General features: G+C 37.8%; 1 protein-coding gene across 4 annotated transcripts; it reads right to left on the bottom strand.

Annotated features, from left to right (window-relative positions):
- Positions 1–2,008: 2,008 nt before the first annotated feature.
- Positions 2,009–47,439, bottom strand: LOC148864744 (glycerol-3-phosphate acyltransferase ATS12, chloroplastic-like). 4 transcript variants are annotated; one of them, XM_088981593.1, is made up of 14 exons: positions 47,235–47,439; positions 46,715–47,099; positions 42,167–42,264; positions 40,566–40,652; positions 40,347–40,444; positions 38,818–38,875; positions 37,944–38,045; positions 37,783–37,844; positions 37,586–37,696; positions 35,837–35,915; positions 17,310–17,429; positions 17,096–17,209; positions 11,691–11,867; positions 2,009–2,160 (listed from the first exon to the last, which is right to left on the bottom strand). In XM_088981593.1, exons 2-13 carry the CDS (start codon positions 47,034–47,036, stop codon positions 11,733–11,735), a joined length of 1,386 nt encoding a protein of 461 aa, XP_088837719.1. In that variant the 5' UTR covers positions 47,037–47,099; positions 47,235–47,439; the 3' UTR covers positions 2,009–2,160; positions 11,691–11,732. The 4 variants fall into 4 exon arrangements, with proteins under 4 accessions (XP_088837719.1, XP_088837718.1, XP_088837717.1 ...); XM_088981592.1 differs by having other exon boundaries at positions 2,116–2,241; positions 47,235–47,430; XM_088981591.1 differs by lacking the exons at positions 2,009–2,160; positions 11,691–11,867; positions 17,096–17,209; positions 17,310–17,429 and adding an exon at positions 31,612–32,064 and having other exon boundaries at positions 47,235–47,430.
- Between the last annotated feature and the right edge of the window lie 4,325 nt (positions 47,440–51,764).

Below are 51,764 nucleotides of genomic sequence, written 5' to 3' on the forward strand. Positions count from 1 at the left end.
CACCAAAATAAATCAAGAGTATATGAAAAAAAATGCTCTCCTAAAAAGCAACAGATTAATCTTTGTTATTCAAGTACTGTAATAATACTTTTCAACTAATATGGGTCCTTCAAATCTGATACAAGATGGTCGGTCCATATTGGTTGGTATCAACTGATAGTCTGATACATAAATATGCACTAGTCTGTATCAATCCATTTCCGTCGACATTAATTATGCTGATTTAAATATCCATTAATTACAAACTAGTCCTTTTGAAATTCAGATTTAAATATCCATTAATTATACGATTGATTATTGCCATTAATTATGCTATATGAATGTTCAACCAAAGAAAAGAATGATCATTAAAATCAGTATTTTACATTAACAAAATAATTATTTTATGAATTTGCAATATAATATGTATCTGAGAAATTATAATGTTTCTATAAATTATTAATTTATAAATAACACAATATTTATTTACAAAATAATTATTTATTTACAATAAATAACACAATATTTTGTTATTTGTAGAAATAAAAATATTATTTATAAAATATTCAGAACTTAAGAGTACGCTGCTTTATTTTTTTGCTAATATACAAAAATATAAAATAATAAAATGAAAAATTACTGATTTGGTAATCAAGATATAATAGTTGTGTGTGATTTGTCTTGGATATTCTACATTGTCATGAATGTTATGTACTTTTTAGATTAATTATGCATTTAACTAATTAATAGTTTAACATAAATAAATAATTACATATTAACGACTTCATACATGTAGTAATGTGAAAAATTTTAAACAGTGAACCTTGGATTTTTTATTGATGCAATACCAGCAAACTTGTATGATATTTGTATCTAACTATCAATATATTGATATTAATTCATTTTTTTATATAACATATTAAAGTATGCATTTCTTATGTATTTACGTAATGTATAATGCCATGTCCACATTTATCCCAAGTGTATCATGATATGCATCCATATCCAAGCGTTACCAATATGATATGTACTTATATTTTGAACCTTGGGCATACATACCCAAGAACTTTCCTAAGGCTGTGTTTGGAAACGATGCAAATAAATGTGCAAAAAAATATGTAGTGTAAAACGGTTCATATAAATTGCAAAATTTGGTTAGTTTTGCACTGACAAATTTACCTTCTTATCAAACAGGCTTTTAGCTGTAATGGGTGCAAACACAAATTCCAATAAAGCATATGCTTTTTTTTATCAAAAGCCCAATTGAATGCAAATTTGCTTCTTTTTATTGATGTACTTTTACATCTTATTATCAATGCAAATATGCATTGGTCTGATATTTGTCAATGCATAGATGTAATGTTTCCAAACACAGGCAAAAGTGAACCAGAGTGCAAATTTACCCTGACCTGGGATTTACACTCCATTTGCATCATTTACAAACACAGCCCAAGGCTCTGTTTGGAGTGCAAATCTGAACCAAATACGAATTTTGCACCTAGTTTAGTTTTGCATCCATTAGTTTTAACCATTGCTCAGTTTGAAAGGAATACAAATACAAATATGTAGAGTGCAAAACCTTGTATTTTTGTATTATTTTGCATGTCTTTGTACTGTACATTTTTGCATTTGTACTCTCTCCCTACTGAGCATGGTATATGCTTTATAGCTGCTACAAAATTTACATTTTGCCTCATTTGCAGTCATTGGCAATGCAAATTTTGCATTTAAATCACAACCCTTCTACCTTAATTCTCTGGCATATAAAGTTCGGATCATATCATTTTGCCCCCTACCTTAGTCTGCCCAACAGAAAAGTGAGGATCACATCATTTTACTTCTCACAGAAAAAACAAGACAAAGTCAAATCTAAAGCAAAAGTAAGCACAGATTTTGGACTCCACTGAGCCTATAAAAGGAAAATAGAAACATTTAATCGGTTAATCCAATTAAGCAATATAAGAGATACTACACATGGGGGCGGGGGCGGGCGGGCGGGCGGGGAGTTGTCAAAGATAAGCACGTTGCATTTCAGGGAATGAAAACAATCTGTACACTGGGCAGCTTATCTCGAACAATGATTCATCTCCAAATTATATGTTTCAATTCCAAAAAGTATCTTCCTTTCCTTGTGTAGAAAATCACATGCATAAAAATCTGATCAAAGGTGTCCAACTTCACCTGAAATCATTCATATGGAAACTGGATTTTACTACTCTGTTGCCATTTCCGTGCATGACAGAAAAATTGACATCAAACAACCTATCAAATATTTAATTTAGAAGGGGTCATATTACTAAAAATGTAGAAAAATTGACATCAAACAACTATACAGGGAGGTAAAGTATACTGGTAATACAAGCTCCTATGGAAATGAAGACTCACTACACACTATCCTAAAAGCAAAAAACATAACTGAAGTACACGAGGATCCTAAAGCTTGAGAAGCTAAGTGCACAACCAAAATAAGCACCTGAATGAAGGGACCACCTATAAAAAAGTTGAAAAAAACATAATAAAGAAAAATATGCAAATCTAAAACTTGAAAGAAACATAATCTTCTCAACTTAATTGGTTAGAGTGTTCCATTGTTATCATGAAGATTGAAGAGGGCGTATAGGCTAAACTATTAACTCAAAAAATCAGAGCCATGACCTGCGATATGGACAATTACCTTTTAAACATCAAGTTCAATGCTAATACAACAAACATAGCAACAAGCCAAGTGAGTCTGAACCCACAAAATTAAATCTTGCCTATGAGCCCAAGATTGCCAGACATTGACATTTAACACAAGCATCTCCAAGGAACCTTCTTGAAGTACCCCATTGAATTGCATTTGATCAAACCCCTCGATCAAAAGTGACGCAAGCTATCTAGTAGCTGCAGTATTAAAGCTAAATAGGAGGACCATGATCTCAACCCAGGCGAAATCACATTTGCCATTGGGGCACCATGTCAAACATCCATCTTGGTATGCTCATTCAGAGTGTTCTTGTTACAATTTTTTTCAAACAAATTATCTGATAACATACTAATATTAATTCTTATAAAAATTTTCAAGTTGATTTATATGCATCTATCACATGACACAGACAGCTGAAATACATCCACTTGCTCTAATTCCAATAGGAAATACTGGTATGGTCAACGCAGTGGAACAATGATTAATTGCTTTGGCCTTCCTGTTCAATTTGTCAACTATTTGGGGCCGGAAACTGACTACTCGATCATGTCCCTGTTTTTCAAATTGCAAATGGTAAGAAAAAAGGCAGGCCAATATCCTAATATAGGGTAGAGATGGTCTTAATTGTTTAAAGAGAAAAAAAAAAGACCTTGACATCAGGGATACGCCTCCAGCAAGCCTAACGCAAAAGGTTCTTGAGGCATATGCCTTAAAGGCATCAATGCCTCGAACATGTACCTCAGGGTGTTTTGGGGCACCTCGCCGCAACTACAGGCAAACACCTCCCTTACCTTTTAGAACAATGTTTTTAACAGGAGTCAGCATCTTTCAGCATTTAGCAATACTTCTGGTGATTCATATTTCACAAAGGCCAAGGTGCTCTCTCCTTAGAGGTATGTGGATTGTCAACAGTCTTACCTCACTTTGGGTACTCAAGTCAATGTGGTTCGGTGGAGACAGAGAACTGAGAGGGGCCTATGGTGCTTAAATAACTATCTCAACAACATTAGAGAGATTTCTCAGTTCAGATTAGATTGATACCTTGGGAAAGGAACTCCAGAGAATGATGGACTTCTAGGTCAGGAGTGGAGAGGGAATGTTTATATTAAAACCAGTGTTTTAAAAGGCATGGGAAGTGTACACCTGGAGGCGCACCTCCAGGTGAGGTGCCCCAAAATGCCCCGAGGCATATGCCAGAGGCGTTGATTCTGCTAAAGTAACCCGTGAATAGTGATATTACAGTACTACGGGCTGTGTTGTCTTCATTCTCCTGCACCAATCTCCCGGGGGTGAGAAGAACTCGGCCCTGACTAGTATACTTGCTGGAACTCAGCGTAAATTGCCGGATCAAGTCATTTCAATTCCTTTTCTGCAACCCATGTTCTTTCTGCTACTGGCTTTCCTAGCCATTTCACCAAAACCCTTCGGTACTGATTTCCCCTACAGGATGGAACCTCCTTAATATCTAGGATGTCTTCAATAACTTCAGGTAGTTTCACTGGCAGCTGCTCTGGTCCAGATACTACAATTTCTTCATCTCCATCAAATCCTTCATAAGAAGACAAATCTGTAACATTAGAGATTGGACTAATTTGCAAGTGATCTAGTAGATCTATAACATAGGCATTGTTTCTTATCTTCTTCATTATTTTGCATGGCCCAAACTTCTTCTAATTCAATTTGTATTTGCCCCTTGGAGATCTTTCTTTTCTTAGATACACCAATACCATATCTCCCTCTTGGAACTCCTTTAAGTGCTTATGAGAGTCAGCAACTTCTTTATAGAGCTCATTGCTGTACTCTATGGATTCACACACCTGCTTGTGAATCTTCTTTATGTGTTCAGAAAAAGCCTCACCATCTTCATTCTCCGCAAGCCTTCTGTGGTAATGGAACAAGATCCAAAACATGTCATGGTTAATGGTGTAATTAACTGAGTCATCATAAGCAAACTCAACTTGGTGGAGGACCTGATCCCATATCTTTACATGTTCTCCCACAATACTCTTTAGCATATTACCCAAACTTCTGTTAACAACCTCTGTTTGCCCATCAGTTTAGGGATGGCATGTGCTGGAATACTTCAGTTGGATCCCCAAATGCCTCCAAAGTGATCTCCAAAACTGACTAACAAACTTAACAACACGGTCAGAAACTATAGATGTTGGCACCCCATGCAATCACAGAACTTTGAAGAACAAATATGCTACATGTAGGGGTGAAAATGGATCGGATCATGATACGGTCCGATCTGAGATCCGATCCTATTTTGTCAAATTCGGATCACCCCTGTTCGGATCTTCGGATCGGATGATAGGACCAGATCAGAAATCGAATTGGATTCGAATCACTCCCTATCCGATCCAAGAAGATCTTATCAGATATATATTATATATTTATAAATATAAATATATATTATACATATATGTGTTATTTATTTATTTATAAGTATATTTTTTATATTATATTTTTATAAATTTGTTATATTATTTATTTGTTATAAAAAACATGTATATATATGATGAAAATAATTAAATAATATTTGTAATTTTTGTTTTTACTTTATTTACATTAGCATATTTTATTTTTCTTTTAATAATTTATTAATTTTTAAAGAAAACAAGTCGGATCGGATCAGATCCGAAGATCCAACTTACCGATAGGATTCAAATTCAAATTGAACCCTATCAGATCCGATCAGATCGGATCCGACATAAACAGTGTCGGATCGGATTTGAATATACCCTAATTCGAATCCAATCCGACCCATGTGCATCCCTAGCTACATGAGTAGCATCAGCTGTCTTAGAACATGGGATAAAGAGTGCCATCTTTGAAAAATGATCAACCACAACAAAAACCAAGTCATGTTCCCTTGCCATCTTCGGCAATCCTAACACAAAGTCCGTGCTTAGATGTACCCATGGTGATTCCAGCACTGGTAATGGCATGTACAGACCTGTATTTTGTGATTGCCCCTATGGACAGTGTAAGAGGAAAAAAATTTAAGAATTTTTTAGGGAAAGAAAAGAAGCAAAGAATCACCAATAGAAAGCATCATGGTAAAGGTGGCACATTGGGTGAAATCATTGAGTTTATTCTCAAACTCTACTATTGATGATATAATCAGATCGTGGGGCACAGTGGCAGCTCCGTCATCCTCAAAAACAAAAATCCTAGGAGACTGGGTCCCTCCTGAAAATGGATTCCTCAAACTGAATTTCGACGGTAGTAGCTTGGTAACCCAGGGTATTAAGGGATGAAAATGGAGTAATATTGGGTTTGTTCTCCGGACCACTTGGAGTAGGGGATTCAACTACAGCTGAGTTGAAGGCAGTGATATTTGGGATTGGAAAATCTATGGAGTTGGGGGTAAGGAGACTGGTAGTTGAAGGAAACTCTAAAGTTGTCCTAAGCTGGGTGAAGCGAACTGAGCAGACTCCGTGGTGCTTCAAAAATGAAATCAGAAAGTTCAGGAGTATTTCAAAGGATATGCAGCTGGTTTTTCAATGGACCCCAAGATCAGCCAATGGTTTAGCAGATCAGTTAGAAAGGCGAGGGATAAACAGGCAACAGTGCTTTGGGCTAATTTGTAAAGTGAAAAGTTAAAGATTTCTAGTAACTGATGTCCTTTGATTCAGCCCGTGTGGGGTAGCCGAGGCTACCTAAAAGCTGTAATCATTTATGTTTTATAAATAAATTTTCTATTACCGATAAAAAAAAACACTGCAGCGTCTCAGGTCTCACTAATCTGTCCACGTTTAGAACATATGAGGCCAGAAATAGCGACCAGACGCCATAACCATTGTCTTATCTCTACCTAAATAACCTCCCAACCCTCCTCCATGCAGCTCTCTTATGATTTGATCCCATAGTGAACCTTCGGGAATACATAATTGATTTCCCTTAAATAAATAACCTTCAAGCAAAACAAATGGAGAATCCTTCCTGCTGGTTGGTTCATCCAATTCCTTCAATGTGACTGAAAAAAAGGACCATTGCTGTATTGTGTTCTCAATTCTTCAAATCCAACCATTTGTACCTTCAAACTTGACAACAGAACAGATCTTTGGCTCAAAGCATCAGCCACCACATTTGACTTGTCTCAAAGAGAAAGAGAACTCTTACAGATAAGAACTCCACTTGGCATGTCTAGGACTGAGCTTGTTTTTGTGAACTTTGATATCTAAAGGCCTGATGATCAGAATAAACCACAAACTCTCGGTGTATTAGGTTTAGGTAGTGCCACCAATACTGTAGGGCTCTTACCAAAGCATAGAACTCCAAGTCATATGTAGAGTATCTTGTCTTACATCCTGATTACTTTTCACTAAAATAAGCTATTGGTCTGCTCTCTTGGCTAAGGACTGCACCAATTCCAACATGTGAAGAAGAATCACGCTCCACAACAAAGACCTTTTCAAAATCTGCTAACACAAGGACGAGCTTCTGGCATGGATTTTTTATTCTTTGGAAGGCTTTCTCTGCTGCTCCAGTCCATGAAAAATGTCTCTGACTTAAGCATTGAGTAATGGGGTTCATAATGTTGCTGAAATTCCGAACGAACCTCCTATAGAAAGAGTCCAATCCATGAAAACTGCATATATTTTCCAGAGATTGTGGTGTAGGCCATTCAACAATAGCTTTCACCTTTTCAGTACCTAGTTGTAGCCCCTCATCTGAACCAGTATACTCCAAAATTACTACTTTGTCACATGAGAATGAACACTTTTTAAGATTAATAAAGAGCCTTTTCTTTGTGAAGAGTCTCCAAGAAGGCATAAGTGATCTAAGTGCTCTTCCTTATGATTGTAAACCAGAATGTCATCAAAATAAACTACAACAAATGAGTTCAAAAAGGGTTGTAGTCATGGCATGCATAAATGTGCTAGGAGCATTGGACAACCCAAATGACATCACCAACCATTCATAAAGACCATCTAGTGTCTTAAATGTTGTCCTCCGCTCATCTCCACTCCTCATATGGATTTGGTGGTAATCAGATCTTAAGTCCAACTTGGAGAAAATTCTGGACCCTGACATCTGATCTGATCTGATCCAACATATCATCTAATCTGGGAATTGGAAACTGGAAACTGGTATTTTATGGTGATTTTGTTGATTGTGCAACTGTCCACACACATCCTCCATGAGCTGTCTTTCTTTGGTGTAAGCAATGCTGGGACTGCACATGGGCTTTTGCTTTCACGAATCAACCCTTTGCAATCAGGTCTTCCACTTGTCTTTTCACTTCAACCATTCGAGTAGGTGGCATACAGCAGGCAGGAAGATTTGGCAAGGTTGCACCTGGCACCAAATCTATAACATGCTGCACATTGCATAATGGAGGTAGACCACTTGGAAACTTCTCATTAACAAGCTTAACAAATTGTTCTAGCAATGGCTGCACTTCCTTAGGGATTTTTATCAACTCATCCAGTTGGTTAGTAGCCATATAACTCCTATCAGCCAGCATATACATCATACCTGACTTCTTGCATTCCTTAAATTTACAGGTTGAAAGGTAAATCTTACAAGGCAATGTGAAGTAATGGGAAACTGCATACCTTTTTGGAACCAAGCAACCTTGTAAGGTTGTGGATGTTTCTTCGTAGGCAGCTTTAGCTTTTCTACAACATCCTCCATTGAAAATCAGATTGCACACCTTTCCACCACAAGTAGCGCATGTGTGGAATATGCTTCGACGATGCCAATCCTCCTCTTCTTCACTCTTAGGGGATGTTCGCACCCTTCTCACCACCAAACTCTCACCTTGGGAAGGAAATACATCCACTTCTTCCTCTTCATCTCCATAGTCATCATACACAGGCTCCACAGGTTCTTCATCTTCATCATCTCTTTCAACAAGATTAACTCTTCACTGTGAACATCAACTCAATAAAGGCTGAGCTTTTATACTGCTTCAGGGGCTAAAACTTGCCATTGGTCTAGTAACAGGCTTAATGCTCCTTGGATTTATAGGCATTACCTACGGGAGATTGAAAGCTTAGCAACGGAACTCAATGCTTCTTTCACTTGGATCAGAAGGGCTGAAAACGGGATGGCTGACTCAATTAACTAAAGGGAGTTTACAGAGCATTTTTTTGGGCTTACAATAACACATTGCGAAGTAACAACTGTATCTTCTGTTTTGTTGTAATCTTGTAACTTGTTCTCTCACTATTAATAAAATCAATCTTTCTTTGCTGATCAAAAGAAAAAAAAAAAAAAGAGGTGTGTCCCCTTTCCCTACATGTAAAACATATTGAGGGCATGCTAACATCCTTGGAAGATCCAGCACCTGTGCAACCAGTTGCTGGTCTGGCAACTTCCCTACCTTTCTTGCATTCGTCCATACCCTTGAGCCCTGTCCGGCTGCCACCAGCAGCACCTCTATCATAACGGGAAGCACTAAGCTCAGTCCTTGTGTTCCTAGCAGCCCCATAAGACCTCTGATTTGAATCTGCATCAATGAGTACAGCTGGGACTCTCCTTAACCTAACCTTCTGACTCTAGCTTCAGCCCAAAGGGCATGCTGTTTAGCATCCTCCAGATTTGTGAGCCGAACCACCCCTATCTCATCTTGAATCGAGAAATTCAGGCCTGATAAATAATGGGCAGTAAGTTGATCATTAGTTTCTTGGAGGCCGACACGCACCAACAAGTTATTAAACTCATTTGAATAGTCCTCCACACCACGATCCCTTTGTTTCAACTCATGGAAGCACCAGTACCTGTCCCTAAAACAATCAGCAGGCAGGAACTGTTTCTGCATCTTTCTCTTCATGTCTTCCCCATAGTTTTCAAGGCGCCAAGGCAAGGCTAGGCAACAGGGGGGCGCCTTGTCACCTAGGCGATGGATTTTTTTAAGTAAAAACATGTATCCTATGGTAGTTCCCTAGGTTCCATAATCATATTTCCTTGATAAATATCCATAATTTTCATAAGACAAGTATAAACTTCATAAGACATATCCTATGGTAGAAGAAGAAGAAGAAGAAGAAGAAGAAAAAGAAATTAGTATGTAAACACACAAAATGAATATTTTAGTTTAAAAAAAATGTCTATTATATAATTATAACCTCAAAAAAAATAAGAATATAAAAGTTTGCTTATAACACGCTATAGAAAACTATTTGGCAATTAGGCGAGGCGAGCCTCCAAGGGTGCCTTGTCACCTAGGCACCCTCCTAGGCATCGCCTTGACAACTATGGTCTTCCCACGATCTAATCTTTGCTTTTCCTTGATGAAAGCATACTTCCTCATCTCTCTTTTTTTTTTTTTTTTGATGAATACTTCCTCATCTCTCTTCCACCATTGAGAGCACCTCCCTTCAATTTTAGCTTAACAAACTGAACTTTTCTTTCGTCTTACATCACCTTCCATTCAAAGAAATATTCAACAGTTATCTCCCAATCTAAATAATCCTCAGCACTTGACATTCCATAAAAATCAGGTAATTCTACTTTAACTCCACCCATATTCAAGTCCAAAGCACTTACCAGTCTCTCCTCTAAACTCCCATGGTCTGGTTCATCTCTCCCTTAAAGATTATGAAAAGGATCAATATCATCTTCATAATCAGATCCTTCATATTCTTCCCGGTCATCTTCCAGTACACCAACTGACTTCCAGTATCTCCATTCGGGCCTCCGCACATCACTGCCTTTGTGGTGCTTGCACTTGACATGACAACTGTTCAATCATATGTCGCATCTCTAAAATCTCAGCTTGCTGTGCTTTCTGTCCTCTGCCTCCACAACCAGATCTTCCTCTTGCATCCATGGCAATGGATGAGTTTTCTCTGATAGCAAACTGATGTAGGGAGAGTATGGGAAGAGATAGATTTAGAGAATCAGGACGATCAGAACAAGGAACAGGTTGTAAGGGATGTAACAAGCCTTTAAATTTGATAATATTGATTGAAAATAAGCCAAAAAGTCCCTTACAGATCTACCCCTTCTCTTTATATAGGCTGATAACCAAGAAACTTGCCTCGCAAGCCACATTAACGAAACTGGCAGCCCAGGCCATAAACTAAAAAGACAAACAAAAAGAAAAGTCCCTTACAGCTTCCTTCATGTTCCTGCACCATGAGGCGTACACCTCATATGCCTGTTCCATGAGGTGTGCTAGAGGCATATGCCTCGTGTGCCTCACATATACCTCATATAAAAAGACAAACAAAAAGGAAAAAAAAAAAGAAGAGAGAAAAGAGAAAAGAAAGAAAAGAAAATGGAAGAGAAGGAAAGAGATGGGAAAAGAAAGTGAGCCAGGATCATGCCTTCCAGCTAAGTATCATGCATCTTCATTCTTCTTAATATAGAATAGTTTTAGTCAAAATAAAGAAAAATGAGATCCTCCTCCCCCTCCTTCTTCCTCCTCTTAAGAAGGCTTATGCCTCCTTGTATTCGGGAGGCTTATGCCACACACATCTAGGTAGTGGAACGCCTTGCGTCATGCCTCCACATTTTAAAACATTGATAAAAACAGCTCTATGCTTAGTTTTGTTTTAATGGGGACTACCATTTTTTTGTATATTGATGTACATCATTTTACATATACACACTTTTTCTTCTCAAAAACAGACTGGAAAGATATTGCAAACAAAAATTCCCTGAATAAATACCATTCAATGCCTATTAAATTCATATATGTGAAAAGGAACCTCAAAAAGGCATTAGAATCCACAACAAGATTAATATGATAGAACAAAAATTAAATAAAATAAAAAATATACCAAGTTGATCCTGAACTACCCACATGTCCCTTTTAACAAAGGTAAGATTTTCATAAAGATCAAAACTACCCACATGAAATGCCATTATCAAAAATGTTTTACACATCAAGAAAACATGAAAACATTTAACCAGTACTAATATTGACTGAAAAAGGTTTTGTGCAACTGAAGTCTAATAAATGTTAGCTAATACAGAGACCTAACAATTAGAATTCTCAAAGATACTTAATCAAGATACTTGGTCTGATTATGTTACAACAGAACATATTGAAGGAAAGACAAACCTGATAAGAAAGGAGCATAACACAATAAGCTACAAGAGCCAACTATTGCCAGGGTTGTGACAAAGAGACAGTAGCTATTGATGCATCAAGTCCTTGATCTTGATGTATAGCAGAGTTCAGCACATTGTATTGCTCAGTCACAGAACTATAGAGAGACTGTGAGAAGACCATCCTAGCCTGAAATTATAAGTAGGCTCATTTAGAACTCAACCAATACAGAATAAGAGCATGAGAATGAAGAAATCAATGATGGTTTAGTTCAAAGAACTGATTCAAAGAAATAAAAGCTACTTGTATCTATTACTTTGGAGTTAAAGTTCATATTTTATCAAAGAAACTCAGTGAATTGTATAAAATGCCATGCCTCCTAGATCATACACAAATAAAAAATAAACAATAGAACTTTCCATCTACTACCACCACTACTGCAGTTACTGTGCTCTTACACTTTCAAATATGGTGAGAGTCCATTGGTAGCAGACTTCAGAAAAGTGCATATAGTTTCTTTGTTACCTCAATTGCTAACAACATTTTATTAAGGATCAAAAGATATGGGATTTGCATGCACATCTCCTTCAAGAGGAAGGAGTGGAACAACATAAGGAAAATGGTACAATCTCCTCCATGACCATAGTCCTATAGCAACATCTCAAAATGAGATCCATTTCATGTAGTGTTTCTCTTTCTAGCACACCTCACCATTAATGCATCCCCAATGTGCTGTTGGGTTAATTTCTATTCGTTTGTCACCCTTTCCTCCCCATTTCACTACAAAACATGAGAGAACCAGCGGCAGGTAGGACACACCAATCTAATTGGACCATCTCTAAAGCAAGAAGTTAAACCCCAGTTCCCTAACTGGGATCCATGACCATAAGAATTTGGCAAAAGGTTTGAATGCTGGCTGCAAATCTGACACAAGCCTCCTTTATCCAATTTTAGGACTGGCGGTGTAAGACAAGCTCTCATTGTTGAATTTGCGAATATGTATGTGAGCCTAATCAAGGATATGTGTGAGGATGCAACAATCTATGTTAGAACGCTTGTGAGAGAGAAATCAGATTTTATAGTTAGAATGGGTCTTCACCAAGGCTCACAGCACTTAGTCCTTATTTATTTGCACTAGTCACAGATTAATTGACTAAAAATATTCAGGCTAATCTCCTGTCCATTGGCTTGTTGTATTTGGAATCGGTTCCTGACTCTTTTTGGTTGCAGGTGAGATCTCGTCAGCTTGGATAGGTCGTTTGATGTTTCAATGCTTTGATGCCCAAAAATAAGAGGTAGAATAATGTGAAAATCCACAGAAGCTACAATAGACTGGACATTATGGGAGGAAAGAAATGCACAAATTTTCAAAGAGAAAGAATTGAGCAAGGAAGCCTTAATTGTAACTACTACTCTAAGGTCTTGTTTGTTTTCCAGGAAGTAGGGACAGGTAAGTTGGTGGGTCCCATGGAAAAGAAATAAACCCACGTTCATATTTCAGTATTAGTGGGTCCTATAGAAAAGAATGATTCCCGAATGGCTCATTTACTTGGGCAAGTAATACACTGCTGAGATTTGGGTAAATCACTTGCCCATCCTCATCGAAAACTGCTAATGCGTCATGGGACAATATTGTCCCTTCAATAATGTCATTTTTTATATAAACCGGTCATTGTACAACTTTACTTGGGGAATAAAAGAACACTGGTAAGTGAACTTATTTGGGTAAGTGTTTCCCAGGAAACGCTAGTCCGGATAAGTGCATTTACCCAAGTAAATGACTTACTAAGACGCAAAAATGACATGAGAGTTACATATTGGGTGAGAACTTCATTCATTCATTTATTTATTCTGATTTCATAATGGACGATATACTTAGAGGGGGGGCAGTTTTGGCTTCATCTTCTAGAAAGATAAGAGTTACAAAGGAGTCGCCACCACCAGGCAGAGGGTGGTGAAAGCTTTACCTTGATGGGAGTAGTGTGGGTAACCTGAAGCCATCTGGTATTGGAGGTGCAATAAGGGATGAGAGTGGAAGTATCATTGCCAAGTGCAAAAAGGCTGGGTTAATGGGAGCGACCTTTGGTGTACAAAAAGCCAAGGAGATGTGAACTGAAAGACTAGTTATTGAAGGAGACTCCAAGGTGGTAATTAGTTGTCTTTTGGAGGAGGCAAAAGCTATGTGGTGCTTCATGAATGAAACCAAACAATTTAAATGGTTCTCATAAAACTTACAAATTCAAATTCATGAGTACAAAGGTCAACACATAGCTTGGTGTGTGTGTGTGTACCTATGGTGCATGTTGTTTGCTGATAATATAGTATTAATTGATGAAACTAACAAAGGATTAAATGTAAAATTAGGTTTATGGACAAACACCTTAGAAACAAAAGGTTTTAAAATAAGTACAACTAAAAATATATATATATATATGTGCAATGTAGATTTAATAATGATAAAAGTAAAATCAAGAGTCTTATGTCAATATAATTGGAGCAGGATGGGAAAACTAGAGGGGTGCACCTAGAGTCTTATGTCATAGGTGAATACTGCTTAGATTAAAAGGAAATTTCTATAAAACAATTGTAAGGACAACAATGCTGTATGGAGTAGAGTGTTGGGCAGCCAAGAAATAACATGTCCAAAAAATGAGATTGGAAAAATGCGTATGGGCCGTATACTGAGATGGATGAGTGTAAAAACTAAAAGGGATAGGAACAGAAATGATGTCATTCAGAGAAACCTAGAGGTAGCTCCAATAGATGATGAATGAGAGAAAGTAGACTAAAATGGTTTGTGTAGGCAGGACTAAAATGGTTTGTGTAGGCAGGGGGGGTAAGGTGGCAGTATGAGGTCTTCCTAAAGGACGGAAGATGGCTTTCTTAGGGAAAGAAATAGTGGATGTAGATTACAGAAGGTTGGAGGAGGTGAAAGACATAGCAAGGAATGGTTTATTCTCTCCAAAGACGTGAAGTGTGGAAAGCCTGGTCTTCATCTTATTTATAGGCAGAGTTTTCTATCCAAATAGGAAGGTAACGTGATAAGGAAGGGGATCTTCCAATCATAGTAAGTTTGGTAGTCAGTAAGATATGGGAGAAGGGATTCACAAGTAAGGTTTCACCATGCGTTGTCATGGGGATCTCAGGGTCAGAGGCCTATGCCTCCTTTTCCGGGTTCACATGGGAACATGACTTTGGCTACAGTCCTGCCCCTTTTCTGCCTTGGGTGAAATCAGGATGACTAGTTACTGCATTGTGCTATCTGAGTAGAGCAATATTTGCATTTTATCTTGGTATGCCACACTGTTGCGCTGGCACCGTTGTGATGGTGTGGTGCTGTAGCGGAGATGGTTGCTGCACTATCACAGGTTGTGAGATGATTCCAGTCTTTATTGCATGCACAGATTCCTGTGCATCAGGCTTTGATAGAGGATTGTTGTACGGACTTGGGGTTCCTGGTTGTTGTGGGTGTCTGTGCATTTTCTTTTCTTTTCTTCTGTGCAGAAATCTCAATTTGGTTGTGTTAGGTGATGTGCCACAGACGTTTGTCTTAATGCCTTCGGCACATTCTTATAGGGGGGCTAAGTCCATGTACTTATAGTTTGATCACGTGCATAGAAGACCATCTACAATACCCATAAGAAATAATTTAAGTGCTGATAATTTAACAATGGATATGACATTGAATAGAATGGAATGGCAAAACAGGATTCATGTAGCTGACCCATATAGTTTGGACAAGGCTTAGACGTTGAAAAAGAAAACAAAAATAAATAAATAGGAAGATGAGGAGATGAGATGAGTGTTTTAAAGGGAATAGGAAACCAAAATGTAATGACATAAAAAAAAGAGAAATTTTAGGAAATGACCTAATATTTTTCTTACATTCATTTGGAACTTCAAAGCCTCAACAAAATTTTGAAAGATTTTTTTACTGTTTTAGAGCAGATCAAAATGCATTTCAAAAATTGAATTTAAAGTGTTACACCAATTACCCAAGGATTAAGGGTTATTTGATAATGACTAAAGTGGCTGAACTGAATTACTTATTGCTTTTTTCTTTTAGTGAATAAAATATTTGAGGATCTAGTACTCAACCCAACTTCAGCCATTAAGGAGTGCACCACCTCCTTAAAAATCTTATTCGCAAAAAGAGAAAGCAATAAGTGATTGAGTTGTTCAGTCAAGCTACTGCTGTTATCAAATGGCCCCTTCGTGCAATTTCTGAACTCTGATATAATCACAATTATTTAATAATATTATCCACATCTATAATGTCTGTGGTTGATAAACATAGGTATAAACTACCCAATAAGAAATATACTTCAGGGCTGAATATTACACATAAAAACCAGTTTCTCCTAATATCTACCAAGTGGTGTTGAGGCATTGAAGCAGTAGACAGGCAACCAGAGCCCCCCCCCCAAAAAAAAAATAAAAAAATGAAGGGCTTCAGATTTCATTTTTCACGCAAATATAAGTTTCAATAGAATAGGAAGTCTCGAGGCACATTAATAAAAAGTTCATGGAAACAATGTTATAGTTATAAACTATGAGAAAATCGGAAACCAAGGATAAAAACTTGAGTAAATGATAAATAACCATCAATAGACAATATAACTTACCTTAAAGAGATGTGGAAGGTTATCTGGGAAAAGACACGTTATTTTTTTTTTATAGATGAAAAGACATGTTGCATGAGTTACATTTCAGTGACTTCTTAAGTTGTAAGTTTCAAGGTATAGCTGCAGAGGTGCAAGCATTGGCTAATGGCCCTCCCAACTCTGGATGGCTGGGACAAACATTGGGCTATGGCCCTTGCAGATGGTATTTTAAGTCAGCTAATTCCATGGCAAACAAGATGCTCTACTAGGGGTTGAAGTCCAAGAGCAAGCTTATGCCAGTTTCTTTTTTATTCTATGTAATGTATTCCCTGTTTTGCACTGCATTATTTGAAGGATATTCATTGTAGAGATTGATTGAACTTCTTTTCATCTATCATTGATCAGGGGAAAAACTAAGGAAAAACAGAAGAAAAAAGGATGGTAATCTTCCTCATTTTTTATCGCCAAATTTTTTGTTCTTTAAACATAGTTCTGGATATAATAAATGAGATAGCATCCATATAATGATATAAGTAGAGAACAATTTTCAACATGTATAAGATGCAACAGAAATTTTGTTGGCTATTAGTCTACCACTTATGACTGCAGCTCATGAGTAACAAATCTAATAAAACAAGTGTGGGGTGGAACATGGATAATTTGTGAAAGAACTCTGGTTTTAGCTAAACAATTCCGAGCATTGCAAATTTAAAGAAACACAGGATAGTTACCACATCTAAAGGAACCAATCCTATAATAGGATACTATCAAAAATTATGATGGTAACCCATGTAGAAAATATGCAGAGCAAACCTCTTCAGAGTCTTCATGGTGAGTAGCAACTTGACTAAAGTTGATTTCTGAAGCTATAGATAACCCAACCCCATGAAACGAAATTTCTCTCCGCTCTCCAATTTCTTTTTCAACCTGGAGAAAGAGATTGTGTTTTCATCAAGTTCGAGGAAAAGAAACACAAAAAATAATAAATGAAAACTGTAAGAGAAAAAAGTCAGAGATAAGAGCCTACCTGGGGTGGTGGGGGCATTAAGTCATGGCATATCAATGCTAAAGGGTAAATGTGACCTGGAATACCTGAATGATCTACAAGTCTTCTCATATTGTCTACTGAAGAAACATCAAAGGGTGCCTGCCCCCAATAAATTGGTAAAGGAGATTGATAAAGATAAGAAATGGAAATTAAGCATATGTCAAACATAATGGTTTTAAACTTTAACTACTGATATATGTATGTTTTACCATACAGGACGGAAGAAAACTAGATTATTTTTTAGATTGAAATAAATAAAAGCCAACAGTGTAGAAAGAACATGACAGCTCTAAATAGGACACATAGCATTACACCAAGAAACAAGAAACCTGAGATCTGTGTTTATAAGAGCCATAAGAAGAGTAGCCCTGTAAACTAGTGGATAAGAATTTGGCGCCAAATCATTGACCATTCAAAAGTAAGTAATTCGCTTGGGATTCCACAGGTTGCATCCTCAAATTATATGAATGATAGACAAAAAAATATATTGCCCTTAACAATCCTCTCGGCATCATGAACATTGCAGCATTGGAGACCAGGAAACCCTTGATCAGTTTGTAGATGTGGACATTATTCCTACTTGGAAATTATCCAAATTCTAAAAGAGTAGCAGATTTTTACTTTTTATACTTGACATGTAAACAAGTTTTCCATCCAAGCGAGATCCATTGTGGCCTCTCCAGGCTTAGGAGAAAGATCAAGTGTTATGAACTGGTTATGCTGTATCTCAATTTTAGTCCCTTAGCATATTCTTTTAACCCACTACAAAATAAAATAAAATAACAAAGCTCTTTTATTGAGAGGGTCCAAATAATGAGTTATTATTTATGAAAAAAAAAATAATCAGTTATTTCAACAGATTGTCACCAATCTGTCTTTACTTACTTTAAATTGCATATTGCTGCCAAGTATTTTGGGAGTATTTGTGAAATTGAGAATAATAAGAAATCAGCCTTCTAATGCTGATTGTAGAATCTGGACAACTAATGCATTGGGGCTGTTCACTTGTGCTGCCACCTTTTACAAAGCTCTCTCCTCTGACCCCTTCTGCTCAATCTTTCCTAGTTAAGGAAATTTGGAAATTGGAGCAACTCAGTTCCAATCAAAATTAGGGCTGTTGGGACTTGGGACTTGGGAGGTGTACTACCAAAAGACTCACGCCTTTGAGATGTTGAAAAAAATATCATATTTGTGTTTGTCTCATCTTATCTACCCCTTCTTTATTGGTAACTTCTACTTTTTATCTATCCTTTGTGTTTTGCGTGTGAGGAATCTATCTACCATCTATTAATCTCCTATCAGTTTGCAGATGGTATTTGGAAGGGATTAATTGATCTTTTCAGGTGCAGGTGGAGCACTCCTAATGATCTTGGACCTCTCTTGAAAGGCCTTTTCTCTCCATCATCAACAAAAAAAGGCAAGATTATTCAAAGATGCACTAGGTCTGCAACCTTGCGAATGATGCAGGAAAAATGAAATAATTAACTGTTTAGGAGAAAAGAAAGAACCCAAGAAAAGGTCATGGGAAGTATCCAAGTGAAGTGGACTGAATTCAGCAGCAGAAAACTTTCTTTAATTCAAAGGAATAGGTGAAATAAGAAGTGTAAAGAGACTGGGCCAAATGGGCCCTAACAGCTACTTGTGTGATATCCTTTATTTTTATCTTTTATTTTATGTTGATGGGCCACACTTAATGGGCCTGTTATTTGTTCTTGTTTTATTTTCTTTATGTAATTGCCAAGCTGGCCGCCCACTTAAGGGCATACTTGTCATCATTAATTTTTAGAGATTAATAAAATAGGGTTAGAGGAGAAGGGTGAATTATTCAACTTCTTCTTCTCTTACATCTTCTCTTCGACATACACAGCTCTTGCACTATTATTCAGATCTGATTTGCACTGTTAATTACTGATTTTAAACCTGATATTAGAAGACTGATTCACATCTAGAAGGAAAGGAGTGAAGAGAGAAGAGAAAGAATAGAAAAGAGAGGAGAATAGATGGGAAAAAGAGCAGAACAGATCGTAAGGTTCTTGGAGTCCCCACTATCTTTTATACTTGAGTAGTAAGAATGATAAAATTACAGATTTCATCCCACCAAATGAAGGCTTTTGTAAAATTAAACTTTGGTGGCTACAGTTTGGGTAATTGTGGAGCATTGGGTATTGGAAGAGTTCTTAGAGATCAAAATGGATATATATATATATAGATAGATAGATAGATAGATAGATATTCGCAAAGTACTCAGGCCTGTTTTCTTATAGGAAGAAGAGAAGAAAGGCTGTTTGGGAGCCAAAACTCAGGCTGGCAGTGCCCAGCTCTCTATTTATAACAATGAGATTAAAAATAAAAGAAGGAAATTACATACTTGCCCCTGGCAGCACACCCTAATAAAAAACAATAAGAAAAAACAACAAACAAGCCAACAGCACCCTAGAACTAACAGCAGAAATGACTATAACAGCACAAATAACTCTGAAATCATTCTAACGATACTCCCCCTCAAGTTGGACTGAATATATCTATCATGCCCAACTTGTCACATAGCTCATTGTATCGCAAGTATGAAAGTCCCTTTTTGAGAACATCAGCCATCTGCTCTTTGGAGTTGACATACGGAATGCAGATTTCACCCTTTTCCAATTTATCTCTTATGAGTTATGAAGTGCTTGTCCACTTCAATGTGTTTTGTCTTGTCGTGTAGAACAGGGTTAGTAGCAATGTTCATGGCTGCCTTATTATCACAGTAGAGAGACATAGGGCTGTTAACTGGGAACCCAAGCTCCTCTAGTAAATTCTTCAACCAAAGCGCTTCAGCCACCCCATGTGCCATAGCCCTATACTCAGCTTCAGTACTAGACTTTGCAACTACATTTTGTTCTTTACTCCTCCATGCCACTAGATTTCCTCCCACAAATGTGCAATACCCACTTGTAGATTTCTTGTCATCCACAGCACCTAGCCAATCGGCATCTATATAGACTTCCACTTTCAGATGGCTGTGCTTATTGAATCACAACCCAGTTCCCACATACTTCTTTAAGTACCTGAGAATTCTTTCTACAGCCTCCATATCTGGTGTCTTAGGGGAATGCATAAACTGACTTAGAACACCAACCGGATAAGCTATGTCTAGACGTGTCATAGACAAGTAAAGCAATATTCCCACTAGCCTTTGAAATTGTTTCACATCTTTCAGTGGTTCACCATCACAATCACCCAATTTCTGATCAACATCCATAGGGGTGTCCAATGGCTTTGCACCCACCTTGCCAATGTCTTGTAACAGATCTAGGATGTACTTCCTTTGAGAGATGAAGATACCCCTTTTCGAGCAAGCAACCCCAATCCCAAGGAAGTACTTTAGAGGACCCAAATCCTTCACCTCAAATTGGGAAGACAAGAACTCCTTTAACTCTTGTATTTCAAAGCTTAATTCCTCATAATGATGATATCATCCACATACACTATCAGTAGTGCAACCTGTTCCTGAAGATACAAAGCAAGGCTGGTAGCCAAAGTGTACACTCAAGTTTATGGTATTGATTATGATGAGACATTTTCTCTAGTAGCAAAGATGAATTCAATTTGGTTTTGTTATCATTGGCTACAAATCTTGATTGGGAATTGCATCAACTTGATGTACAAAATGCCTTCTTAAATGGTGATCTGGAGGAGGTGGTTTATATGGTTCAACCACCAGGCTTCTATGCCAAAGGAAGTGAGAATAAGGTGTGCAAGTTGAGAAAGTCTCTCTATGGCCTAAAACAATCTCCCAAAGCATGGTTTAGTAGATTTCATATGGCAGTTCAGCAGGTAGGATTCAAACAATGGCAGTCTCATCACTGTTCCATCCACCTTGTGTTTCACTGTAAACACCCACTTACACCCCATGGGGTCTTTCCCTTTTGGAAGATCCACCAACTCCCAAGTGTGATTCTTATGGAGGGCATTAATCACCTCCTTCATAGCATTTGTCCATTCAGGGTAAGTCAAAGCCTCTGTCACATTTTTGTATGGGAATACTATCAGCAGTAGATAAGAAGGTGCGGTGAGAGGGGGAAATATGGTCATATGATACATAGTGGGTAATGGGGTGTTTGGTAGTACACAATCTAACTCCCTTTTTGTGAGCAATCAAGATGTCAAGATCATCCACAACCAAAACAGGAACAAGGGAAACAACAGGGATAAGGGTGTCTAACTCATTTGGACTTACCTCCTGGGAGTCTGACGGCATCGATTGCATAGTATCCGGTAGCTCTACATCTTTAGAACGTTGCTGGTTTCTACAGCACATACGTAGAAAAGCACGAAATGGAGCTAGATCCGAAATAGAGGGAAGAGAAACTTGGTAAACTTGTTTTTCCTCCTCCATACTACCTTTCCCCCAAGGAGAAGTAGGGTAGAACGGTTCAAACTTGAAGAAGGAAACATCCATAGAGATGAAGTACCTACGACCAACGGGATCAAAACACCAGTATCCCTTTTGAGAGGAGGGATACCAAAGGAAAATACATGGCGTTCAATCCCAACAGAAAAGCAAAGGCTCACTGTTGAGATACCAACCTCTTATAGGCTTTGGCATCACCATCATTCTTCCATTCTACAGTTTGATAGTGATCCAACTCCTTCCAAATAGAGGTAAGAGCTGAATAATAAGCTGACAAACTGTGGTCACCTTGTTTACAAGTTGAGGACTCAGCACGTAACTGATAAATCTTAGCATAGTGTCTTTGCTTAGTAGGTTGTTTTGGCTTGTTCCCATATCTCACTTGTAGTCTCTGCCCATATAAAATTCTTCTTTACCCCCGGTTCCATGGCTGCAAGAAGCCAAGACATCACCATACTGTTCTCCTAGTCCCACCTATCAGCTGTCCCACTTTTAGGTTCTTTCCCTCTCCCAATTATGTATCCAGGTTTTCCCCTAGCTGTAACATATAGTTTCACACTTTTAGCCCACTCTAGATAGTTCAGATCATTCAAAGAGGTGATTGGCATCGGAAAAAACATATTCTCAGCACCCATACCAACTGTACCACAGGTTGATGTAACCTCAGATGAAGCTGAATCAATAGTTTCCATATTAAGCAGGTACAACAAGCCAAACACACAAGTAGGGCTTAAAGCACACACTAATCTGCCTCCTAGAATGGAACACCACTGTTGAAACCCCACTACCAGCAACTAACAGACCCAAAAATTCAATTTTCAATCACCATTAAGCCACACAAGGCACACACCAAAAAGGACAGCACATACCTGTTACGAGGGAGTCATACAACCCCTGTGCAGCACCTGTACGAAGGTAAACATAACAAAAACAAAGCCTTCACAGCATCGGCTGTCACCAACTAGGGTTTCCTTGATTGAAGGTGACTCCAAAATAGTAATAAGTTGGCTAAAACAGAATGAGAAGACTCCTTGGTCTTTAGAAACAAAATCAAACAATTCAAGAGGTTCTCAAGGGATATGCAGCTGATAATTCAGTAGAAGTTCAAGACCGCTATCAATCTTGAACCCTAATAGATTTCAGGTTCGAAAAAAGAGAAAAAAGGTATAGAGGAGAGAGGAGAAAGAGTAGAGAGAGAGAGCAGTAGAACACAAGAATTGAAAGGAATGACAGAATCTGAATGTTCGGACACCGCCACTTCTATTTAGTATTTATAGTTTATGCTAGTTACATGAAAGGACAAATCTGCCCTTGGTATTTACATAACACATAAAACAATATAAAACTGAAATATAAATAACTGGAATAACAGATTGACCATCAGCTAACCCTAGGATGACTAGGGCACATTCTACCCTACAAACAATGGGACCACAGCTTTGGGGCCCACATCAGTGTTCTCTACACTCCTCCTCAAGTTGGGAATAAATGTTTATCATTCCCAGCTTGGATAGATCCGCCTCTAGCTTCTTTCTTGATACGGCTTTAGTGAGGATATCTGCTAGTTGCATACTGGATGTGATGTAAGGGAGGCATACTTCTTGAGATGAGACCCTCTCTCGTACAAAATGTCGGTCAACTTCAATGTGTTTGATTCTGTCATGCTGCACTGGATTATGTGCTATATTAAAAGCTGCTTGATTATCACAATACAGCATCAGGGGCTTCTCATACTCAATACCCAACTCCTCAAGTAGAGATCCCAGCCATAGGATTTCAGCCACTCCGTTAGCCATTGACCCGTATTCTGCTTCAGCACTAGATCGGGAGACAACACTTTGTTTCTTACTTCTCCAATAGACAAGATTACCTCCCACAAGAGCACAATATCCTGAGGTAAACCTTCTGTCATCAACACTCCCAACCCAATCGGCATCCATATAGACCTCCACCTTCATGTGGTTATTGTTCTTGAACAGAATACCCCTACCCAGGCATCTCTTCAAGTATGATAATATCCTTTCTACCGCAAGAAGATGTGTAGTTCTAAGAGAATGCATGTACTAGTTGACAACACTAACAGCATAAGTAATATCTGGCCGAGTGAGGCAGAGATATAGGAGCTTTCCTACCAATCGCTGGAACATAACCTTGTCTTCAAGAGGCTCCCCACTCTCTGCACTAATCCTGTGGTTTTGTTCAATGGGTGTATCCGCAGGCTTGACACCTAACTTCCCAGTTTCTGCCAGCAGATCTAGGACATATTTCCTCTAAAAGATAAAGATCCCCTGTTTGGATCTAGCAACCTCAATACCCAAAAAATACCGAAGTACACGAAGATCTTTCACCTCAAATTCTTGATGAAGGAGCTGTTTAAGGGACTCAACCTCATGGCTATCATTCCTTGTCACCACAATATCATCAACATATACTGCAAGTAGTGTCAAGGAGGACTCTACCCTCTTGATGAATAGAGTATGATTTAACTAGGCCTGTACATAGCCGAACTTCACAAGGGCTAATCTGAATCTATCGAACCAAGCCCTAGGTGACTGCTTCAAACCATACAAAGCCTTGTTGAGCCGGCAGACCTTCTTACCTGTTTCACGTCAATTTGATATAAAGGCTAAGCGTGACTTGCTGCAAGGGATAATAGAACTCGAATGGTGGTCATCTTGGCTACCAGGGCAAAGGTCTCCAAGTAATCTATACCATAAGTCTGGGTGAACCCTTTCGCAACTAACCGAGCTTTATACCTCTCAATGGATCCATCTGCATTGTGCTTCATGGTAAATACCCATCTACAGCCAACTGGTTTCTTTCCTTTGAGCAGATCAACTAGCTCCCAGGTGTTATTTTTCAACAGGGCATCCATCTCAACCTGCATTGCGTCTTTCCATTCCGGGACGGATAGGGCTTCTTGCATTGTTCTTGGAATAGGGACATCAGCAACGAAACTAAGGTAGGACCTGTAGGTAAGAGATAGACGATCAAAGGATAAAAACTAGGAAATATAGTGGGTTGTAGATGTGGTACAATGTCGTTTCCCTTAACGGATGGCAATCGGAAGGTCAAGGTCATCTGCAGGAGGTGAAATAGCAACAATAGAGGGAGTCTCTGTAGAGAAAGTCTCTGTGGGCCTTGGGACTGTAATACCTGGACTTGGAGTTGCAGATGAAATTGGAGCTGGCCTGGACAGCTGATGACCAGGATCAACCTGCCTGCATAGCCTATGATAGACCCTCAACTCTTGATCCCTCTGACCACCCTCACCATTGCAGCTCTCATCGCCCAATGGAATAGGTAAAGGAACTGCCCCACTCTAACTGCTCTCCCCCTGAGGAGAAACCCGAGGATAATAGGGTGTCTCCTCAAAGAAAGTGACGTCCATGGAGACAAACTTCCTCCCTGAGACAGGATCATAGCAGCAATAACCCTTTTGAGTTTGTGCATAACCAAGGAAAATGCATTTGGAGGCCTTGGGTTCGAACTTGGAGTGATGGGATCCGAGAAGCTGAACAAAGCAGGTACAAACGAATGTTTTAAGCGGAATAGAAAATAACTCCTCACTTGGGTATAGAAAGGAAAAAGGAGATCTCATATCAAGGACCCGGGAAGGATCCCGATTAATAAGATATACCGCCGTGAGGATAGCATCACCCCAGAAGCGAATAGGGACATTGGAGGTAAACATAATACTTCTAGCCACCTCCAAGATGTGCCTATTCTTCCTTTCTGCAACTCCATTTTGCTGAGGTGTATGAGGGCAAGAGCTCTGGTGTATAACCCCATGATTAAGAAGGTAAGATGCCAATGGTTTAGCAAAGTATTCCTTTGCGTTATCGGATCTAAGAACTTTGATCTTGGCATCAAATTGGGTTAGGATCATTTGGTGAAAGTTTTAGGTCAGGGCAAGAACCTCATCTCGTGAACGCATGAGATAAACCCAAGAAAAATGGGTATGGTCATCGACAAATAACAAGAAATATTTGTACCCACCCATGGAAGGGATGTGATAGGGCCCCCAAACATCAGTATGCACAATATCAAAAGAATTATTACTCAATAAATAAGACTTTCTACAATGTTTAGCAAACTCACAACTTTCACACTGCAACTGAGACAACTCAATAGACTCAAATAAAGCAGGAAACAGACTCTTTAAAGACCAAAAAGACAAATGACCCAATCGATTATGCCAAAGCACAACCGAACTCACACTCTGAGAAACAAAAGACATCTTCTCTATTGACGCTCCCTGACGAGACCTCTCCCCGAGCAGATAGATCCCATTCGTCTCACGGCCAATCACAATCACCTTCTTCGTCTCCAAGTCCTGAAAAACACATCGATCAGGGAAGAAGGTTACTGAGCAGTTCATATGCTTGGTAATACTAGTGACTGAAAGAACATTAGTATCAAGCTTAGGAACGTGCAAAACAGATGACAAGGAGATAGCATCTAATAACTTAATGTCGCCCTTCCCAGAAATAGGGACCAGGGAGCCATCAGCAATAGATACTTTATCCCTACCCGAAGACAAATGGTAAGTGGTAAACAGTGAAGGCAAGCTAGTCATGTGGTTGGATGCACCTGAATCAATTACCCAACAAGGTTCAGTAGCACTTGTAGTTGAGGCATGGTAGGCTGAAGGTCGAGTACCTGAATGTGCAAAGGCAGATGTGGCAGGAGTTGATGGTGACTGCGGTGGCTGAGTTGAACTTCCAACTTCCTTTTCTAATTGTATTGGGGCAGCCCGAACTGCAGCTAAGGTCTCTAAAGGTGTTCCTCTTGTGCCAAATGAGGATGTTGAATCAATGTTCATGGCCACATGAGCATTGCCCTTCTTGCTTCTCAACTTTGTCGGAACCAAGTGAGGATGCAGTTTCCAACATGTTTCTTTTGTATGTTTGGGTTTCTTACAATGTTCACATACCACATCCCTTTTGTCTTCCTTCCTCCTGTCCTTCTCTGAATCACCCCCTGATTTGGGTTTGACAGCTATAAAGGCTGGTGTGAGAGGCTGAGGTTGCATCATAACTTTCCTTCTAGTCTCTTCACTATGTACTAAGGAGTATGCCTGAGAGAGAGTCACACTGTCTCTAGTCAAAATTTGTTGTCTCACAATATCATACTCTGAATTTAGGCCCGCCAGAAACTCAAACACCCGATTTGTCTCGACCTGCTTTCTATATATTTGTGCATCTTTGGGACTCTCCCACTCAAGAGTCTCTAAGTGATCAATCTCACGCCACAGAGACTGCAAGGTAGAGAAGTATACTGAAATCGGTTTCTCTCCTTGTTTAAGGTTTTTCACTTCACATTTCAATTCATATGCTCTGGCAACATTAAGGGGTTGGGAATAAGTTTCTTTCATAACATCCCATATCTCCTTAGCTGTCTTTGCCCACAAGTAATTTCGGCTAATATGGGGCTGCATAAAATTACACAGCCATGTCATAACCAAGTAGTTTTCCTGGATCCACTTGGTATACGTAGGATCTCCCTTGAGGGGTTCTTTCACATCTCCCAAGAGATACCCTAATTTACCTCTTCCCCCAATAGCCATCACGGCTGATTGGGCCCATTCCAAATAATTTGATCCATCAAACTTTATAGTTGTAATCTAATCACCTATCTCAGAAACACAACCATAATTGTTGTTCCCAAAACTGCCTTCTACCTGATTTTTAAACTCCATCTCGGTAAATCTCAAAAGCAGCACTTGGACTACCAATCACAATCAAAATAGAGTAGGACCAATCTGTATTCACAATGTATGTGCACAAAACAGGTAGAAATCTGATCTGAAACCAACTAGCAAACACAATAGCAACAGTCCATACAGTTCTCACCCCTTAAGAGAGTTCGAAAACCCCAAAAGGATCTGAAAAATCAGCTTAGAAGCAGGTCTGATATGGTTGGCAGAATTAGGGTTTTAATCAGTCCTTAAAGAAAACATTTCGGTTGCACATTCCAATCAGTATTGTACAGATAGACTTGCAGAAGAGTTAATATGAAACCCTAAAGGCTGATCAATGCTAACAAAACTTGAGGACAACTCCAGGTAAATCGCAAGGTTCAGTCTAACATTAGGGTTTGCCGCAAGATCCCTTTTAAACCCTAGAGTAGGAGAAAAGAACCCTAAGGCAGTTCGGCCCAATAGTAGGGTTTGCTGTAAAACCCTAGAGAATAGAAGGGAGAAAACCCTAGAATGGTTCGGCCGCCCTTTCCAGATAGGTCCAACATATCCTCTCTAATAGTACTTCTCTTAGAAAATAGATAACTTACAAGGAAAATTTGTCTGCTGCCTTCCAAGGTTACCCGAACCCTAGTCTTCTCTGATTCTTCCTAATCACCAACACTCTACAACCGTGACACGTCTTCACCAGCTGCTAAACCCTCTAGCGATCTCCAAGAATCAGTCCACGAACTCCACTTTCTCAGTTTCTAGCCCTAGGGAATTCTCATGTGGTCGGCTGGACTCGACTCACATGAGAAACCCTAACTTAGCTCTGAAAGGACAAATCTGCCCTTGGATGACTAGGGCACATTCCACCCTACGGACAGAGTGGGACCACAGCTGTGGGGCCCACATCAGTGTTCTCTACAAATTCAATGGACTCCTAGTTCGGCAAATGGTCTAGCTGACCACCTAGCAAAGCAAGGGGCAAACAGGGTAGTGTGTTTCTGGGCTCAGTTGTAAGACTGAATATTAAATTGTCTTTGTATTTTCTTGGTGGTAGCCGAGCCTGCCTTTGTTTTGTACACTTTTCTTTTTCTAAGTACTTGTAAAGAACACTGATGTGGACCCCACTGATGTGGTCCCCACAGTGTTCGTATGGCAGAAATATTTCTGTTAGATATGACAGTGTTAGTTGGTAGTTATTTCGGTTAGTTATTTCAGCTTTATTATTAGTTACTTCTTATTCTATTTGCCATGTAAGCAATAAGGGCAATTCAGCCCTTTTACAGTTAGCCAATAGTTATAAATGCTAAGAGAGGGTAGGTCATAAACCAAGTAGTCGATCTAGACTACAATCAGTCTTGAATTAAAAAGAAAAGAATGATGAAAATTTGAAGAGAAGAAGAAGAGAAGAGAGGAAGAAAAGAAGTACACGAAGAGAGTTTCAGGAAAGAGAGAGAGTAGGTCATAATTTCTGCCGACCCCCTCTTAGTATTTATAACTATTGGCTAACTGTAAAAGGGCTGAATTGCCCTTATTGCTTACATGGCAAATAATATAAGAAATAACTAATAACAAAGCTGAAATAACTAACTGAAATAACTACCAACTAACATTGTCATATCTAACAGAAATATTGCTGCCATACGAACACTATGGGGACCACATCAGTGGGGTCCACATCAGTGTTCTTTGCACTCCCCCTCAAGTTGGGAATAGATATTTGTCATTCCCAACTTGCATAGATCTACCTCTAACTTCTTCCTTGGAATAGCCTTGGTGAGAAGATCTGCAAGCTGCATGCTGGAGGTGATATACGGAAGACACTTCTTGAGATGAAACCCTTTCTCTGACAAAATGTCGGTCTACTTCAATATGCTTAGTTTTGTCATGATGTACCGGATTATGAGTTATATTAATAGCAGTCTGTTTATCACAATACAGCATTAAGGGCTTCTCATAAGCAATACCCAACTCCTCAAATAGTGATTTCAACAATAGGATTTCAGCCACACTATTAGCCATGGACCTATATTCAGCATCTGCACTAGAACGAGAAACAACACTTTGCTTCTTACTCCTCCAGGAGACTAGGTTACCTCCTACAAAAGCACAATATCCAAAGGTAGACTTTTTATCATCAATACTCCTAGCCCAATCAGCATCTGTATAAACCCCTATCTTCATGTGATTATTATTCTTGAATAGTATACCTCTACCTGGGCACCTCTTCAAATATGCTAATATCCTCTCAACTGCAAGTGAGTATTCCTAGAAGAGTGCATATACTGACTGACAATGCTGACAACATAACTGATGTCCGGTCATGTGAGACAAAGATAGAGGAGTTTTCCAACTAACCACTGGAACATAGTTTTATCTTCAAGTGGCTCTCCACCCTCTACACTGATCTTGTGATTCTGTTCAATAGGTGTATCTGCAGGCTTAACACCTAAATTTCCAGTTTCTTCCAACAAATCTATAACATACTTTCTTTGGGAAACAAAAATCCCATGTTTAGATCTAGCTACCTCAATACCCAAGAAGTATCATAGCTCTCCTAGATCTTTCACCTCAAATTCTTGATGAAAGAGTTGTTTGAGAGACTCAATCTCACCATTATCATTCCTTATCACTACAATATCATCCACGTGTACAGCAAGCAAGGTCTAGGAAGAGTCCACTGTCTTAATGAACAATGTATGGTCTGACTGGGCCTGTACATAGCCGAACCTTTCAAGGGCTTGTTTGAATCTATCAAACCAAGCTCTGGGGGACTGTTTTAGTCCATACAAAGCTTTATTCAACCGGCAAACCTTCTTTCTTGTGTTTGCATCATAAAATCTAGGAGGCAACTGCATGTAGACTTCTTCTTGCAAGTCTCCATTGAGGAAGGCAATTTTGACATACATCTGGAACAAGGGCCAAGAGTAACTGGCTGCAAGGGACAATAAAACTCTAATAGTGGTCATCTTTGCTACTAGAGCAAAAGTCTCCAAGTAGTCTATACCATAAGTCTGAGTAAATCCCTTCGCAACTAACAGAGCCTTGTACCTTTCAATGGAACCATCAGCATTATGTTTCACAGTAAATACCCATCTACATCCAACCGGTTTCTTCCCTTTAGGTTGGTCAACTAGCTGCCAAGTATTATTCCTCAGAAGAGCATCCATTTCAACCTTCATTGCATCTTTCCACTCAGAAACTGACAAGGCCTCTTGCACTGTTCTAGGGATAGGAATATCAGCAATAGATGTGAGGAAGGACCCATAAGAGGGGGGCAAGTGATCATAGGACAAGAATTGGGAAATGTTGTGGGTTGTGGATGTGGTGCAATGCTGTTTGTCTTTATGGACTGCAATGGGGAGATCAAGGTCATCCAAAGGATGTAAGGGCTCAACAGTGGAAGGTATCTCAGTGGAACTCGGATCCAATAAAGAAACTGTAGTACCTAGATCTGGGTCCGCAAAAGGAACTAGGGCTGGCCTGGACTGCTGATGACCGAAATCAACCTGCCTCCACTGCCTGTGATAGTCTCCCAAATCCCGGCGCATCTGACACCCCTCCCCATTACATCCCTTATCACTCAATGGAACAGGTAAAGAAACTTTTGATGAGTAAACCCCACACTCACTACTCTCCCCCTGAGGTGAAACCCTAAGATAATAGGGTACATCCTCGAAGAAAGTAACATCCATAGAGACAAATCTTTTACTAGAAGTGGGTTCATAGCAGCAATATCCCTTTTGAATTTGTGCATAACCAAGAAAAATACATTTGGAGGTCTTATGATCAAATTTGGAACGATGAGGTCCAAGAATTTGAACAAAGCAAGTACAACCAAAGGTTCTAAGATGAATAGTAAACAAGTCTTTATGAGGGTATAAAAGGGTAAATGGAGGCTTCATGTCAAGAACCCGTGAAAGAACTTGGTTAATGAGATACATTGCTGTAAGAATAGCATCTCCCTATAAACGAATAGGCACATTGGAGTTAAACATGATGCTTCTGGCCACCTCCAATATGTGCATATTCTTCCTCTTAGCAACCCCATTCTGCTTTAGTGTATGAGGTTAAGTACTTTGGTGGATAATCCCATGGTCAAGCAAATAGGAGGCTAATTGGTTGGCAAAGTATTCTTTCGCATTATCGGATCTAAAGATTTTGATTTTGACCCCAAATTGGGTTAAAATCATCTGATGAAAGATCTGGGTCAAAGTAAGAACCTCATCTCAAAAATGCACAATGTAAACCCAAAAAAACCGGGTATAGTCGTCAACAAACAACAAGAAATATCTATAACCCCCCAAAGCAGTGATGTGATAAGGACCCCAAGCATCAGTATGCACAATATCAAAAGGATTATTACTTTTTTTATTACATAATGAATAAGATGTTCTACAATGCTTTGCAAGCTCACAACTCTCACATCTCAAATTGGACATCTGAGCAGACTCAAATAAATCAGTAAACAAACTCTTTAAAGACCGAAAAGATAAATGACCCAACCGATTATGCCAAAGCATAACCTGACTAACAGACTGAGAAACAAAAGACGTCCTATTTTCACTATCTTCCCAATGTAAACTCTCTCCAAGCAGATAGATCCCATTCGTCTCACGGCCAGTCCCAATCACCTTCCTTGTCTCCAAGTCCTGAAAAACACATCAGTCAAGGAAAAAATGTTACTGAACAATTCTGATGTTTTGTAATGCTACTGACTGAAAGCAAATTAGTATTAAGCTTGGGAACATGTAGAACTGAAGATAAGGATATGGCATTAGACAACTTGATGTCTCCCTTGCTAGAAATGGGAACAAGGGAACCAACAGCAATGGACACCTTATCTCTGCCAGAAGATAAGTGATAGGTAGTGAACAGTGATGGCAAGCCAGTCATATGGTCAGATGCACCTAAGTCTATTACCCAACAATGTTCAGTGTTACCTGGAGCTGAAGCATGATAGGATGAGGCTCAAGTACCTGAATGAGCAAAAGCTGATGTGGGAGCTGATGGTGGCTGAGATGATTGAGCTGAACTGCCAACTTCCTTTTCCAACTGAGTCAGGACAGCCCGAACAGCAGCTAGGGTGTCTAGGGGTGTGCCTTTTGTGCCCGATGAAGTGGCACAATCAGTATTAACAACCATATTAGCATTACCCCTTCTGTTCCTGAGTTTTGTTGGGACTAAATGAGGGTGCAACTTCCAACAAGTGTCTTTAGTATGCTTAGGTTTCTTGCAATGTTCACATACTTGATCCCGCTTGTCTTCCTTCTTTATATCCCTCTCCGTATCACCCCGGACTTAGGTTTGACTGCTGCCAACGTTGGTGGGAAGGGCTGATGCTGCATCATAACCTTTCTCCTAGTCTCTTCACTATGCAATAAAGAGTAGGCTTGCGATAGAGTCATTGTCTCTTGTCAGTAGTTGTTGTCTCACAATATCATACTCAGGATTCAGACCAGCTAGGAACTCAAAAACCCTATTAGTCTCAACCTGCTTTCTACGAGTATGTGCATCCTTCTGGCTTTTCCAATCAAGTGTTTCTAGGTGGTCAATTTCATGCCACAAAGATTTTAGTGAAGAGAGGTAAACCAAGACTGGTTTATCTCCTTACTTAAGGTTGTTAACCTCACATTTCAGTTCATAAGCCCTAGCAACATTAAGGGGTTGGGAGTAGGTCTCTTTCATGACATCCTAGATTTCCTTAGTTGTTTTCGCCCACAAATAGTTTCGGCTGATATGTGGCTGCATAGAGTTGCACAGTCATGTCATAACCAAATAGTTCTCCTGAACCCATTTGGTATAGGTTTGGTCCTCCTTAGTTGGTTCTTTCACATCTCCCAACAAGTAGCTCAGTTTTCCCCTACCCCCAATGGCCATCATGGCCGATTGAGCCCATTCTAGGTAGTTTGATCCATCAAACTTAACGGTTGTAATCTGAAAGGTATTCTCAGACATGTTACCAAAATTGCTAGTCCCAAAAACACTTTCTCCTTGACTCTTGAACTCCATTCTTGATCAAGAATTAATAAAAAAACATTTTTTTAATTACTGTAATAGGAGAAACAGCACCCAAACAACTTATAACAGCTGGCCTAGTTCTTCCAAAGAACACAGAAAACAAATTTCTGAATGAAACCAGTCCAAATTCTGATCTAAAACTTAACAGTTTTGAATTTTAGGGTTTTCTCTCAAAACCCTAAAGAAAACACAGATTCTGAAGCCACACCTCTCAGACTAAACTAAGATTATCTTTTCTGAATAGAATCACAAGAAAAAGCTTACTTTATGAAAAAATCTATGGCCGCCACCTTCTGGTTGATGCAAAACCCTAATCTTGAGGATCCGAAGCTTCTTCTGATTCTTCCTGACTATTGGAACTCTCCCAGACTTTACAATCTCTTTAGTAGCAGTCGCACACTACTAGTAACCTCCAAGAATCAGCTGATCCTCCTTCCTTGTTGAAAAACTTCCAAACCTAGGCGGTTCTCATGCAGTCGGCCTAATCAGACTAGCATAAGAGCTCCTAGACCGGCTTTGATACCAAGTAGTCGATCTAGACTATAATCAGTCTTGAATTGAAAAGAAAAAAAAGAGGATGAAATTTTGAAGAGAATAAGAAGAGAAGAGAGGAAGAAAAGATGTACACGAAGAGAGTTTCAGGAAAGAGAGAGAGTAGGTCATAATTTCTGCCAACCCTCTCTTAGTATTTATAACTATTGGCTAACTATAAAAGGGCTGAATTTCCCTTATTGCTTACATGGCAAATAGAATAAGAAATAACTAATAATAAAGCTGAAATAACTAACTGAAATAACTACCAACTAACACTGTCATATCTAACAAAAATATTGCTGCCATACGAACACTGTGGGGACCACATCAGTGGGGTCCACATCAGTGTTCTTTACAGTAATAAAATTTGATGTTGTACTGATCAAAAAAACCTAGGGTTTCCTTGGTGTTACGACCAAGGAAGAACCCAGAGAAAACACAACCAGACTATTCTGACCAGTCTGATTGGGTTCTTTTACTTCACAGTTCAAGAAATCAAAAATCTGATGAGAAGAGATGTAATTCTGAGAAAAAAAAAATCCTCCTATTGCCCAGGAATATGCTCTGATACCATGTTTTCTTCTAGGAAGAAGAGAAGAAGAAGGAGAAGAGAAAGAGAAGAGAAGAAAGGCTGTTTGGGAGCCATAACTCAGGCTGGCGGCGCCCAGCTCTCTATTTATAACAATGAGATTAAAAATAAAAGATCAAAATTACATACTTGCCCCTGGAGGCACACCCTAATAAAAAAATAAAAAAAAACAACAAACAAGCTGACAGAACCCTAGAACTAACAGCACAAATAACTCTCAAATCATTCTAACAACAGGGCCCTACAGGAAATGGGAACTCCACGAGGGCAGAGTTCTTAGCAGTTATACAAAGAATTATTGCAAGGTGCCAAACAGCTGGTTGGTAAGGTCTACTGCTGGTTGTAGTGGAGACTTCAGGTCGAATCCCACCTGCACCTGGGTTGGGGGATGGGCTACCCCCTGTTGTGTAGCCCTTCAAAAGAAAAAAAAAATAATAAAAAACAAAGAGAATTATTGTTTTTTTTGGACAAGTTGTAAAGAAAATTATTGTTGAAGAAGATCCAAAAGGTGGTGGTAAGCTTGCTGTGATACAAATAAACAAGGATCATTAAAATAGTGGAACTACATGAAAGAACTAAGAACCTTAGTAACTTAATTGGAAACAAGCTTTCAGTGGACCTACAGATCAACAAATGTCCTGGCCAATGCCATGGCCAGACAGGGGGTGATAGGAAACAGTTGTATTGCAGGTTTGTAATAGAGAACTATAATGGAAGGCAAGGAAGAGGCGGATTTTCCAGCCTCATTTGCTTGGCATGCTATGAAAAATATCTAATTAATTCACTTTTTATTATCTAATAAAAGTTCAAGTTAACTTTAAAAAAAAAAAAACAAAGACAAAAAAAAAAAAAAGAATTCGGCCTTCTAATAACTAGGTGAATCTTCCATTATCATGGGGATGTTCCTCCCCTTGCTCACCTAACAAAGTACTGACAATCTTAGACAAACATTTACCAGCACAGACGCTCTCTATTGTTACAGAGCAATCCAACTCTGTCAACCAACACGCCAGGATCTCTGGAACCCCCATATCTACCCAAAGTTAGATTTACTCATCATGAGAAGAAGTGTGAGGCTTCTAAATAATTAAAGCACATATATATTCAAAGGATACTACCCTGATCACAATGATGTTAGAAACCAAAAGGAAAACAATTAAAAATCATAACATCCATGAACAAAATTGAAAAATTAGCACCATCATACTGAAATTGGAAGCCCCCCAAGATGTTTATATTTAAAAAGAACAAAGTCAATGCAATTTCAAGTGCAAACTTACCGGGTACCATTCTTTACTGACTGGATCTGGGCGATCGCGACCACCACTAGGTGCAATCCATATTATCCGTGATCCACCCCTAGATTCAATTATGTCAATCAGAAAACCAGACGATAAAGATGGGAGAGAAGGAAAAAAACAGTAACAGGCTCCATTATGTTATTAACAAATGAAGAATCATTATTGCATAAGTTACCCTAAAAACAGAAGACAATGTTCCTCCACCCAACACTTGACACCTAAATTATTATTTTCAATTCTTTTTGAAGTTAACATCTATTTAAATAAAAAAAGAACCTTTTGAAGCTAGCAAATGAATATAAGAGCAATGCATCCATTGACTGATGAGTGATTCTTAGATGAATTCCAGAGTGATCCCTGTGCTTCACTTCTCTGTCTAATTTTTTTCGTATTGGCTCTCCTCTCTAATTCCCTTTACTACTCCATTATTGCTTTTTTATGCCAATCAGTATTTTTAAGATGGATAAATATGCATCTTTTGGGCCATTAATTAATCTCCTGTCCTGTTGTGCATAGAATCTGGATGTTTTTCTACTCTCTTTTTGGTTGCAGACGGATTCCCCCTCGGGAAGTGGTGGGCATTTCCAATTCCAACTTCTTGAGATGATCAAAGAAAAGAGGGAAAATGTTCTAGAAAGCCACCAAAGCAGTAATCTGTTGGATTCTATGGGAAGAAAGAAATAGTAGGATTTTCTATGAAAAAAGTAGATCTTTGGAGGAAATGATAGACAGCATAAAACTAAAGGTATTGTTGATATGTCAACAATACATCTCTGATGTATTACCGATGTGTCATCATAAATTTTTTAAAATACTCTTCCTAAAAGAACAAAGGGGGATTTGGTGATTGGATGATTGACTTATTATTCTAATATGATTCACTTACCAAGTCACTATAGTTAAAAAGAAAAAAGGCACACAATGACAAAAGAGGGTTCTCAATATAATCAAAAACATATTAATAACAAAATAAGATAAAAGTCAAAATGGCAGGTAATTTACATATATAAAGAAAAGAAGATAGCTAAAAGACTAACGAGGAGATAGAAGTGTAAGCTGCCTATTTAAGTCTCTTAATCTTATTTGACTTATAGAATTGTTTGCTTAGGATTTTTTAGCCTTAAATGTGCAATTATACTACTTCTAATTATTCTTGAAGGTTTATTCACCAATCATGTTTTTTAGAAAATTTCCCTATTTTTTATATTTTCCAAATATCTTAGCAAAATTAGGGAAATATCCCTGAAATTTCCCCATCTCTACATGGTGAAATGTCCACCAATATTGAAATTGCAAATCATTGGTGTCATTGGAAGGTTGTTTCATGCTAACAGACTCAAAATCATGCAAGTTAGACATGGATTAAGCAAGTTATGGCCAAAATACGGACTGCATATGGTTCTAGAAGGAAATTATTATCTTGAAATATTTGTGCTAGCAAGACACATACACACACATGGAGACAAGTCTAACAGTCAGGTTATTTAATGGGAAAGAATAAATGCACTTGGAATAAACAAAACAACATGGTTAGGGACCAAATGTGCCCCATGAATTCCTTTCAGTGCCCACATTTATGAGGCAATTTTCAGCCAAAATAAGCTATTTTTTGGAAGCATAGTTTAAATAAAATTAAGAATTTTTTACAGCTTATAGGAGATACAAAGTGGGCTAGGGCTGATTTAAGACTGGAGTGAAGACATGATCAATCCAAAGTAACAATTATACCTAAGAAGCAAAGCCATCTCCTTCAGACTCTGGGTATTTGCTCGCCTTTTCATCTCAGCCAACTCAGGAACATCATACATGTGCTTTTTCGAATACACACAAAAGAGATTCCTAAAACAAAACCAAGGAGAAACAATGTATAAATTGTATAAATTAAGTGGTGCATTATCATGCACATGAGAAAAATTCATGAGCACCTTCCCATGCTAAAGGGCTTGCAGAGAGGATCCGTTACAACTCTATCGCCAGCAACATAGGTCTGTTGAAGAAAAAGGAAAAGAACTTGGACATGCAAGCTAATATGAACCAAACATCAATAAGTTTGTGCAGAAACACAGTATAGAAAGATTAAGTATACCAAGTTCTCAGCAATATGTGGATTTGTCTTTTCAAGCAATAATGCAATAACAGCTGGGTCCGCCTCTGTCTGATGATTAGAGATCAAGACAACATTGTGGCCCTACATTTCATCATGGAGGATTATCATATACAGCCATGAAAATAGCCAGTAACCATATGCAGAAAAAGAATGAATAAGCAGACAGAAAAGATGTCAAATAATTTTAAAAAATCAAAATAATAGAACTTCCAAAAAAAAAGAACACTTTCCATACCAGAAAGGTGTTCCTCATCAAAGGATGAGAGAACGCCAATGAGAATTACATATGGAACTAAAATGTTAATTGATCAAAATGTTCATTCAAGGTTAATTTTTTCAAGAGGCTTTAACTCTAAAACCATTAAATGACTTGGAGTGTTCAGCAAACATTGAGGAAAACAAATTCACAAAGTGACAACAATATGTTCAAAATCTTCCGAAGTATCATAATTTTTGTAGTGGTTCTTGACCACCAACATAACTCAACTAAGCCTTGTCCCAAGTCCCAACTATATGGGATTGGCTACATGAATCCTCTTCTGCCATTCCACTCTGTTCAGTGTCATATCCATTGCCTGACTGAGCCACTGACAGCAATTCATCCACCAAAGCCATAGTCCATAGTCTTAAGGAGACTCCAGCACCACTTTTTTTTCTGCTCAGAAACTCCAGCACCAGTTAAAGCAATTGGAATACCACCAAACCACAATAAACATAAATCTCCTCACTTTTAAGCTGCTTCAGCTTATGATTCATGCTTCAAGCACTCATTTCCAACACAAGTACGCTATTTCAGAACCAAATAATAGCACATAAACCACCAAACAATAAGATTGTTGACTAAGTTAATCACCTGCAGAAGCTTTTCTTCCACATCATGGAAGATGGAGATGTTGCCAACATATGATCTCCTATAAGACAAAGCAAACAAGATTCAGAAGAAGAAATTAATTATAGAATAATATGGCATAGGATATAATAAAACCTAGAAAACATGGAAACTCTTTTCGTGACAATAAATTTACTAAATGGTATAATGTTCAAAATTGGTGGGTGAATCACAGAACAGTAGGGTCAGCCAACCATATTTTTGGGGAGAAGCTTTATTTTCTAAAAGAGAAACTGAAAACTTGGAGGAAGAAGGTTAAAAGGGGGTTTGAGTTGACTAAGAAGGACTGTTTAGAGATTATTAGTAAAGTTGATAGGGATGAGGAGCATGGACCTATGTTAGGGATGGACCAGTATAGAAGGCTGAAGGCTAATGGGAGAAGAAGGGAAACTTTCATGCTCGAGGTGGATGGGGAAGTAATCGAGGAAGAAGAACGAGGGAGATCACTAAATTCTATGTTAGGTTCTTCAAAGAAAAATGGAATGGTCTTTGCTGATTTATCTTTGGAGGATGCAGGGGACCTAGAAAACCCTTCACAGAGGAAATTTTTCCAAGCTATTGAGAAGTTGGAGGGGGACAAGGCACCCTGTCCAGATGGTTTTGCAATAATTTTCTACAAGAGATGTTGGGATTTCTTTTTCTTTTTTATCAGCAAGACAATTTTTATTAATAAAGTAGCAAAAGTTACAATCAGTTACAAAAGTTATAGATAGCAGAAAAGCATTAATCTAATCTGCACCCACAAACAATCAGTTACAGTTCTGCCCAGTACAATGTAGATCTATTTGCCCCTTGTTTTGCTAGGGTATCCGCCATCCCATTTGTGCTCCGTTTGACCCAACCAAAGAGATGTTGGGATTTCTTGGAGTTTCATCATAATGGAACGTTAGAGGAAGTCTTGTCTAGCTCAAAACAAAACTGCAGTGGTGGCACAGGAGGCAGAGGAAGGAGGAGTTCTTTTTTTTTTTTCCTGTTTCTTTTTCTATGAAAGAGCCTCCTATAAAGAAGAATGAGAATGCACAGTGCTATCTGAAAAGGGGGGGTCCTATCAAAGCAGAGGCAAGAAAGTGAATCAAGCGAGACTTCCCTTTCCTTTTCATTTTCTTTCCTTTCCTTTCCTTTCCTTATTTTTCTTTCTGAATGAGACATGCATGAGGCACATGAGGCATATGCCTCTAGTAAACCTCATGCAAGAGGCATTTAAGGTGTACACCTAAGAGGCATCAATGCCTACAACATGTGCTTCAGGCCAGTTTGAGGGCACTTCACCTGGAGGTCCACCTCCAGATATACATCTCCCACGCCTTTCAAAACATTAATGTATAGGTATAAGCATATGCACATATATAGACATCACAACAATATTGTATACAAATTTATAGTCACAAAAATCAAAGATCACACTGACTGACAATTTACAATCCAGTAAGCTAATTATCAAACCTTTACTAACAAAAGAAATAAAGAAATCAACACAAGAAAGTCATTCCCACCTGAAATCAATCAATGGCCTGATATAATTTTGGCCAAAAATGTAATAGTCAAAAGGTTCTCGTATTGCTCTGTGGTGTGGTGAGAAGATAAAAGGATCCTGAAAATACATGGCAATTTCATATAAAAGGCATATAAATAAAATTTTCATTTAAAGATCCACATTAAAATTGATACCCAAAAAAAATTGACAGAAAATAAATGCACAAAGTAATATTTACCTCTATGTCCAACAATATGCGATCAAATGCAACACCCATGTTCGATATTATTATTTCATCTGCCCTGGGATCTCCACTTTTAAGAACCTGAAAGTTGAAACATCAACATCAATATCTAAGCCTTATCCCAGATATGAGGTTGGCTACATGAATCCTGTTTTTAACATTCCTTTATGTTTAATGCCAACCATCATCGTTTATGGTAGAAAGAGAAATTACCCAAATATAGAGCATGAAGAAACATGGCATAAACAGTCATTAAATGAGAGAACACTACCATGCATTAGCATAATTCCTTATTTCTTGCAAAAGAAGTTTAATAATAACCAACACTAATAGCACATTCTGTCGTGATTGGGAAGTTTAACTGGGTAGATTAGCCAGGCAATCAGGAACCACCAAGATTACCAAAAGCTCCATAGTTAACTATAAAGTTGACCATCACCTTTCAAATAAGAAGCAGTGTTTTAAAAGGTCTGAGAGGCATAAGCCTAGGCAAGGTGCCCCCAAAATTCCCTAAGGTGTATGCCAGAGGTGCCGATGCCTCTGAGGTGTACGTCTCAGGTCCATAAGGCATGCTAGAGGTGTATGCCTCATACAAAAAAAGCCACAATAAAAAAAAAAAGAAAGAAAGAAAGAAAAAGGAAAGGAAAGGGCAAGAAAGAAAGAGAAGAAAGAGAAGGAGAAAAAAGATAAAATAATAAAAAGAAAAAGAAAGGTAAGGGAAGGAATCCTCGTCCTTCTGCTTCCTCCTCCTTAGGTGCCTCCTTGAGCTTGGGATGCTTATGCCTCTTACATTCTGAACTACACCTCAACCTCCAAACAGTGAAATGCCTCGTATTACACTTCCATGTTTTAAAACATTGCTAAGAAGTTTGAGATATCAGAATTATTTTTACACAGAAATATAAAGAAAATATAGAAAAAAACTGAGCACATCTATAATTCTATATTTACACTACTATTAAAAATATAAGTAAGATTGTGGAACTTCCATTTGACTAAAATACTCATTTTTGAATTTAGTCTCTATTCAATTGTGAGGTTTCAATTGTAAATTAAACTACTACTTTTCACCTCATTCAATTCCCTCTATTTAAATCTTACATTTTTTGACAAATGAACAAAAAAAAAACCAAAAAGATAAAATATTATAAAAAGAAGAATCTAACAAAACAGGTAGACCTATCAATGATACTTGAAACTTCATAACCCGATCCGACTATCACATATTTAGATGAGGTGTTTATGTAATCAGATTTGGATTTTGCAATATGCATCCAATAATAATAAAAAGCAAAAAGTATATAAAAACAAAAAATAAAAATGCATATTTATATTATTACTATCATTATCATCTAGAATTACCACGTGCAAAGCACATGTACGCTTACTAGTTAGATCCAAAAGGTGGAATGAAAAAGATATCTTTATCTGTAAATGGAATACATATTGAATCTCCTGAAGAAATCTTTTTGAAAAAATGTGATGGCATACTTACAAGCATGATGGTATTACACGAATAACAATTCAATGTTACAGAATACAAGCTTGAAAACATGCATACACATATTATAGCTTGTCTTTAAATATATTTTTACCGCATTTCGATAATTCTGATATAATTCCTCCATTCCAGCAGCAATATTTGAAGGAAGTCTCCCAGATTCTTTCTCCTTTCTAATTCCCAAAAGCAGCTCTGTCATTACAGATCAAACTTAAGACAAGAAAGCAAATACTTTAGAGTAACTTCCAAATAAAAAATAAAATAAAATAATGCATGTAATGATGCAGAATACTAGAAAAATGTTTAGAAGAACAGGTTTAGAGAAGGATGTCTGAAGCAAATAATACCATCTGTACAAGTTCAGATCTGCTATGCATTCAATTAGAAGCTAGGAATTGTCACAAACGCGTGGCATACAAGGCATGCACAAGCCAGAGCACATATGAAATTAACCATTTATTACAAAATAATAGGCAGAAAAGTATACCCTAATGACCGAAATACTTTTTCTTTGCCTTGCTTTTGTCTTCTAATCATCCCCCCCCTGCCCCCAGGACCTCTTCAGCTCCAAATGGTGATAGCAACAATAACAAGTGGTGGAGGAATACTAATACTACTAATTATAATAATAATAGCAATAATTTCAAGTTTAGTGCAGAAGTTAAAACAAGGCAGGCTTGGGTACCTCCATTTGAAGAGTTTTTTAAACTAAATTTTGACGGAAGTAGTCAAGGCAACCCAGGTCCTTCTGGAATTGGAGGGGCCATAAGAGATAAGGAAGGGAATCTAATAGCACTATATTCAGGACCAGTGAGGAATGGAGATTCGTTGAAAGCTGAGTTGTACACAGTATTACAAGGTGTCCAGATAGCAAAAGAGATGAACGTGGAGAACCTGGTGATAGAAGGGGACTCCAAGGTGGTGGTGGGCTGGTTAAAGAATCCGGATTTAGCAATATGGTGCTATAGAGATGAAATGAAAAAAATTCAAATGGCTAACACAACATATGAATCTGGTTATACAATGGGTAGGGAGGGAAGCTAATTTTTTGGCACTTCGCCGATTCTTTAGCCAAGCAAGGGGTAATGATTGATCAGTTGTTTTGGGCACAGTTGTAAATCTCTTGCTGTTTTTCTTTAAGGCTATGCTTGGTTTGAAGGAAAAAGTAGGGAAAGGAAGAGAGATGCAGGAAAACCTATACAAGATTTATAAAGGTTTTTCTTCCTTTCCTTTCCTTTCCCTACTTTTTCCTTCAAACCAAACATAGCCTAAGTGTGAGGCTGCACCTCACACCTCTCCTTGGGATGCTTGTAACAGCTACTTATTATTTATGATATCAATGAAATTTTAACTTTATTCATAAGAAAATAATAATGAGAATAATACTACCAATAATAATAACAATAATAATAGAAACAACAATAACCATAATTAGAATAATGATACTATTCTAATAGATCAACCAAATGATCCATTGTACAAACAAAACCTTATATTTTTTGTAGTAAACAAAAAATAATTTTTTTTTTCAAATAAAAGGAGAATACATCAAACAAAGTGATGAGGAATCACCAACAAAAAGGAAAGAAACAAAAGAAACAACAAAATACAAAGACCTTATCAGCCACCCCCAACATCTTCCATTTCTAAATTAGACCAAAACCCTGCCTTAAAGGACTCATTAGACAAATTTTTATGGTAAAAATAAAATTTCATTAGAAAAGAAAAAAGTTACATCCTATCCAAAGGTTAAGGCAACACCCACAGATCAGGCTCATTAGACACTTTTTTGAATTCTGGTAATATCAAAATCCAATCCAGCAGCATAGCTTCTCCTTGCTTCTTGACTTTCCTTCATAGGTCCTTCTATTTCTTTCTTTCCATATCTCCCGAAAAACTGCAAAAGGTGCACAACTCCAAAAAAATTTTGCTTTTTACTCCCATGGAGAATTAGCCAAAGAGCAAAGATATCACTAGGAGACATCAGAATTCCAAATCTTCATATCAAACAAAATCTACGAGTTAACTTCATGTTTGAAAAGAATTTCAAGCTGACACGAAGTGATAATCATGCCCATTAGGCAGGTACTAATACTAGGAATTGCTACTTGGGTGAGCTCAAGTTAAGCATTTGCCAAAACTTGAATGGGCTTGGCCCAAGGGCCTGGGCCTGATGTTGTGTAAATTTGTATCATGTTGAATACTTCAATTTTACTGTAAATTTCATATATGATACTGTATCCATCTATATTTGTGAAACTTAGTAATAGCAACAATGGTAGCCCAAAAAACCTGATCTACATCACTCCCCTATCTTCATCTCTTTGTTCTAGGTCAATGGAGGTTCAACTAGTGTAAACATGAATGAGCTTCTCCACCTTTAATTTCCTAGCTACTTATGCTAAGGGGATGATTAAAAGGAACAGACCATGAATGAGCTTCTTCACCTTTAAATCAGCCAACTGTCATCATGGTCTCCAAGTCCCATTTTCTACCTGCAATGCATCACCAACCTCCCCTTCAGACCAACCATTATGCAACATTAAAGGAACACTCTCCTCTCCACCTTTCCTTTAGGTTCTGTTTCCAAGAAGTAGGTGGCATCCCATCTTTGAGAGTATTACTCAATTGACGATCACAGTCCTATCTTGCAACATCTCAAAAAGAGATCCATTACATGTAGTGTTTCTCTTGCTAGCACACCCCACCATTCATGTGTACTCAATGTGCCATTGTGTTTATTTCCAATTGTTTGTTGTCCTCTCCTCCCCATTTCTCTATAAAACGTGAGAGAACCCAAGGACAAGTGGGAGACACCAACCTTTAAAGCAATAGGTTAATTTCAATGAAAATTTTGAACCATTGAATTATTATTTTAATAGTAGTATTATTACCCCTAAGTCACTAAAAGTACATGAAACAGCACATGAGCAACAAAACACTTCAGATTGAAACATGTTAGTATCAAACGCCATCAAAGCCATTAACAACTTGGCAACCCAAATAAACACAAGTAAGGATTAGAGTGGCAAGCCATCATTAGAAGATGAGGCAACAAGAGGGTTAGAAAGGGATTTTGTGGAAGGGGAAATAAAAAGGTAGTCTTTTTTATGGGTAGATCTTAAGTCTTGGAACCACATGGATTTACAATGGCTTTCTATCAAGATTGTTCGGAGAATAGCTTTCTATTAGGATTGTTGGGAAGTGTTGAAAGATGAGTTAAGTGAAGTATTTAAGGAACTTTCAAATAAATATATCATCAGCCCTAAAGTCAATGCAACCTTTATAGCCTTGATCCCAAAAAAAACCCAATGCAAGCCAACCTAAAGACTTTCAACCCATAAATTTGGTGACCAATGTCTACAAAATAATTGCTAGAGTCCTTTTTTTTTAGGATTAAAGTGGTACTTCCCTCCATCAGCAGCTAATTCCAAGGGGCTTTTAGTCAAGGGAGAAAAATAATTGATCAAATCCTAATAGCCAATGAAGCCTCTTCGGAGACATCCGATAAAATTGGAATCCTAATAGCCAATGAATGTTTAGAGGAAATGAAGAGATCTAGAAAGGAAGACTTTGTCTGCAAATTGGACATGGAGAAAGCTTATGACATAGTGGATTGGACTTTCCTATTAGAGGTGACGAAAATCATGGATTTGGGGAGAGATGGTGCAATTGGGTGTTTGGTTGTATATGATCTTGCCATTTTTCCATCCACGTCAATGGAATGGTGAAAGAGTTATACTTCAAAGGTTATCCTCTCTTACCTTTTCCTTTTTACTCTAGTAGCTGATGTTTTTTGTAAACTCCTCTCTAGAGCTGTCAAGGAAGAGATATTAAATTTAATCATTATTCTTTGTATTTCCATCCACCCAAGGGATTCCTTCTATTTCTTTGAAGTTCCCACTTGTCATCTGTAACTCAAGGTTCATCAAGCAATAAACCAGGAAGAGAAACCATAGAAAACAAAACCATTGGATAAGGATAACCATTAGAAACAAAACACAGGTTAGGAAAATCAATGCAGTAGCAAATGGATTAACGGAAGAATTGCAAACATGTAAAAATTGACAGTTTCTAACCTAAGTTTTAAGGAGTGTTCAGTACAGTGTCGTGTTCATTCTTCAATTAATTCTGAAACCCAAAACCTGGTTAGGGTGCTTGCTTGGCAAGTTTACTGGTTCTAGAACAACCAAATCATGGTTCCTAAACACAAAATGCCATCAATTTTTTAATACACCAAAATTTCATGCTTTCAACCACAAAGCCTTTTTTCTCCTTGGCTGAGGCAAGCGTGATGTTCCATTTTCTGCTGATGAGAGTAGGATGTCACCGGATATAACTGTGAAACATTATCATTGTTCACATGATTTTAACCATAAAGCCACATAGGAAACACATTCATTTAGGTTATATGGTTCAAAACACAACCAGCTAATGACAGAATACTCTCAACTGAGTTGCATGGATCAAAACACTAGTTTTCACCAATGGGGCCTAGTATTTTCAACTACACCACAACCGAACACCATCTTGGAGTTATGTCTCTTTCCTGTTAAAAATTAAAATGCTGACGAAAAGAACAGCAGAGAAAACAAAAACCATCTGACAATCATTCTTAACAAAACGAATTCAGAATACCAACCTTCTTCGCTCCGAACATCAAGAAATGTCCGTGAATGGCTGACTTCCTTCTCTGCCCCTGAATCGGAGGCAAGAACTGCCGCATTTCCTGGCAAACCCCTCTTACCCATCGGCTCTTTATCTTCCACCAATTCCGCCATGGCTCTGACCTTCGACGACGAATAAAACGTACAAGTACACCGCCGAACACCCAACCCTCTACATCTAGAAAAAGAATAAGAAATCGGAGAAACCTTCGAAGTAGTAGAAGACAACGAAGTGGAACAAACCCTAAGCCTCGTAAAAGTTCCACAAACAGAAGGCGCAGCCAAAAAACTCAACATAGCCCAACAAGAATGAAAAGAACAAGCCTTGAACACTCCTTAGTCCTATCAGTAAAGCCACTCCTGTAATTGGAAACAAATAGTGCAATCGATTGATAAAGTGCAAGAATTGGCTTCTTAACAACGAGAAGTAGAATCAAAAGTGAAAACAGAAATCCTAATCCTAATTCGAGGCCTCAAAGTTCGAAAAGCTACTACCTGCAGAGCGGTGGAAGTTAATCACTGAGATTTTTCGATTTCTTTAATGTTTACTATTGAAAGAAGATGAACCGAGATGAGGAAAGGACTGTGAGTGGAGATTCATTCCATGATGTGTTCAATAATGCAGAGCATAAAAGGTAAATTATTCTTAGTTACGTCAACCGACTAGTCTGTAATTCAAGAAAATTAAAATAAATAGAACGAAGGGAGTAGAGAAGGCGAAAGACCAGATGCAGAAGTGGCATAGAGATTGCGGTGAGCAGTAACAGGAAGTGAGCATCACGTCAGCTACAACGAAAGCTTTGTCTAGGTCTGAGACAAGACTTGACCATCAATTGGGTTCCCCCACGTGGCTTTACATTATTGACTAGTCTTCGGCGGGCGGACGAGCTTTTCACAGTCTATACATGGGAACCGACAAATTTGAAGTCTGCAAGGGACACGTGGAGAAAGAATTGATCGTCCCAGAGATGAGCGGCTGTAGCGTTGCGTAGCGTTGCATACTTTATTATTGATTGGGACTGATTCCCGTTTTGCGACCGGATATGTTTACCACGACGCTGTCAACATGCTATTAATAAACGGTACAGCCGCACATATAGAATATGCTACAGCCCGACTACGCATTATGCTTCAACACAACTAGGGTTTAGAGTGATTGTGACTTGTGATTCAATTAAGTCCGGCGGATCACCTGCCAACAAAATACCTTCCAACCCTCTCCCAACGTAATCTCACACCGCACATCTCATATATAGCGGGGGTCTTACTTTTATGGTGTTAGATAAATTTGGTAGAAGGTTAGAAGATGTTTTGTTGGCAGAATGTCTCAACTTGATTTTAAAGACTTGCTCATGGGTCGGGCTCGGGCTTGGCCAAATTTTGAATGGGCTCGGCTTGAATAGTGAACCCAAAACTAAGGTTCAAAATATCAATACACTGATATGGGTATATCAGGCAAATCAATACAGCTTTTGGTACTTTTTTTTTTTCGCAACTAGTTCAGAAAAGCCGATTTAGGCCTCCTCCACACCCTAAACTGGTCAAACCCCCGATACAGCCACTATAAGGGCATATCAAAGGGGTCTTGGAACGATAAATATCAGCCGATACATGTCAATACTTTGAACTTTGCCCAAAACAATGAAAGTCAAAGTCGAGCCTGAAGCCCAGCCCATGAACATGTCTTGTTACAATCATGATGGGGCTCGGGCTTCACTTTCTAATGAGCCTGACCCATTCTCCACTAGTTTCAAGCCCACATCCGCTACATGCACCCTATAGACAAGACACTATAGCTGCACATAGGGTCAAAAGTGACCAAAGAGCATTGATAGGGATGCAAACAAATCGGATTGGGTTTGATTAAGGGTATTATCCGATTCGATCCAAGATCCAATCGGATCTCATAAAATACTTATTTGAATTTGAATTCAAATCCGACCAAGATGTTAGGTATCCGAATATGATCGGATCCGATTTCACTTAAAAAACAATAGATTATTAAAAGGAAACGAAAACATAACAGTTTAAATAAAGAAAAACAAAAAGTACAAGTTTTTTTTTCAATTATTTTTATCCTATATATATATATATATATATATAGGATAGGGATCATCTTATCCAATCTGATCCAAATATCTGAAAAATAGGGGTATCCGAATCCAAAAAAATAGGACCAGATTTCGGATCGGGATCATGATCCGATCCATTTGCACCCCTAAGCATTGAAATGATTTGTAGGTCAAGTTTCAAATGGGATAATTTAATGGAAGGAAATTTGTACTTATACTCTAGGGGAGTTCCTTTTTCAGATTTTGAGAGGAATTTTTGGTCAATAGGATTTTGGTTTTCAATGACCAAGAAGCCCATCTTACATTTTCATATTTATGTGGGGACCATGGAAATTTTTTTTTTTTTTGTTGGGGTAAGTGATGCCCATTTCATACGTGGATAAATAACTTTTCCACCTTGGGCAAAGTTGCTAACACTTGAATGGGACAAAAATGCTCGTTTTAATCATGGATTATTATGGCTAAAATGGTCATTGCCTTATTTACCTAGGAAATAAAACAACATGGATAACTTACCAAAAAGAAAACGAGGTCTAAAAATATTTGCAATTTCTCACTATAAAATCGAGATAAAGGCGAAATTGGTTTCTGATATATGAAAAGTGGAATCTTCTAGGGTATATAATAATAATAATAATAATAAGAAGAAGAAGAAGAAGAAGAAGAAGAAGAAGAAGAGGTTGTAAAGTCATATTCAATGATCAAAGCATTTTTGCTCATCAAGGTGGACTGTTATTAACAAAGAAAAATTATTATGCCGGAAAGATTGACCAATCAAAGCCCCATGAGTGATGAAAACCCATAACGAGTTTTATGATACCGGTTAATTGATTATAAATTTTTCATGTATCATATCTTTCTTTTCTAGCATCATAATTGAACTCACTTAACAAAGGTATAACAAGTGGAAAGACTAAGCCCATTTGGGAGGGTTTCATCTTTGATTCAACTGCTTTCCACTAAGCCACTTTAAAGAGTTGTTTCATTAAAAAAAACGTCGGTAAAAATGTATTTGGCATTTCGGATTATTCACTAAATATAACTTTTAGGCTTTTCATGTGGAATCCACCTTGGCAAACCAGAAGCCTACATGAAAACCATTCCAAACAGATAATCTTTAGCACATTTAGCTTTGATATAGGACATATAAAGAGATGAAATTGAGATATGTTAAGTTGAGTTGAGATATGTTAAATAAGCATATGAAAGTTCAAAGACGACATTTTTTGTCAGTTTTCGAAACAAAAAACTCAAAGTCACACACAACAAAGAACCTTCTTTTGTGTGTGTGTGTGTGTGTGTGCTTTTTTTGTTTTATTTTTCTTTGTTTTAAGAAGCAATTTACTTTCAAACCATCTGGTTTTGCTTTGCTTGAGAAAATTGCAGCAAAAGAAAAAAGGAAAAAGAAAAATTCATGTTAGAGAATACCCTACATGTCCCAAAAAAGATGAGTGTGGCAAAGATGCAGTTGTTGGCATGGATGAGTAAAAAAACTATGGAAAGAATAGGATCAAAAAATAAAATCATTCAAAGGAACTTAGGATTAGCTTTTATAGATAATAAAATACCATCTATAGCACCTATAAATAATCATTTGCAAATCAAAGGGGCTAGAAGCACTTAGGGCAGATAAAAAAGAACATGGGTTGAAATAGTAAGAAATGATTTAAGTGCTTATAATTTAATAATGGTTGTAACACTAAAAAGAGAAGAATAGAAAAACTGGATTTATGTAGCTAACTCCATATAGTTACAACAAGGCTTAGATGATGACGATGATGATATTGGATCATTAAACCATAAAATCAAGGCCATTTTTTTTGCCTCTGTACTTTTGTTTTAAGATGGGGTGGTTTTGATTTGTATTTGAAACTAAACATCCATTTTTCCCATGTTGTAGTTGTTTTGTGCTTCAAAAAACAAAACTCCCCATTTTGCTTTTTTGTTTTCCAAAACAAAAACAACATAGTCACGCATTGTCATTAGTGATTACCCCCTAAAACTGGGGATGCAAACAGATTGGATCGGATTGGATCCGACATTGTTTATGACAGATCCAATCTGATCCGAAGGTCCGATCGAATAAGATAGGTAAGGATCTAATTTGAATCCAATCGGGAAGTCGGACCTTTGAATCTGATCTGATCCAATTTGTTTTCTTCAAAATTTAATAAATTATTAAAATAAAAATAAAATGAACCAATTTAAATAAAGAAAAACAAAATTATTTCCATCATGTATATATATATATATATATATATATAGTTTTTATAAATAAATAAATAAATAATATAACAAATTTACAAAATACAAAATACAAAATAAATAACATATTTATAAATAAAAAAGATAATATACTATATATATATATATATTTAAATAAATAAATATATAACATATATCGGATCAGATAGGGGTGATCCGAGTCCAATCCAATTTCTGACAGAATCTTTAACATCCAAACAATGGGTGATCCGAATTCGACCAAATAAGATCACCCCTACTTAAGTCCTTCCTTTTATTGCAAGTTGTAATATGATTATAGGTGTATCCCACAAGTCATGCATATCGGAGCATATCAGGTCTGCATATCAATCCGATATAATGTGATATAGACCGATATGCAACACAACCATGCCTTTTTGTTAAAAACTGAATTTGACAAAGGGGAAATTCGAACCTATGTCTCCCACCACACCTCACACTTGTGTTTCAAATCAACCCCTAAACCACTAACCTAATTTAATTGTTGTCTTCATTAGTGAAATAAAATAACTTTTATTAAATATTGCATGTAATCTAAATAAATAACACATTTATGTTTAAATATTCCTACTAAAAATTAAAAGACTAATATTCAAAATTGTTATTTTATAAACTAATAGAATAACCGAATAAATAACCTATAAAATTCACATTAAAATAATTGAATAATTATTTTAGTACTTAAAAT

This window comes from Nelumbo lutea, chromosome 3, assembly GCF_056320005.1.
Source record: "Nelumbo lutea isolate HS-2025 chromosome 3, American lotus-T2T, whole genome shotgun sequence".
In the NCBI taxonomy this organism is placed as follows: Eukaryota; Viridiplantae; Streptophyta; class Magnoliopsida; order Proteales; family Nelumbonaceae; genus Nelumbo; species Nelumbo lutea.

Excerpts from the sequence above, each read along its gene's own strand:
- LOC148864744 (XM_088981591.1), bottom strand. The coding sequence starts at position 47,036 with ATGTTGAGTTTTTTGGCTGCGCCTTCTGTTTGTGGAACTTTTACGAGG. Across the intron at positions 38,876-40,346 it reads AGGCCATTGATTGATTTCAG|GAGATCATATGTTGGCAACA; the intron begins GTGGGAATGACT and ends TTTGTCTTATAG. Across the intron at positions 38,046-38,817 it reads TGGAAGAAAAGCTTCTGCAG|GGCCACAATGTTGTCTTGAT; the intron begins GTGATTAACTTA and ends GATGAAATGTAG.